This window comes from Calonectris borealis, chromosome 5 (assembly GCF_964195595.1).
Source record: "Calonectris borealis chromosome 5, bCalBor7.hap1.2, whole genome shotgun sequence".
Classification (NCBI taxonomy): domain Eukaryota; kingdom Metazoa; phylum Chordata; class Aves; order Procellariiformes; family Procellariidae; genus Calonectris; species Calonectris borealis.
In genome coordinates, this window is record NC_134316.1 from 26,103,434 (window position 1) to 26,175,522 (window position 72,089).

At 44.7% G+C, this 72,089-nt stretch overlaps 1 protein-coding gene across 13 annotated transcripts; it reads right to left on the reverse strand.

Moving 5' to 3' along the window:
- Positions 1 to 7,944: 7,944 nt before the first annotated feature.
- Positions 7,945 to 40,581, reverse strand: GPATCH2L (G-patch domain containing 2 like). 13 transcript variants are annotated; one of them, XM_075151458.1, is made up of 10 exons: positions 40,488 to 40,581; positions 38,892 to 39,562; positions 32,512 to 32,576; positions 28,916 to 29,092; positions 28,469 to 28,548; positions 26,332 to 26,399; positions 25,377 to 25,431; positions 23,284 to 23,369; positions 14,202 to 14,293; positions 7,945 to 8,932 (listed from the first exon to the last, which is right to left on the reverse strand). In XM_075151458.1, the coding sequence occupies exons 2-10, from the start codon at positions 39,548 to 39,550 to the stop codon at positions 8,760 to 8,762; spliced, it is 1,455 nt and encodes a 484-aa protein (XP_075007559.1). In that variant the 5' UTR covers positions 39,551 to 39,562; positions 40,488 to 40,581; the 3' UTR covers positions 7,945 to 8,759. The 13 variants fall into 13 exon arrangements, 12 of the variants coding, with proteins under 12 accessions (XP_075007559.1, XP_075007561.1, XP_075007560.1 ...); XM_075151460.1 differs by lacking the exon at positions 25,377 to 25,431 and adding an exon at positions 25,484 to 25,523; XM_075151459.1 differs by having other exon boundaries at positions 38,892 to 39,559; positions 40,488 to 40,579.
- Positions 40,582 to 72,089: the final 31,508 nt, after the last annotated feature.

Genomic DNA, 72,089 nt, shown 5'->3' on the forward strand with positions numbered 1-72,089 from the left:
TTCTACCACACAGGCAAGACATCTCTGATCTTCTTCTGATAAAACTAAACAGACTGAGCTCTTATGTATTCCAAATTATAAAAACTGTCAGTCCAAAATCGCACTGTAATACTGCTAAAAGAAATGCAATGCATTTTAGAATAAAAAAAAAAAAAGATTATTGTTGCTTTCTAGGATTGAAAAGCATTGAAAAGCAGTGATAAGAACTTTAGATTCAGAATCAACTGCCTGAATATCACTTTTATAGTAGTGTTAACCATGTTTGGGCAGCAAGGGCTAGCATGATGTTTGGATATATGAGTATATGAAGCTTGAATAGCAATAGGGAAGCAAGTGTTCCTTTTTCCGTAAAGAATACTCCACGTGTAGACATTAGAACTGAAAGCAGATGGATGTGGAATACTGGTGATTTTCATGCACGAGCATAATTAAAGGTTAAATGACAAGTTTTACAGTGTGAAGCTTATGAAAAATTACTTATATGGTTAGTGGATTACATAGGACTTGTTGACTGGGTTTAGGTAGTTATACATGTCAAAGAAGCCTAATCGTAAAAGAAGACTAGGACTTTTCAATCTTGCTGAAAAAAAGCATGGCAAGAAACAATGTCAGGATGTTGATATTAGGAAAAAACTTTTCCAAGAGAAGATGCAATTTCCTTATAAAGAGGGTAATTAATAAGAAAACTGATTACCAAGAAAGATGAGCTAATCCTTACTTGATGTTTTTAAAGTCAGATTACATGTCCTTCTAAAAATATAATTAAATCCAGTTGCAGGATAAATACTATAGCCAAAAGGTTCACAAAACTTTTCTCCAGCCTTGAAGAAAGAGTTTGTAAATCTTTTTGAGACAGGACACTGGGCTAAGAGAACATAAAAGGAAAGTATCACTATATAACTACTTCGTCCTTACAGTACCCCCTAGGCATCCAAACCCAGCCACTGTGAGAGACAGAATACCGAGCCAGACAGACCTTTGGTCTGACCCAGTGCAGCCTTTCTTATGCTGTTCATCCCATTTCCTTCAGAGGTTACAAGGAAAAGAGGACAGCTTTGTAAAACCCTGATCATCCTCATAATACTGGCAGCTCTGCTTTAAGACAGTGAATACTCTGGGTCATAAACACAGGGCTCAGCAATACTTTTTCTGATTATTGTCTGCAGATATATATACTTTGCATCTTTCTCTGATATAACAGGCTATGCCAGTCCATTTTCCACTTTTACCAATTCTTTGAGTTGGTACAAGAATTCTCGTTTCCTGGTATGTCAGTTAACACATCTTTGTCAACTCACTGGAGTCACACTAACAGCCAGGTTTGCAGTTGGGAAGGCATTTTGCCCACCCCGAAGTTGAGAAGGATGTTGAAGGTTCCCTCTGTCTCCACAACGTAAGTCTGTCACCTGACTGAGGGCCAGCCATGCACCCGCCTCCAGGCACTGGTGACAGTTTAGTCTCCCTGCACTTGCCTATGGCACAGTTTACTTTCTTAAGAATGAAACGCTTTGGTATAATTAAAACATGGTGTTCTCTATGCTGAGTTCAATCCTTGTACTGTGTAAAAGTTAGTGGCCTAAGATAATCTTGTCTTGCCTTCTGTATAGCAAGTGGCCTCTTATGCTTTATGCCTTAAGAAGCACTGCTGTAAAGTATTTTTCCGTATTTGATGGTACAAAAGCAGGATGTCTCAAGCACAAAACACAAACTGGAATAGAATGCAGGGGACAAAGACACACACAAAGACACATTGTGATAATGCAGTATCACAATGAGAACAGAAGTTTGTCCTCCTTTGATAGACTCCTAACAGACTATTAAAATACATTTTCTGAACAAATGACTAGTAGTGTCCTTCAGTTTTGCTTCACTGAAATGTTTTCTGGTTATGAAACTGTTCCTCAAGTCAACAAAGCAAAGTTCTTATCCACTTTACATAATTCCTTTTTGATATCCAGGCACACACATTGTTTTTTGTAGCATCTTCTTTCTTCAGTGCAGAAGGAGTTACAATAAAAGAGGCACTCAATCACCCTTCTTGTTGCCCTTCCTCCAATTTCCCTTCTCATCCTCTGCCCACAGAGCAGGGGCACAGCCACAACGTAACAGCATAAGCTTCTACAGTTCGAAGGACAGCACTAACCCTCTCAATGTCATTATTCAGGAATGCTGGCAAGACACACCTCCGCCTACCACAATCATGAAGCTAATTTATCATTCAGAAGCACTAGTCCCATCCTCTTACGGGTTTCTCTCCAGCTACTGTTTTGTTGCCCTCTTCAGTCTTTACTGTACCTTACCTTAAAATCATAAATCCCTAAGGCTAGAAACTACACTCCTTTAATTTGCACTTCTCCAGTACCTACCAAACTGGGCATTAAGCCTCACTAGAGTTCACTGGAACTACTGGAAATGTGCAAAGAACAACTACTAAATGTGCTCCTCCCAGCTCTCGATTTCTCTTTCATTGAATGTCTGTCTTCTCCCTGTACATAAAGCAAGCCCCATTTGCAAAAGTATGTCTTTATAAGACTGGTCTCTGTCATTTATGAAAAATTGTGGCAATTGCATGAAGTCGTCAGTGACAGGAAGGGGTACATATCATGTCACCTTTCTAAAAAGGCAGGAAGGAGGATCCAGGGAATGACAGGCTAGTCAGCCTTACCTCGGTCCCTTGCACCTTTATGGAGCAAGTTCTGGAAGCCATTTCCAAGCACCCAAAGGACAAGAAGGTGACTAGGAATCAGGCAGCCAGATTAAATGAGGGAAAAACATTCCTATGAACTTGCCTTCTGTGATGAAATGACAGCCTCTGTGGATGTGTACAGGGCAGTGGATGCTGTTTACATTGACTCCTGATGCAGTCTCTCATAGCATCCTTATAGCCAAATGGGAGAGCTATGGACTGGATGCCTTCCAGTAAGAAAGGTCAGTGAGAAACTGGCTGAACTGTCAGGCTTGAAGAATAATGATCAATGGTTAGAAATCTGTGTGATGGCCAGTTATGAAAAGCATGCCTCAGAAGACCATACTGGGATCAATATGTTCAGTGATCATTAGTGATCTGGTGGAAAGAGACAGAACATATTCTCAGCAAGATCAGAAATAATGGCATGTTGGGGAGGGGAGCCACTGATATGCTGGAGGGTGAGGTTACCACCCAGAGGGACCTTGACAGATTGGAGGAATGAAGAGACAGAAACCTCGTGAAGTTCATTAATAGAACAGAATATTTCAGTTGGAAAGGACCTACAATGATCTGCTAGTCCAACTGCCTGACCACTTCAGGGCTGACCAAAAGTTAAAGCATATTATTAAGGGCATTGTCCAAATGCCTCTTAAACACTGACAGGCATGGGCACTGACCACCTCTCTAGGAAGCCTGCTCCAATGTTTGACCACCCTCTCTATATAGAAGTGTTTCCTAATGTCAAGTCTGAACCTCCCCTGACTGATGCAGCTTTGAAACATTCCCATGCATCCTGTCATTGGATACTAAGGAGAAGAGATCAGCACCTCCCTCTCTACAGGTTCCTGAGGAGGGGAAGTGGAGAGCAAAAAGGTTGTCCCTCAGCCTCCTTTTCTCCAAACTAGACAAACACAGAGTCCTTAGACACTCCTTACAGGACATGACTTCCAGCCTTTCAGCAGCTTTGTTGCCCTCCTCTGGACACACTGAAGTACCTTCACATCCTTTTTAAATTGTGGGGCCCAGAACTGCACACAATACTCAAGGTGAGGCTGCACCGACACTAAATACAGTGGGATAATCGCCTCTTTTGACCGACTGGTTATGCTGTGTTTGATGCACCCCCAGGATGCGGTTTGCCCTCTTGGCTCCAGGGCACACTGCTGACTCATATAGAGCCTGCTGTCAACCAGCACCCCCAGATCCCTTTCTGCAGGGCTGCTCTCCAGCCACTCCTCTCCCAATTTATACTTGTGTCCAGCGTTACTCTGTCCCAGGTGCAGAATCTGTTCTTGTTGAATTTCATGCCATTGATGATTGCCCAATGCTCCAATCTATCCAGATCCCTCTGCAAGGCCTCTTGTCCCTTGAGGGGGTCAACAGCACCTCTCAGTTCAGTATCATCAGCAAACTTCCCTGCATCCAGATCATTGATAAGTATATTGAACAGAACTGTCCCTAGAATTGAGCCCTGAGGAACACCGCTGGTGACTGGTCACCAGCCAGATGTAGCCCCATTCACTACAACTCTTTGAGCCCTGCCATCCAGCCACTTCTTCACCCAGCGCACCATGTACTTGCTCCTCTCACAGTTGGACAACTTGTCCAGAAGGATGCTCTGAGGGACAGTATCAAAAGCTTTACTAAAATCCAGAAAAAACTACATCCACCACCTTCCCTCATCCACTAGGTGGGTGACCTTATCGTAGAAGGGTATCAAATTAGTTAGACAAGACTCTCCCTTTGTGAACCCATGTTGACTGCACCTGATGACTGCATTGCCCTTTAAATGCCTTTCAATAGCACCTAGTATGATCATCTCCATAATTTTTCCAGGTAGTGAGGTTAGATTAACAGGTCTGTAGTTTCTTGGGTCTTCCCTCACGCCTTTCTTGTAAATTGGAATAACACTGGCTAGCTTCCAGTCAGCTGGGACCTCCCCAGACTCTCAAGATCTTTGGTAGATGATTGAGAGGGGTCCTACTGTAACATCCACTAGCATGTTCAGTACTCTGGGATGAATCCCATCTGGCCTCATGGACTTATGAACATTCAACTGATACAACTGGTCCCTTACAATTTCAGTGTCCACAAATGGAAAGTCACTGTTCCTGCAGTTCCCTCCAACTCAGAGGGCCAGGCCAAGGTCTATCAGTATTATTAGAAACCAAGGCAAAAAAAGCATTGAACGCCTCCACTTTTTCTTCATCCCGATTTGTCAGGTGACCACCTTCAACAAGTATCGGTCCAATGTTTTCTTTAGACCTCTTGCTATTAATGTATTTCAAAAAGGCTTTCTTCTTGTTTGACACAATACCGGCCAGTTTCAACTCTAATTAAGCTTTGGTCTTTTGCGTTTTCTCCCTGCAGATGCAAACCACAGCTCTGTAATCTTCCTACAAAGCCTGACCTTGCTTCCAGAGATTGTACAATTTCTTTTTCCTCCTGAGTTCCAAGAGGAGTTCCCTGTTCAGACAAACTGGTTGCCTGCGCCACTTTCTTGACTTTCACCAGCACTCATGGACCCCTAAGTCCTCAAAAGCAGATTCCCAGGGGACACTGCTAACTAGCTCACTGAGTAGCTTAAAGTTAGCTCTCTTGAAATCCAGGGTAGCAACTCTACTGACCATTTTTCTCATTACATCAAAAATTTTAAACTCAATCATTTTGTGATCACTGTGGCCAAGACAGCCACCTACCATCACACCTCCAACAAGTCCTTCTCTATTCACAAATAACAAGTCTAGGAGGGCATCCTTCCTAGTTGGCTCACTGAGTACTTGTGACAAGAAATTATCTTCAACATACTTAGGAATTTCCCAGACTTGCTTGTCACAGCAGTATGGTATTCTCAGCTGATGCCTGGGAAGTTGAAGTCTCCCATAAGGACATGGAGAGAAGACAAACCTGGAAAAAGACTGGGGAGTCCTGGTGGACAAGAAGTGGAATATGAGTGAGCTGTGTATCTTTGAAGCAATAATCACATACTGGACCACCTTAGTAGAAGCACAGCTGCCAAATCAAGGCACATTATTATTCCTTTCTACGCAAGCATACCACATCTGAAGCACTGTGTCCTTCACTGCAAGTACTGTGTGAATACAGTGTGAGTTCTAAGGAATCTGCCTTAGAGGAAAAGAGACAAAACAATGCACCTAGTTCATTCATCTAAGACTGCTGCAAATATTCAAGCTACCAAAGTCTGAAGATGAATTTTGATAAATACCCTGGAGTAACAAGATAGATAATTCATTTAGTTTGTCTACCACTCAGGAGAATCAAATGTGGTCGAGAGCCTGACTGACCTGCAAATGGATTCTAACCTAGAAATAGGAAAGACAGGGCAGCTGCAAGAACTTGAGTCTCCTGGCTCTTCCAGAAAGTTGCCATGGCAGGAAGTATGGCTTACCAAGATAAGGCCTGCCACAGTTACTCTTCAGTACTGCCACAGGTACATTCAACCTCTAAAGGCAAGGAAGACCTCCTAGGAGCTTACAACCTAAGTAAGGGCTTAACCAGATGAACAGTGCTACTGACCTCAATAGGAAAATCTGATAAATTATCTTTCCCTGCCCCCAGAGAAAAATAATGTGAAGTCTGGCAACCCTCCCTCCCTGCTGCAATGAGTGAGACGAAGGCCGTTGATTCCTTAACACCTCAAACACCTCTCTTACGAAAGTTTTAAAATTGTCCTAACACCACAGAAGAAACAGAACTACTCTGAACAATACTCAGAATGTAGCAACATGTATCAGAATTGATTTTAAAAAGGGGAAAACAACGGCCAAAATTAAAAATTTTAGCTGAATGCTCAGTAATCTGAGTAAGTCTGTTGAATAGACTCAAATCAAGAGACGTTGTGGAAGATTGTTCATGAGATTAAAAACACTCAACTGCACAAATGCAATCCCCTTTTAGGGAACCACTCCCTGTCACTGAAACAGCCTGCAAGTTAGGTTACAAGGCTTCCAATCCTAAAATTTATCTACAGGTTGTCAGGAGAATGTGACCACCTTTCCCCTTCACTGTGTTCATGAATACTAGATAGTCAAGCTACTACACTTCAGGTTTACCTTCTCTTTGTATGTTCTAGATTACAGGCCCTCCAGTGCTGAGACTTCCTGTGCTACCTCTTAAGCACCTTTGCTCAAAATTAGTACAAAATAAGACAATCCAATGACTACTTTAAAACAGGAACACGCCTCTCTCCACAGCTTGTCCCGTAATCCAAACTGACCTCTGTACTCCTTCAGCAAGGTAAAAAGGCTTTCCCTGTTCTAATTAGTTCTAAAATGTACCACCACCGGGGAAAAAAAAAAAAAAAAAAAGTTTTGAGAAGGATTTATGTGGCCAGATCTGACAGTTTGCTTGGGCTGCAAAATATAAATCCAATTTGGATCTCTCCCCAAGAATAAGTAGGTATTAGGGGATCAGACATGGACATTGTGTCTGTAATATTACTGTATTTGTCAATCATGATTTAGTGAGTCATTCAATTTTTGTTTTGTGTATGTTATGACCATTTAACATTTTAATACAGAGTTAAATATAAATCACCGCTTTATATCCTCACAATCAAGTCTGTCCCTCAGCTATTTGATTTATAAGAGAGAGCAGAACACTGCAAAACCACTAAAAACATGCAAATTTTGTTATGTACTTAAGAGCACTAACTGCACCTCCACATTCAAAATGAATTTTACAAGCTTAAACGGTCCTGTCTGAAAGCTCCACCCAGTGAGGAAAGCAAAAAGAGTTCTATGTATACAAATACATCCTATTTTTAAAGGATTTAAGAAGCCATGAGGCCACCTGTTCCTTGACACCTGCTATGCAGGTATATATTCTAAAAACACAGCCCAAAATAAGCTCCAGACAGAGTAATTCAAGACAGGTAAGTGGAGTGTGATCAAGAATTCAAGAAAAGAGAGGGAAGAAATCACTCTCCATATATACTGCAACACAGAAGTTAACAGGGGACCAAGTGGAAGTGCTATGAAAACAAGAGAATCTTTTTTGTGTATGCTGCAGAGTAAAGTACAATCATCAGTAGGTGGATACACCTCCAGTAGATATAGCAGACAATACTTTTTGAAGGGAGGGAAAACATGAGACAGAAGTGGTCTGATCAATACCCAGAACGCTTTGAACTCAGATGATACTTTAAATGGCTTTTTTGTTCAATGGCATGTTAACTTCAACAGCAAGCATCCTTCAGAAATGCTAACAGTCATTTTTTTAATTTATACACCGAGAAATTGAAGTTTTGTATATCCTCTACCATACTCCAAGGATATTCAAGGGCTCAGGTTCCTTTCCAGGACACCAGCTTGCACATTTATGTCCAAGTAGTTCTCCCAAATCCTTATCCAGTAGGAGATTTAGGAAAGAACATGCAATACACAAGCAAGACTAAAGACATTCAGAACAAGGGGGAAGGAGAAGGTCTAATGGACCATGCTGCCAGTGAGCCAATGGCAATTTCTGAATGGACAAGCACCATATTCGCTTCGCTAGAAGCAATATGATTCGAGTCCATTAGCACATGGCCTGAAAACATTCTGCTAATACAGAATTCAGGTTCCATGTTTCAACTTGTTTGCATTCACTCCTCATTCCCCAGCCAAGAAAACCTCCTGGCCTGGAAGAAAGCAGGGGGAGACTTTTGCCTCCCTGGGCGGTAGTGGGACTTTCACCCAAAAAACGCCAAATGCACAAACAAGCAACATGTCCAGGGGGTGAATAAAGATCCAAAAACCCAAAAGAATCTGTACATGATCCAACACATATGAGCTGGCATCAGGAAAGGAGATGAATGCATAATAAATACAGCAATAGCAAGAACATTTTTAAAAGCCACTGCGGTCCAACACTGATTACCTTTTTTTAAACATAGATTCACAAACATGACTTAGGTATGTGGGCCACACAGATCAGTCTGGATGATGGCACGCATTACACACCAATACTGAAGATACCACTACTGCCAAACAAGACGTTTGGTGAAGACACACACCAGAGTCAAACACTTCCAAAATCCAGCAAGCTTTTACAGTTGCAATGCTTCCTTTTAGCTGTATCCAGGGCTCTTCTCTGGTGGCATTTTAAAAAAGTTACTGGAGGCAGCAATAGTGGCTTTCTCAGCTGCTGGTGTTTTCCCTGTCCACTCAGAGTTCTGGGATCTCAGGGATGGTGTTGCTGGTAGTTCTGACTCTGCTGCATCCATGTGGACAGATAAAGTTGCTGGAATATAAAATTGCAGGAAAGGGGGAACAGAGGAAGAGAGTAGGAAAGGGCAATAAAAAAAAAGTTAGAACAAGTGACTTCACGGCAAATGCCTCATATATATAATTTCTTATATGAAGGTGTTATTTACTGAGTTCCTACAAGTTCCCCTGCCAAATTCTTTTGAAATATAGGTTCTTGATAGCATTAACACCTTTGCCCTCATGATTCTCACATTCAGAGCTCCAAGTTCCCAGTCCACTAACTAGTTCTTTTAGTCAAAGTTCCTGTTGAAAATCAAGAGCTTTAGCTGTCCCATACTTAAACTGAATCAATTTATAATCACTCAGCTGAAGATAACTTGATCTCTCCACAAAGACTCAATTAACCCTGTACCTGAGAATTTTGAAGTCTCTGAAGGCTTGGCAAATTTCAGGTTGCAAAGCTCAGTTAAAGAGGAAAATATACCTCTCCTCTTTACCCAGTAAAGGCAGTACTATGAACCTCCACATATATCCAATATGGTAAATCAGCATATTATAACAAGCAGCTACTTGCTAAGCTAGATTGGAATCCATTCTCATTTTCTCAATAAAACTTCAAAATGGGAGAGGCTATAATTAGCAAGAGAGATTTGCAAATCCATAGCTCAACCCAACAGTCACCCAAATTTCCAGAAGGATTGTCAGAAACCTCGAGATATGAGAGTTTACCCACATTCTCAGAATCCTGAATCACTCAATCCTCACAAGCAGATCAGGGCAGGATAAAAAAAAGAGTAATTGCCACAGGAGTCTTTGGGGCAACCAGAATTTTTCTGAACAAATAACTGCTTCAGTACAAAACACATCTATTTTTCATTGTATTCTCACAACAGATAATAGTTGTGTGTTTTTATTACAAATTGTGTCTGCTGCTCTGTAGTGGATGAAGGATAAAGAGGCCATAACAAGCCTCAACTAGAGGACTGATCGCTTTGAAGTTTAAATAAAAAGCTGGTTCAATGCTTCAGGTTCCACACTCAGCAGATCTGGAACCCCAACAATCCTGCTTCTGTATATGCAAAACAGTGAGTCGTTCCCATACAACGACAACAACAGAGCTGATAACAGTACATTGCATATTTTACCTCTAGCCCATCAACTTCCTCCATGTGAAGGTCATATGAAACATGTAAAAAAAAGTAACTCATAGTCCTTAAACTAACAATCACCACCAATACTACACTACGACCCCCTTGCTAGCAGGCTCCCCACTCAGACTCTCCATCTTTGCTCATTTGAAAAAAAAAAAAAAAAGCAAAGGACTAAACAGGCTTCTTGCTACTGGGTACATCACACCATGACAAAGAGTGAATGCATTAGCAAGAAACAGCAGAGGGAAAATTCACCAAATTGCTACTAGCCATCAAACTGTTCTCTGACAAGCAGTTTCAGAGGCTGTTAACTGGCACCATTTAGAAATTATTATTTTTCACAAGTTAAGTGTGAATACCTGCCAAGGCAGACAAAAATCTATTTATGCAGATTTTTACCCCATACTTACTGTAATACCTGGATAGGATGCCAGTTACCATGTGCACCGCTACATATATAGGGGACTGGACCACATAAACACTAAAAACATCAGTGTAAAGCTGGACAATTGTTTACCATTTATTTCAAAACCATCTACACTTGTGGCCTATTCTGACAAATAGAAGACAGACATGACAGTCTTCATCAGATTCCTTTCAAACCAGAGAATAACTACCATGCGAATTACATTTTATACAGTATTTCTCAGACAAGTTCTACTGTGCCACTGGGGACATTATTCCATATCTATTTTCCATATCTATTGCACTGCAACGGCAAGTAACTAAACACAAGGACACTATCCATGCCTTTTGGAGCCCCTAAGTCTTAGATCACTGAAAGTTCGAAGGACTTTTATCACTACAGACTTTCTTCTTCCCTAGGCACTGGCTGTTGGTCACTGAGTTGGATGAACTTCTGGTCTAATCCAGTACAGCCAGTCTTACTTCCTCCAGATTTCCTTATTCTACTGCCAAACCACACCAGCCAGACTTTTGTTCTACCTGGTGAAAGCCTCATGCTTTAGGGCTCACACACTGCTCAATTGTCTAGTGTGGAAAGCACTAACTTTCATTTCAATCACCTTTGACAGAAATAATATCAGATTTGCATAAGTTTGCCCAACTTAATTTTGTAACAGTCACTCCCTGAAGTGCAAATGAATTCTGAATTTTCTACCCACTTTTTGTTGCTCTCAACAGCCGTGCCTTTTTCCAAAATGTTATTCTTTAACCGCTATCTCAGTTATGGTATTTAGGCCAGTTAGCCTCAAAGGGCAGGACTAATACCAGAATTTTAAAGCTGTAACATATAGAGTTATACAAATACAATAGAGACCTAGGCACCTCTGCTACAGTAATGCATGTTTTTTGATGTTCATACAAGGGTCTCTGACAAAAGATGCTTTGCCAGAACCCATAAATACTCACATTCATGAAAGTACGTGAGAAGACAGGGAATAAACTTAGTTTGCCTGGCTCCCAAATAAACATATCTCTAGCTCCCTTCTCTCATTCCTGCAGCTAGAAGGGAGACACCATCCACATCTCATATGCCTTTTATTAGCATCTTCTGATTTCAGCCAAATTCAACTCCAAACTTTCTGTGGATGGTGGGGGGGTGAGGCGACAGGGGAAGATTTGTAGCTGCATGTTTAAGAAAGAAGCTAAATTCATCACAATGACAGGGGAGAGTGTTGGCAGAGATTTGAGCTATTTATTCTTTTAGGAAAATCCTATAAAGAATGACACGAGGAAGCCTCTATCTGCAGTCTTGTTCATCACACTGGTGAGGACTCCGATAACAGATGTATGCAGTAGTGTGATTTAGTGCCAGGAGCTGGCCCCTGATGTGTATTAATACAGCGGCAAAGCGGAACGAGCCCCTCTTCATCACTCATCTCTATAAAAGAGGTGGAATCCGAGATGGCCCGATGTTCGGCAGAGCAAGCCCATTTGTTCTGCTGACTGATGGAGCCAGCTCAGGCTGTGTCCTTCACCTCCATGGGGCACTCAGGTTGCAAAAAAGGAGATCACTGAAGCAGGACCTGGTCAACAAGTGAGACGAGAGCAGTTGGACTCAGCTAAGGAGCTATTTAAAGGTGAAGAAATCCAGCACTCTGTGTGCCTGCAGTGACAGGCATGGGCCTGCTTTCTCATTCACCTGTGTTTCATCTTTTGCAGAAGTAGTAAAACAGCACAAACATAAAAAGCCTCTGTAGTGAGAAAACGAGGCTGCCATGATTCCACAGGTACCAGGGAACCCCAGTATAAGAGATTTATATAGGGGCGAGTAGATGCATGGCAAGGGAGAAAAATCTGTATCTCTCTCATCAATGTCTAACAAGCATAAGAGTCTTCAGTTAATTCTACATTATTGCAGAACAATCCTACGTATTTCTTCAGGCATTAGTAATTCCACTGTCAGATCACCTTTGACAGAAATAATACCAGATTTCAGAAGTTTCCAAGTTACATGCCCAGGTTGTGCTCCAGCTGCAATTCGGAGACTGCTGTAGAAAGTCAGCTAGGACACAGCTTCAGTTACCCAATCATAAAAGTTTCTTTCTGCAAGTCAGTATTGTAGCAAACCCTGCCCATAGCTGTTAATTTTGCTGGGGATATTTCTAAACAGGATCTAAGGAAGAGATCTTTTACCATTTCTGACCCTTAAAGGCCTTGCAGCACTTTTCTCTTGATGATCAGCACAAGCATCCTGTCCAGATTCAAGTAACTACACTCTCTTTCCTGATCTTGTAATACATACTCTAATTTTCTCTCCCTTACCCCTAAAAAAAAAAAAACAACCCTTTCAAACCTCTGTGCTATTTTCCAGTGCTGAGTTCCACTCCAGATGCAGATTCAACTCTTCAAAGAGCGTTCACTATACAATTTGCCTAGTCAGGTAAGTACAATTTACATAATATTTTGAAACACGTAGGCATAGAAATAGCAGCTCTCCCTATAGAAAGCGACCAGCAATGAAGTACAGAATACACTTTGAACAATAAATAAATGGATAGGTAACAGGGGACAGTGAGACACTAGCATTCATACCAAGAAAACCTAGGATCCCTGAACTAAAATTTTGTTGGATATATGATTTTACTAACCCTTTCACTACAGAAGTTTGAATATCCTAGCATGGAATACTCAAAAGCCAGGAAAGAATATCCTAAATAAAGAGTCAATAACAGATGACACTTTTGCTGAGCAACAGATTATTAATTTAATGTTTTTTTTCTCTTCTTTTTTAATACAGAACCTTTCAGACAGTTTGTAATCCAGATCTGTGGCCTGAAGCACTAGCACAGCTTTCTTCCTTCATTATTCTACTGTCTATCCACCAGCCCAAGGAAGAGATCCAAACTTCATTCCTCCTATTCATCATCAGTTCCTTTGGCCTTCCCCACTGTTTTCACATCACCATTTTTCCCATCAGCTTACCCACCGCCTTGTTACTGGATTACAACAATAGTTTTTTAATAAGCTAGTTGGAACAACATGGGTCACTTGATAGTAGGCAAAATATTTCAAGAGAGGGTAGGGTGAGAGGCCAGAAAGAAGTCTCCTAACCCCCTCTGTGTTCTGCAGATTAAAACTTTTTCAGATTCTGATAGGTAATCAATCGCTTTCCAGAAATATGCCACGTGAAAATGAACCAGCATTTTAATCACTACATCCCCAGAGCAATAAAAAGAAAAAAGTGACTATTTTCATCCACAAGAGTAAAGACAACTCTGAGGGAACAGGTGGTCTCACCCGGTGAGGATACAAAAATTGCCAGATTTGTGCTCCTGTGAAAGTGTCTAGAAACACCCTGAAAAAGGGCACCAGAGCCACCAGCTAATGTCAGCCCAACACTGAAGGAACACACTGTGTATACTGATCATCTCCTTATTACCATGTACTGCATAATTTAGGAACGGTGGAAATAACACCTTATGAAGAAACAGATTATTGCCCACTGTACAGTGAAGCACTGTAAATTATATTGACTTACCATAGCTGCATCACCAAACATTTGTTTAGTAGGCAGCTTTTGACGCTATGCAAAAACACATGATATTCTCTCTCACATGTTGCCTTTCTCACACACGTTTCATTAGTTTCAAATCAAGGTAATGCTATTTTTGACTATCGTGACTCTGGCACTTTACTCAAGAGGGACATGACTTCAGAAATGCTGGCACACAGGTAAATCCAGGTTACCTGATGTTGGGCTGGACATGGAGGCTGCAGCTGGCTTTCGTTTCCTCTTGATGTCCCTTGAACATGGTGGTCCCAGGTGTACATTTGCTTGCCTATAGAGAAATTAAAATAAATTAAACTCTGTTCCAGTATCACTTTCCTGTAAAACTCTGGCCAATCACCCTCCAACTCCCACCTTCCCATCAGCTTCTTTACTAGCAGGCAGCACAAGTCAAAAGCTTCTCAGGAAAGTTTTGCTCACATTCTTCACTAATATACCATTATGCTCCCATTTCTTTTAAGAGCTCATGCACATAAACTGCTCATAATTATTTCTTAGCCTTTAAGGGATCTGGTTTTGTATTAACTTTAGAACAACTCTTTGCATAAGTAAAGATGTGATCAAGCAGTGATATGACACATATCCTACCATTACTTCTATAAAGCGTAACAAACGTCTGCAAGATTGCTCTTTAAAGAAATTGCATGATATTTGCTCCCTGATTCAGAAATTATTCTGCAACCTATTTAGCACTGTAGAGTCAGCTTAGAATGTACCAATATTCCAAATGTCCATGCATATTGTTTCCACTACAGGAATAAATTCATAAAGTTAGGAATGCAAAACTGCCTCATGCATTTTCAAAATTATGATTTCCTTATCAAAGTGCTGTGAAAACAGATGAATCTGGCTTATGGTAATACAGTCTTGCTGCACTTGTAAACTGGCTGAAAGGCATAATCTGTCCTGGTCATATCAGCTGTTAAGTCTGAAGCTTGCTGATGACCACTTCAGTTTAACCATTTGCCAATTAAGAAGAAACCTGCATTATTAGGACTGACTTGAACTGAGCACTCCTCCAAGTTCTAGACATAGGAAGAAGAGAAGTTTAATTCAGAAAAGACAGTCTTGGCAGCAGACCAGAGAACTTTCTCAAATACAATCCATAATGAATACAAATGCATAATTTAGCAATGACGTTGGGTTCAAATCCCTGCTTTGTCTGAGATAACAGAGTTTCTTTGGCAAGTTCCTTGGTCACTCTCTGCATCAGATCTGACATGCAAAATGCAGAACTACAGTGCAAATAAAATCCATTAAAGATTGTGAGGTGCTTACATGGTGTAAAGATTGGAACCATATAAATTTTGATGATTAAGTGATGAAAAGCTGCTGTGTCTTTCAAGCTTGTTATTTTGATTAAAAAAAAATCCTGAAAGTTTAACAAACACATTTACCAAGTACTGAAATCTTTTACAGATAACAAAAGGAAAAGTTCATGGCTTCATATTTCCATGCCAAAATAGCTTTCCAAGAAAAAAAAAAAAACCACCCCAAAAAACCAAACACACAATTTTAGATACTGAATTTATGCAAACCCAAAGTGTGCTGTTGTAGCTATATGGAACAGCATAGGGAGTACAAAAAACTTCCTACACCAGCCGAGACTATAAAATGTTTGAAAGCTGCTGGGTTTACCTACTTACCTGTAACAAATGCACAACCACAAAATAAGAAAGAAGTAGCTACTGTTCTGTCTTCTCATCTAAAATTCAAAAGTTCTACAAGAAGTCTACAAGATCTGTCATCTAAATATGGAATAGTTTCAAAAATTTTTAAATTGTGCTAAGTTTCACTGACAGCCAATTTTTCGAATCTGGGAACGCATATTAATATAACCAGACACAGAAGCCTCCTGAAATCATGAACTAAAGGCTTTCAAAAATACCAGCGCACCTATAGACTGCATATTCAAATCTTGTGTTTGTACATGTAAAGTGACTAATCTCTAAGTGACTTCACATATGCTAAAAGCTACTTTTGTACATGATTATGATAGTGGCTATATAGTATTTTAGCACAGTTCTACCATGTATTCTGAAACATCTAGGCACGCATAGCCCAAGGAAAAGATAGTCTCAATCAAGTGGAACTTCAGTTTTTTATTTTGCATCAGTGACACAGTATTAGATTACTAACTAGATGACTAGATAATTATATATAATAATCCAACTCATTTTATCACATAATAATAATAAGGTTCCCTTTTTAATTTTATGAACTTACACCAACATTAGCCAACTGATCCTTGGTGGAGAATCACTACGGACTAGGAAAGAAGTATGCACTACCATTTCTGAGAGACTTTATGTAATTTTTCCCAGTTCAAATGTTACAGCTCGGTTTTGAATAAGAGCTCCTGGTTCTCAGCTCCATGCTCAAACCACATCTACCCTTACCTCATGATTACACAGGGGTTAAAAAAAAGAAAAATGGAAACAGAATATGAGAATCTCAGAATCCCTTCTTGTAGTGAAAGTAAAGGCAAATCATACTCCAGCTGGAGACTAATAGCAAGGACACTGTATCTAGCAGCCCTGCCTCTAACACACAAAGGCTCAGAGGTCATAAATTGTCTCTGTAACATGTATTTCATTCAGGTTTATCCTTATTGATCACCCACACTTCAGTTAGTAAATCAGGAACCTATTGATTACTCACTGGCTCTGACTGACCTGGTGGTAAAAGTGTCAGTTTCAAGTGGCTGGTGCGCTTTACAGGCACCATAAATCTGCATACAGGGAATCTCCAGGTGGTAGGTACCTTGGGGGAGAGAGAAGCAGAAGAATGCACGCGGGGATGATAGTCCTCATTAAGACAGAGACAGAAAGAGTGTCTGAGGTATAATTTATGAAATATGCATTTTTTGGTAGATACCACACTTTTCAATCTAAATTTCTAATCACTAGCTTGCATAAAAGTGCTATATCGGTAAGAGAATAGAATTGGTGAAGCCCAGTTTAACAACAAACTCCTAGACTCCAAACACCACTGGGAAAGTCAGGTCATGGGTATGCGCAGCACACAACACTGCAGTGGACAGGCTGAACTATAAATTGTGAAAGTCTCACTGACAGGCTGCAACCATGAACTAGTTTTTCTGCCAAAGTTGAATTTTAACAACTCTTCTGAAAAGTTTAAAAATTACTCTGAAGTAGAACAGAACAGAGTTGAGAGGAAAGGCTGACAGAAAATGCACATTTGTGCATTGTCACAAGCCCCTCTGTGAAGAAGTCTGAGGCACAAAGCTTTGTGGGATGAAAGACCTGGGCCTAAACTGAGAAACTAGAATGGTACTTACTCTGTCCTTATTGGCTTTCAATCTCTTCTGCTAGGCTTCTATAGTTTCTTCAATATTGCTTCAATATTGCACAAACAGTAAAGTGAAAATAATTGCCTAGTTACTTTTGGACTATGGCTGGTTGATTGTAAGAAAAAAACAAAGTCACAGTGCTCAGGCACAGCTGGATCTGCTAGGTGACCAGGGACTAATGTGAAAACCTAGTTTACAGTCTAGAGAGGACTGAAATTCTAACCTGGGAAGAGAGAAAGCAGAACACACCTGGAGAGACAAAGCAGGATCCAAAGTGAAGCTACGTTGATGGCTACAATATATTCAACTCACACTGCAGCTTCTCACTGCCAGGAGTTAGTGAATGAAAAATTACATACGTATAGAAAAAATGGTTTTATATGAAAAGTCGTCTATAGTGTCTTTCTGACAGTGATGATTTTTTTTTTTTTTTAATCACAAGCTAGAGGAGTTATCCAGGAAATACGGATTTGTCTCTTGTTCTTAACATAGTACTTAAGGTACCTGATTCTGCATGCAGGTCACGCTGGAGAAAAAGCGGACTTTGCTACGCAGAAAGCTAGATTCATTGCTGTCTCTAATGTGTCAGAAGTAATGCTTCCTTTCTTTTCTTTTCTACATATTTATTCTATAACTTCATTTATATATTTTTTTAAATAATTGTAATTGCATACACCAGTCTCCTATCTCACTCCTACAGTTCAAGGTGACCACGTGCTGGACTATAGGGTCACAGGAGCTTGCCACTATTTTACATCTACCACAGGGTTTTAACAGAAAATTAGGATTGGCAGTACAATCGGAGACAATACAGAGAACAAGCAGACACCAGCCCACAAAGAACGCTACTGAACAGCATCAGGCCCCTGAAACCTTCACTATCTGTGAAGAAAAGTCTAGATTGTAAAGTGATGTCCACTCTCAAAATTTGGGGTAAAAAACACCTCAGCCTCATACCGGAGGTCTCTGAGAAGACCCTACAGAGCTAACTGTGACAATCTGTGGCCTTCTTGGAGGCAGGAGGCACATTGCACACTTGGAGGTGTTTGCCTCCCACTGGTATCTCACATCATCCAGCTTCTCTGCTGACAATCTTTATTCTAACCCTATCCTTGGAGGAAGCAAAGCACTTGGATTATGTAGTGAAAGGCAGACATTAATCTACTGTCATGCAAACAAGGGATGCTATTATCCTCATGTTAAAGTAAATGTTCAACAGAGACACCCTTCTAACAAGGATACTGCTACTAAAACTCCACACAACCCAGCTGTTGCTGCTGTGATGCTATATTCCCAGCAAACACATGCCAAATAAAAGGCTCTCTCTAAGCCCTGAAGTGTTACCTGAGGCTGCTGATGGCGGCTTCACAAAATTAATAGTAAAAGCAGAGTTCTTCCTCCTCTTTGACTACAGAGCCAGCTGGGCACCAAAGTCTGATCTGCACATAACAGGTGTAAATCAATACAATTTGCTCATCCAATCTGCACGCAAAGCTCCCATGCCTGCAGGTGGTTCTTGCTATCACATCACATTGCAGATATCTCCTGTGCATTGCAAAGTCTCCTCTGCCCTGCAGAACCTCATGGGAGAGCTGCTAGAGCGCATTTTCAGATTCCAGAATCACTAACACAGGCAGCTCACTTCTTAAATCATCATAGATCTTCATGCTGCAGCAGTCTGTTCCCCAAGTAAGCATTCTAATGACATAACAATTCCACTCCTAAAAGTCTGTGTGGCAAATGCAAGCGAACACATTTTCTTCTAGTTTTCCAGGTAAGCATTCTAAGCAGAGACCATATGATCCCATATATCACATTCTCTATTTTCACACTGAATCACATGATATCTGTGTACCAGAAAGAGTCCTAATATTTGCCAGACCTGCTGAGTACACAGATTTGATAATGGCAACATGCTTTACAGGCAAAGAAAGCAATAGCGAGTAAACAAAATTCTGAAGCCAAGGGGAATTTATTTTTCACTCCGGAGAATTAGGATTCACCGAAATGGGAGCATTAGGCCTCAGACAACTGCATGTGACTGTAGGTTGATAGCTGCTGTTCATTGCATGCCTGTCAGAAGAATTCAGTTATATCCCCAACTGCAATATTAGTCAGGCTTTAGCAAAGGAAGACATGAAAGTGCTCCAGCTAAATGGAAAAAGAGTTTTACAAAAACTAGGCAGAAAGATGCCTAAAGCAGTTGGCAGCAGACATTTTCACACAAAGACAATTCCAGGAAGATGAAGATGTATGGATAGGTTGCATGGAATGAACTGGATACTGTCCTGGTCAAGTGGGACAGCATGAAATTGTAAACATCCATTCACTCCTTCAGCTGCCCAAGGAAAGGCTTGACGTTGCGGGCAATCCCTACACTGCCACATGTTTGGCTAAGAGGCAGAAATGTCAGGATCTCTGCACAGATACAGAAGAGAAAGAATAAGATTTACTTTGACGAGCATACTTCCAGAGCTGGAACTAGAATTAGAGACATTCAAGCCTTTTCACTCTAACAGCACCACAAAATCCAAGGTATGGAGCAACTAGCAGTTTACTAGGAGATGATCACTCACCCCTTTACATCTTTATCCCGTGTTCCAGGCAAGATGAGAGACTTGCTTCTAAACCCAACTAAACTCTAGGTTTATGGTTAATATTAACTGAGAGTACATGCAAAGCGATTTTCTTCAATTCATCTGTACTGTTCAGAGGTCTCTCTAATTCTTAAAATTTCCACCTTCAACATCTACTTGCTATCTGAGGTCCACTTTTCCTATGACCTCCAGTGGGAACATTTAATTGATTTTTTCACCCATAACCCTATTTTCAAGGTTACGCAAAGGCATTAGGCACAATTTATCTTCTACCTTCCTCTCTTATTCTACCTGCTATTCAAACTCCAATTGAAGGGAACATTGGCTCTAGGCTCTTCTGAAACTCTTACCCTGCCTCAAGGAAATAACATTCCATGAACCAACAACCTGTAATATCTTCCCACTGATAGACCCATTGAATAACCAAAATCTAATAAGATATTCCGCTTGAGCCTGTAAAAAATCCTCTTAAGTACAAGGAGTTTAAGAAGAAAATTCTGTTCAGACCACTCCTTTCTCCCAGAAAGGCAAATGGGCAGAGGGGAAAGAGGGGAAGGATCACTTGGGCTGTCCATGCAAGTCTCTACTTGCTTGCTTTTAACAGCCTGCATCCTCAAGCCGAAACCTTAACAGACAAGACATGATTAGCAAATGCTTTGTGCTCTTAAAGGAGAGTAATTATAGGCATGTGAAAAAAGGAAGAGATCCCTGAGGTACTCTTCCTTGCATGCCTCCCGAGAGGCAGCAGGGCCATTAAAAATTCCATGATGAAGAGGAAAAACAGCCTGGGAACAGCCAGGAGGCAATACAGCAAATTAATACAGCAGCTGTCCCTCGGGAGGACAGCAAGAAAGCAGGAAACTCTCCTCGCTTCACAAAATAAAATTATACCACTAATGATAACAGTCACCACACACACAAAACTGCTTCTAATGATGGGTGTGAAATTCCCAGTGCTGTGCATACACTTTGAATGAAATCTCTTCTCATCACAGACATAAAGCAAGAAAGGTAATCTTGGTAGTGTACAATTTATACAGCCTTTCAAATAAGACTTCCCAAGGAACCCTCCACATAGGCTTTTCAGTGTCAAGGAGGAGGTTCTTTCTTGAACACCCCCAACTGTGCTCAGTAATCTGGCCTTCAGCTCTGCTTAAACGAAGCACTGGGTTACCAGTCTTCCCAATGAACTGCACTTCCAGATGAACTGCACCAAAATCCACCACTGAGACAAAGAAAATGTTTCCATGGGAGAAAAAAGACTCCACCTGGTAACTATACTCCATTGGACACATTTGTGACAGCAGAAAATAAAGAGAGGGAGGTAATTTTGCATGGCATGGTGAGCATCAGGTTGAAGAAATTGGATGTCCAGAACATCAAGACAGTTTCTTCTCTAATACATTTCATATCATTCTTGGGGGATTAGCCTTCCCCTCTCCCCCCCATTCTGACAAATTTCTGAGTAGAGTTTCTCCAGGATGAGGTGCAAGTGGTTAGGAGCTTACTAAAGCACAAACTACTGGAATTGACTCCACCTATGGCAAAAGAGGAAGATGTTAACTGGGGCAATGGCTGAACAGCGCTTACAGAGATTACCTGAACCTCCTGTAAGAAAATGGGACTACTAATAGGCTTAGCTCTTGAAGCACCTAAAGAACAACTATTGTCAAGAAAACATTGCTGTGAAGGAACAATTTCCTTCTGTGCCCTTGGCAGCATCTTTACACAACGCAAGCACCTTGCACTGAAGAGTTCAATCCTTGCCACATACATGGGGCCACATAACACATTCATTCTTTCCATATTTTTTTCTCCTATAAAGATTCCTGAGCACATTTCACACTAAAACAGGAACTACTTTCTCAAACTACAGGCACTTAAAAACACAGCTGCCTCTGGGATGGGACAACTTCTCTGCCAACGTTCAGTAACAATTCACCGGGGATTATGTTTGTCAGGACACCAGTCACCTGTTCATTAGAGGAAGGAACCAAGCATATATGCATTGCTTAACTACACTACATATTCAGCAAAACCAACCAAACATGATCCCTCCAAGTTTAGAAATCCCTTGCCATAACGAGTAGCTTTGGAAAGGGCCTTCACTGATCATCACAAAGGTATTTGAATTTGTGAGCATGATTTGTCTAGCTCTCCTTTCTGGAAGACAAACTTCTGTAGAGCACTAAGTAAAACATTCGAGGCACAAGAAAGGTTATCCTAGCTGTAAATGAAGAGACAATCAATCTTCTTGTTTCACGGGCACAAAACATTCCCAGACTGGGGCAAAGGCACAGAAAGGAACCAATTTGCTGATGCCCAATCTTCTGAATTCTTTTTATTCTCATCCAGTTGAATGTTTAAGAGCTGATTTCTTCCTCCCTCCCCCTTTCCAGCTTTAACATGCTGGCTACAGCAGCATGAGGTCATGGTGCGACATCACAAAATTCCCTGCAGAAGCCAGTGGGAGGAGAGGCTTTGCTGGGTGGGTGCCAAGCTTTCGTTCAGACACATACAACCTCAGTACATTTTTCATGCTCTATTTGCTAATTAATAAGGGAAAGAAAACCATGAAGCTGAAAGTCCAGACGTTTCTTTCAGGTTTGGTCCTTCGTACAAGCACATAAGCAGAATTGTGTCCCAAGCAAGGCTTTGTCTCCTTGCACAGGGAAAGAGCTCAAGGGCACCTTGCCTTTAGATAGTCACCTGCAGCACAAGAACAGGAGTCACCTCCAAGGCCAACACTTGAATTTAATTTAGGATTAGTCAGCAGAAGGTGCCTGAATAGCATATTAACCCCAACTATGCAGACTCAAATATACCTCAACATTTGGCCAGACCAGATCTAAATTTCAGCTATTGCAATAGAGAGATATCAAGCCCTTAGAGGTCATCTCAGGTGAGTTCTGAATCTATTCGGAGGGTCTATTTTAGGCATCCGGGATACCAAAATCCCTCAGCACATCACCCACACGAGCTTGTCAGCACTTTCCCTCTCATCTTGTCCTGATTTTAATAGTGGGCAACAACACTATGCCCATTTTTACCTACACAACAGACTTGCAGCAACTCACTGCACAATCCAGAACAGATCACATTTATTTCTAAAAGCACAGTATGTTCTGCCTGTCTGTCATACACTGTTTCATATACTCTAAGCGCTTAGTGTGTTGAGACTCTCAAATAATCTGCATTGGTATGTTTTATGCTAAGTTTGAACAAAGGTCTCCTAGGGAAAAGTCCATTAACTTCCAGGTCCATGAGTATTGTTCAGACCACATAGTACTACTGAAGATAACCATGGGAGGGAAGTGAGACAACCCCAACAGAGCAGAGCAAGGGAGTTACCTGGCAGTGCAGTGTGCTGGTGAGCATCTTCGGTGGGAAGCATCAGCAAGCACATCCAGAGAGTACAGAGGAGATAATGGATTGAACTGGAAAGTCAAGAGATTTTATTTAAGCAAAGTGTTAAAAGAAATCGTCTCCAGATACAGCTGCTCAGATCTATTCCCTATAGTTGTTCATACAGTATAAGGAGACCTTTCCGACACATCAAGGGGTGAAACTAGGTGAGAACGGACTCTCACTTCAGACAAAAGGGTAGCACAGGGTGCAACAGCAAATCTCATAACCATCTTCTCACAACAGTCTTATAAGCACACTCCTCTTTCAGCTCGCATTATTACAAATGCTGGTTGACTAAGAGCATACTCAAAGAGCTCTACTGCTGCATGCCATGAGCAAAAAGTCTGCCTCCCTTTCGGAAAGCCTCTTGTCTACCCTCACATTGTAGAGAGAAAAGTCACTGTTACGAATGGTGTAAGCATAGAGCTTCCCACAGAGCAGTTCCAATATTCCCTATGGTCATAGGTATTACTGAAACAGACCTCTAGAAGACTCAGGCCCACCAGGTTCAGTTCACAATGAGCTCCCAATTCATTCCACAGCAAGTGAGCTGCTCCTCCCACTCCCAACTCACCTCACAAGCTTTCTTTGCAAACTGCTTAAAACAAATTTCTGAAACACTGCATGATCAGGCTAATCTTAGATCCCTTGTTAGACATATACTAGACAAATCCTGAAGGCATCAAACCTGTGCAAGACAGCTTGTTGTAGAAGACCCAACTCTTAAGATTTTTTTTGAAAGGTCTGGACAGAAATGGAATAATCTAGTCAATCAATGCATGGAGCAAACTTTGCTCAATATGCAAATAGAAGGTTTAGACTGGTAGTTTCTCTGGGGTACTGCATTACACTTCCATTCAGCGTCTCCTCTTTATTTATAATTCACACCACAAGCAGTAAATTCATTTCCATTTGCTTTGCAAAGTGCTACACCAATCTCCAGAACACTTTTCTTGTATTACTAGGATTACTGATGCATTTTCAAGTAAGGACAAATGAATAATCCACAGCTGTAGCAGGACTCGTCATAAAAGCTATCTGCAACTCTAGAACTCTGTACTAGGCCTTTGCCTTCAACCTTTCTGAGAAAGAAGAGGCACTATGCACCACAAAGCTGCTGCTATCAGGGAGCTCCTCCTTAGGTTGGACTGTTAGTTTACTGTCAGTGAATTAGCACTGCAGATGCACAGTAGGGGAGAATCACCAGTAACCCTCTGTAGCTGATTCAAGTTCATTTAAGAAAGACAAAAGTAATTTGTTTTAGTAATTTAAAACTTATGTAGTTATCATTCTTATCTTTAGCAATATAAAAGTGGTACGTGAAATGTTCTCATTAGTGGAAAATACCCAATAGCACAAAGGCCTGCAAATTATTTCTTGCCATATATGTATTTTTAGTCACCTGAAGTGTAAAACAGATTTCAATCCCACCAACCACAAACCAACTCGCAAAGGAATGGAAGCGAGTGTGCATGGCTAGGAACACTGTTATAATACAACTGCTCAAATGGAAGACCCTTTTTGCTTTCAGCTATCAAGAACCCGAGCTCTTATATCTTAAGTAAAAAAGCCTCCTAACACTGAAGTTATGAAAGATTTACTGAAGAATATAAAAGTGCATACACAAAAGAGTTTCAGTTAAAAGAATGCCTGTTTCTCTTGCTTATCACCTCTCACATTTTCCTGTTACGGCTGCTATTTAACTACAACCAGCTCACCATTTTTTTCCCTTCTCTGTTGATGAGACTATCAGGTAGAAGCCTGAGCCAAACAAGACAAAACAAAGCATTTAAAAAGAGAAAAATGTTCCAATTCTTACAGAATTTTGAGAGGCCAAAGTTCCTCCTGCAAGAGGCATTTTCCCTCCCAACCATTGTCAGAGAGGAAGGCCTACACTAACCTGAAACAGGGAGATAAACAGAAGGAGTTCCTGAGCTATTCAGTTTAAATAGACAATATAATGCCAGAGACATGGGTTGTGTTCAAAGCCCAGAAGACATCAGTTACCAGAATGAGAAGGGACAGGGCTGCCTTACCTCATGTGCACAGGCCACAGTGTGTGGGAAATCAGAAGCCGGCACTTTGTTCTTTCTAGAGAGAAGGAAACCAAGAAAATAAAAAAGGTAGAGCAGAGTCAGCTTACCTGGTTGCGATCTCTCTTCCCCATGGATGGTAACCAAAAACTGGAAGGAGGCAGAGTCGGAAGGATAGGTGCGAGCAATGCCAAGGAAGGAGCAAACACAGGGGAAAAAAAAGGAGGGTTGGGGGTAAGAAGAGAAGGGGAAGGGAAGGACAAAGATGGAGGGGGAAGGACAAAGATTAAACATCAGCAGGACTCATATTAAAAACAACAAATTTCAGATCCAAGGAAGAAAACTGGATACCAACAGCTGGTGAAGGCTGGACCCACTGCACTACAGTCAAGAGGTGCCACCCTTACCTATTCACTGCTCAACAACAATAGCATTAGAGAGATGCCAAAGATACGCACCATGACTATTCCTGGTGCTGACTACAATTTAAATACACCAACTGGGGAAGGAGATAGAACACCAAAGAAAGAGAAAGCAATTTCGCAGCTGCCTTGTCAGCATCATTTCTGCAGTCTGGGCATGCACCCATAGCATGACTCCACACAGAAGCTTTTTAAATAACTAACATATAGGGCTCAGTCTTCTCATACTGTGCAGAAGATCTGCAGTTATTGCAATGGCACATTATAAGGGAGGGGGGAAGAAAAAGCTGACTGTAACCAAAAGGGCATTTGAGCAGTCTCCACACACTGGGGCAGCCTTATAAACAAAAAAGAAGTCAGCAATTGCAAATAAAAAGGAGAAGCCATCAGTAGAGGACTGTCTCCCATTCCACAGGTCACTGCATGCTTAAGTTACCACCCAGCTCTTCATTCCCTTCAGTCCCAGGAGGGAACAGGACCCTATAGTTCTTCCTCCCCTCCCAAAGTTCTACACAACAGCTAGTTAAGGGCCTTACTCTTTCTGGCGCGGATCACTAACAATATGACCTAGCCTCTCGGTGCCCAGAGCGCTCATGGAGGTCTCCTGAAACACAAAGACAGGTAAAAGGTTGTAGACTCTCACGCAGTGAGCAGACATAATAGTTCGCTGCTACCAGTAAGAACAGATCTTACTCCCCTGGGCCACATCCTTTCCTTCTCAGCCCATTCTCAGCTAAACATATTCACCCTCTCCTTTTAGAACCTCAACTGAGCTGATTTAACTAATTAGAATGGCAGAAAATCATTCAGATTTATTTGTGGGGCTTGTTTTTTATTATTTTAGTGACAATATTTGCTTGCACAGGGGTGCATCAAGGACTGGACCAGAACAAAGTATGCAGCACAAGGATGCAGTTAAGAACAGGGGAAATGGCTGATAAGTGCTTATTTCCATGTTACTGGGGTCAGCTGGGCCAGAAACAGGACATCACACTGTCCCACTAACAATGGGGATTCACCAAGCACAGGTGAATGAAACAAGGAGTACGCATGAAGCTTTTGCCGTTTCTGAAAGCAGCAATTCAGCAGCAGGACCTCTAGCAGCTAAAGAAAAGGCAGATCCTAGGAGAAAGGACTTGCTCTGGGAGCACGCTTCTCACTGCGAGACACTGCCCTGTGTATGTGCTTGATGCTGGCATACACATACACACGTAGCCTGAAGCACCAGCTGTTCATACCTGCATAGCAACTACCTCCAAGAAAGAAATATACTTTGTAGTAAGGGTCTGAAGATGAGGGTAAAAGGCTTTCACAGGTAAGATGCTTCACAGTTTGTGCCAGGTACATAGGCAAAACACACTGAAAGTTTGGGGGGAGTTGTAGCAGCAGGGGTGAAAGATGGGCTATTTGTTACAGCAGGAAAATTATTAACTTAAAGTGCCGTAATGTTTAAATTTACGGTTTATTACTGTGTAAATTACAAGCCGTACTTTTGGTAATTAGCAGCTCGCTGGCGGGGAGCTCTGAATGAAACTCATTATTTATGATTACAATTTAGAAAGAGATGGGGAAGGGGGAGCAGTGACCTCCGCTACAAATGACAAAGATCCCTTTAAGGTGATGAAGATGAATTAAACAAGTAAATATTATCCTTCTCATTTGGATCATTAGATGTGCTGCCAACAGGCCCAGCCACTTGCAGGTGGCCTGAGGAACCCTACCCAAAGCCAGTCTCTTGCCAGCTGAGGATTCATATTTTAAATGCTGGTTACAACTAAGCAAGGTGAGTGGAAAAAGGAAGGGGAAAACAAGGATCTTTCAAGTGTGACTGAACAGAAGGAAGAAGTCACACTCCTCTAGACTCCGGGCCTCTCTAACACACCTTGCTAACAGACTCTCTAAAGCCAGTCAGCTCAGAATATATGCCAATATTTTCAAAAGCACAGAGCATATCCCAATAAAAGTAACGCCAAACAGTCAACACCTTCCTTCTCAGAAAAATCTTTTATGACAGACAGCAGCACTCAACACTGCAAGATCCAGACCCGACCAGATGTATCCCTCCCTCTTTTAGACAGGCATCTGCAAAATATTGCTTATTTCCTTAAAAAGAGGACTAATATTTTGTTTGTTGCTTGCCCTACATATAATAAACCAATGGCTTTGGGTAACTTTGCATTATTGCATATACCCTTTTATTCTTCTGTCTCCCCACTAAAAATGCAACTGCTAAAACCACCTTCCTTTGCTGCAATTCATATCAGTCTACTTCCCTATCTAAAATTTGGCCCTTCTTCACCTTTAAGTCACCTCTTTGCCCTTGTAGTCTCAGATTATGAGCATGCACAAGCCTCATGCCATCATCATTTTCCCTTACATTCTGTCTAAATCTTCTTGATATTTATGCTTCCTGTCATTCATCTTCAGACCTCCTTTCATACTGCTTTTAGCACTGATCAACTGTCTTTGCCACTCCAAACCTGCCTTAAAATCCACTTAGTCACTCAATCAACTTCTGACAGTCAAAGCAGTTAAACAAATCAAACAATACACAAAACAAAAAATGTACAGGGGCCCTTTCTGCAGAAAACAATTCCCATGATATCTTAGAATAGTACTTCAGGACTGATCAGCATTGGAAATACAAAATTATTACCCTGCAAACAGGAATACCTTGCCAACAAGCCTCCTCCGACCTTTTCGGAGACAACGGGCAGCAGCTCCTGGAAGGCGATTCAGGCGAGCATGAAATCCTGAAAACCAAACCCAGAAAAACTGAGCGACAAATACAGAAGATTCTTCCTGACAAAACTACCAGGAAAAACAGTTCAGTGGTCAAATCAGATTCTCTGTCTCTTGTTTCACAATCTGCAAGAGGTAGATATGCCAATTTATTCACAAATCAAATAAAATCCCTGTTTAAAAAAAAGAAGACTCAAGAACGTGGGCAACTGGTATGAGTATTTCAGTATCCTCTCCAATAGTGCAGCCATTTTTAATCTGATCATTTAAAAAACCAGATCACTAACATCAATTTAGATTGCAGCACCTGTGAACAGAATCTACTCTTGCCATCACATCAAAAGTTCTCAAACACATGGCATTCCTTATGGACCTCACCTCTCTGAGCTGGCCGCGAAGGCAAAAGGAACGTGGAATCTGAGAGCTTGTCCAGGCCTGAGTCAATCCGCTCCACTTCAGATCGGTGGTCAGCTCCCCACTTGGGAAGAAGGTTGGGGACAGTGAATCCTGGAACACATTCTCCTTCATAAAACCAATCACTTTGCTCATCATCTCCTAAAGAAATAGGATGGAATTAGCCACAAGTAACATCAATGTGCCCTGTGACAGTCCCACAAAATACTACAGGTAGGCATTTCTGGATGTCAAACAGCTGAAGTCTCATTAAGAATTCCTTCCTGAAGACCATTATATTTGTATTCTGTTTCAATGTTCTGCAGTAACCATGGGGCCTCACTAAATGCTTTAAAATATCCAACTCATCAGTCTACAGAATTTCCCTATAGAACAAAGCCCTCTTTATAGACCTGCCTAGGGCAGCTTTAGCACTCTGTTGCGACTGCATCTCATCAACCTTAGTTCAATGTTGTGTGATGTCTTATGCACAACTCTTTCTCTGAAGTAATTACTGTGACAGAGGTAGAGGCCAATCATTTGGCACACGTTATAGGCTGTCACAGGAGAGACTTCATAACAGGAGAAGACCAGGCTTACGGACTAAGCAAAAGGAGCATACTCACTGATGAGAAAGATCCCTAGTCTCCTAAGACAGCAGCTAAGAGGAAAACACACAACTATTAGAAATGATCACTCTGAGTGAAAGTACTAACCATGCTGTGAGTCTGTCTTAATCAAAATTTCTTAGAATCTGTCAGAACTACAAACCCTCTGCAAACTAGAGCAGCAGCAACAGAAGTCATGACCAAAGTCTCCATAAAGCAGGGTCACTGTAATTAATGCAGTTACAGTCTAAAACTGCATCAGACACCATTCATGGTAAATCTGCCTGGCCAGAAATCTCCCGAGAGCAGTACCACATGAGCTACGTAAGAAAACAGCAAGAAGAGGGCAAAGAACCTGACACACTTAGCTTTTCAGTAGCCCAACTAACAAACAGTCCCATGTAATCGCAAGGTATTTCACCTTGCCTTAAAAAACTAACACACCTGACTTAGGGAAAACTCTCATTAGCCTACCATTAAGTCTCAACTCAAGCATCCCCACTTACTCTCCTTTCCTCTCCAAGTTACATTATTCCTGACTGAAGTCCATTATGCCTACCCACACATCTTGCCAGACAAAAAAAAAGAAGAAAAAGAAAAAATACAAGAAAAAGAAAAAAACTCATCCTAGTAAGAATGCTGCAATCTTGCACATAACAAAAGAAGCAACACCCAAAACCATCTCCGATCACCAACAGGTAGGACAGCCAGAACACTTCGTTCCAAAGATCTGACATTGCTTTTTATTTCTGTGATATATCAGTTGACCTAGCATGCTTGTGACAAATATATTTTAAAATATAAATATCCCTACCCACTTTATAGTAAATTAAAACTAAGTAATGTTGGATAGTTCTTCTAAGTGATTATAATTTGTGCAAAAATATCCCTCCAGTTTTGGATCTATAAGCATAGTGAACTGTCATATCTCAAATCACTACTTTCACAAGACAAACTTTAGCAACCAGGATCATATGCTAATACCGCAGTAACTTTCACCGTGAGAGATCCCACTGCATTTAACAAAAAAAAAACCCACCAAAAAAACCCCACAAACTTACAATCAAATTATAAACTAGGACCATTCTCTGCTCACAGAAGTGCACTGGTAGCTGGAATTGCAAAGACAACCTATTTAATTAGCAACAGCACAAATATTACATGACATAACCTCAAAAGAAGGGGGGAAAAAAAACTACAGTCAATTTAAGTACACTTCTATCTTAAATTTCCCATTATTCAGCTTGGAATTGTACTAGAAAACTATTTCTAAGATGATGATCTGTGACCAAAAAAAAAAAAAGCTTTGTGCTCTCTCCATCTCACTGAAGTGGAGAGCTGTTGTTTATTATTTACTTTATGACTAGAAATTGTGTAAAAAAAAGGAAAGGGAGATGTTTCTTATTTAACCTGAAAGTGCAACATTTTTTAACCCTTTTTAACATAACTGTAAGATAAAACATCTTGGCCAGAAAGCTATTATAGTATAAACAGTGTGTTTGAACAGACAGAGGCCTGATGACGAGAATGTCAAATCTCTTCTAGTACCTAGACACGGAAGGCTGTAATTGGATTTTATTAATTTATTTAAGTAGTATATTCTACATGCTCTTATATACTGGGTATCCTACTTCTAGTAGCAGCCAAAAGTTAATGCCTAAAACAGGGTATAAAACCAGGACAAGTATATAGGGCAAGCATATAGATAAATGTATATATATACTTATGCAGTCTACATCAATCTTGCCTCAGGTGATGAAGTAAAAGTTCAACACTTCATTCACCACCCTGCTTCATCATCTGATATGCAGGTGTTCACTAATTTCAGCTCCCCCAGAACGGTCATCAGTAAAAAGAGAAAACAAGATTTTACTTTTCTGTTGCTTTTGAAGGATGGGAGGCTGGAAACAGTGATTTTTCAGCAAAGGTCAAAGCTGATATTTGAAATCCCTACTCTTAGGGAAAGTATTATAGCCACTTAACATCACAACAGATCGGCCCTACAGCCTAACACATCATCAGAAAACACATAAGCATATTTGCTATCATAGTGTTGCCTCACATCCAGATACCCGGGTCAGTAACAAGCTAGTGGAAGCAGCATTTCCTACTGAGTTACTGATACTACTTCCTTTAGCAGTCATATATTCCCAGAAGAGATCTCATACAAATCTTAGCTTATGAAATGTGACAGAATCAGAGTGCACACCAGCAGAAGCTGCATGGAATTACAGGTCTCTAGGGTCACATTCCACCTGCTCCAAATATAATAGTCCTGAGTGCCTATGTGCCTACTACAACCTCTTTCACGCTTACTTCTGCCATATACCCCATAAACCGGACACTGTGCTGTCACTGATAAATAAAATCTGATTACAGTCCACACTCAAACCTCATAAGAAACCATTTCTACAGGCATTGAAAATACTAGGCTCAACCAATGCACACAAAAGCAAGGGAGGAATGTGTATTTAAAGAAATAAAATCTATCACATATTACTGTTGTCTTCTCAGCACAGTCCGTTAGGTGACTTGTCAGTACTAACTGATTTTTTTTTTCACATCGTCTCTTCCTAACCATAGAGAAAACAACTAACAGATTCAGGCACTAATGGTATGTAGACAACAATTAAAACACCTGTAGAAACAAATCATAAGCTCTGCTCTTTCATTATGGTGAGCTCCAAAACTTCTCTTGTATTTCCGTGCCCTTCCATAATGATAGCTTCTTATACTTCAAATGTTATGGATCTGATATACAAAGTATTTCAGCAGGAAGAGTGTACTGTTATCAAAATCACACCTTTGTAGCCCGCGGCTCATTTCTTAACTTCTACCCCCCCCCAGCCACTGGCCTTTCTCCCATGCTTCCCTCTCTGTCCCTCTTCAAACATAGATCTTTCTTTCTATTTTTGAAGAAAGTAAGAGAAATTCCCCAGCAACACATGAGCAAAATCACACGACAGTTGTTACCTTGGCGGCCTTCATCATTGGTAAACAGGCCAGTATCACTGCTGCTGCATACACTGCTGGTTTCACTGGAATAAAAACAAACAAAAACCCCCATTGTTACAATTGCAGCAGATACAAAACAAAAACCACTTTATTACATTTTACTAGCTTCTCTGAGCCCAAAATGCTTTACACATCTCACAGAAATTGCATTTCAGACACATGGCTGGCTCTAGCATGGGACGTAATTCCTTTGTGTTAGAACCTAGCAATGCTGCATCACTTGAAAAAGAGTAGAATCCTGTATCTAGTCTAGTTCTAAGTTATCAAAAAGTAATTAATACAATGGCATTTGCCTCGGGTACTAGAGTTAATAACCTAACTATGACATTGTCTGTAATACTCACTAGGAAATTAAGTGCAGTTAAAAACTCTGTCCTTGGGTCACATAACAGCTACTGAAAACCCTCTGAAGTTTTCTACTTCAGATTCCTTTTTCTCAAAAATGTTATACAGATAGGTAAACCCCCCTTTAATCTATGGCAACTTTTATTTTATTTGGAGGGAAGAGCAGCCGGTATGTTCACAACTCTTCAGCTAAATACCTTAGCACAGCATGACTTGCTGCTGCTGAATGCAATCTCATTACAGCATGCTTTGCATTTGCTGAAGCAGTTCAGGAGACTTAATTCTTGAACCAAAGAATTAAACTAGAAATTAATGTGTAGAAAGCCGTTAATTGACTGTAAAGCTGGATGAATATTTGTAGCAGAAGTACATGCTCAGGTCAGTCCCAAGCATCTGATGGCTTTAATGCTGATATTAAATCAATCCTTGGACACTTCGGGCAATACTTCCTCTGATTTAGCTGAGAAATACCAGAACAAGCAGAAACTAGTTACTGCCCACCCCCTTAGCACTAAGGCCTCAGATGCGAACATCAGGTATAACTCAGCACTAGAATCAATCTCCAATCAGGGCGTGCTGTTAGAAAACATCTCTGGGTCCCTCTTTTCCAGGGAAATTGGATCATACTAGACACCAGTAATCAACTCGATTCAAAAGGCTGAAGGATGAGGGATCACAAAATGCGTCACCCCAAAGAATTGCAGGCACATAATAAAACCCCATTTTGTGAGCATATTATTGCTCTTAGAAAATGCACTTTAAAGTGTAGCCAAATCAACTCATCATGCTGGATATCTACAAACTCTGCACCTTCATTATTGTATAAAGTATTGTATAAAGGCCATTTAAACTTAAAGGATGAACAGTCTGTACATCATTCCCACATGTCAGTATGTAAGTTACTATCAAATTCCAAATCAGTCCATTACAAAGTTTGGCCATCCGTTCACCCTCCCACATATACATCATAGCAATTAAGGCCAAGGACTGAGAACCATGAGTCATTCGTTTCATTCCTAGCTCTCCTACCAACTCACTGTATGACCCTGGGCAAATCTCTTAGCGTGTCTGCTTTCCCTTTTGAAAGCCTGGATTAATAGTCCTCACAAGCAGCAGATGCGAGGATTGAGTGACTGCTTCATAAGGGTTTTAGCATCCTCAGAGGAAAGGTGCCTGAGAAAGGAAAAAGCATTAAGTCAAGATTCCAGATCATATTAACAGTACTTTAAGCATCCTGTTGTACTGAGAGCTCTTTAGTTCCTTATAGATACACATTACTGCCAGTGCTTTACTGGAACAAACTTTCACGGATCTCACTCTCTTCACCATCCCTTGTAACTTCAGGGCTGAACACAAACTAGACTCCTACACAAGCCTTTCTGCAGGTCCAGTAAGCACTGATTAATGACCTCCACTTGCAAAGGAGGCTACTTACCTTAACCATGAAATAATGAATGCTATTGATCCGACAAGCTACTGCTATAGAGTGTTATTGATCACCCAATCTTTGGTTAAAATGGTCCTCATTTAGCAATTTCACTGTCGCAAACACCTGGAGCAAAGCATGCTTATAATTAAATAGTTTGGGGGAGTTAAAGTGAGAGGTGATGGACAGAGATCTCAGGTTTCCCCCATTTATTCTTTCGCCTGAGCTATTGTTTGTGTCAGGAGAGATATTGATTTTCTATAAAAATAAGAAAACAAGAGGCACCGAGGGGCTGCAGAAGGTCAGGCTGGGCTGGAGAAGGAGGGGAAGCTGAACACTCTGTCTTTGTCACTTGCCTTCCAAGAGAGAGGAATTTTTTCTTTACGGAGAGACTGGCCTCCGATTCATCAGCTTAGCCAGGCTCTTGACTGCCACTGCAGGCTGTCATCAAAACAGCTCCCTTCCAAAGGGTAAAGTGACTGTACTGCACACTTGGGATGAGCATTGGTTACACTCCCAGCCCAGAATACTGCACTGGTTTTGGCTGGGAGAGAGTTAAATTTTCCTCATAGTAGCTCTATGGTGCTATGTTTTGGATTTGTGACCAAAACAGTGTTGATAACACACTGATGTTTTAGTTATTGCTGAACAGTGCTTAAACAGTGCTAAGGCCACCTCTGTTTCTCACGCTGCCCTGCCAGCGAGCAGGCTGGGGGTGCACAGGAAGCTGGGAGGGGACACAGCCAGGACAGCTGACCCCAACTGGCCAGAGGGATATCCCACACAATATGACGTCCTGTTCAGCAATAAAAGCTGGGAAAAGAAGGAGGAAGGGGGGACATTTGGAATTACAGCATTTGTCTTCTCAAGTAACTGTTACGCATGATGGAGCCCTGCTTTCCTGGAAATGGCTAAATGTCTGCCTGCCGATGGGAAGTAGTGAATGAATTCCTTATTTTGCTTTGCTTGCATGTATAGCTTTTGCTTTACCTGTTAAACCAACTTTATCTCAACCCACAAGTTTTCTCACTTTTACTCTTCTGATTCTCTCCCACACCCCACTGTGAGGGAGTGAGTGGGCAGCTGCGTGGGGCTGAGCTGCCTATCCGGGTTAAACCACAACAAACACATCAGCATCAAGCCAGTGAAGTCACACAGCATTGGTAGGTCAGTACAATCCCGTTTGAAAAAGACACGTTAAGAGTTATGACACTTGAGAGTAGATTAGATAAACTGCACCTCTCTCACTAGTAAGCACATCATTCAAAGTGATTTTTCAGACAGCTCTTGTACTATGGTTTGTTCTGCCCTCAAGCCAAACCCAGACCATTCTGGGAGTACTCAGCTTAGACCAACAAGAGAAAGAACTTCAGCACTCAATATGTAATTTGCCTTTGCTTTATTATGGCTGCAGGGAATCTCAAAGCATTAAGGGACAGAAGGGCATGTTACTTCTAACAGTCTTAGCAGTTAATTGTCACCTTTGTACAAATATACAAATGGCTACTAAGACCACTTGCTTCCTCTGTTGTTTCCACAATCATTTATACATCAGACTTGGAGTCATGTCATTACCCAATTTAGAACCATCATCGTTCCCTCATCATGTTCCTGCACACCCTTCTCTCAATTTGTGTTCATCTCTTGCCATGTTTGGCAAACAATTTCAAAGATTTGACTTCATCCACATTTTGAATCACAATACTGCAGCACATTTTCCTCCAGGAAAAGACTGGGCGCAGTCCCTCAAGCAAACTATAAAAACTACCTCCTCATTAAGGATCCATATGCAAAGCTTTCTCAGGGACTGGAGTTCATCTCCTGAATACAGTAGCTTTCTGATGTGACTTGGGATAAGGAGCCTTCTAGAAACTAGACAAAATGCTGGATATTTTAGCATTTACAGAGATTCATTCCTATATAACAAAGAAAAGCAAGTGTCAGTGGAGGGGAGGAAAAAGAGAGTGAAAAAAAAAATCAGTTCAGAATATACAACTTAGTTTGCCTAAAAACACATTCGTTTTATGACACTCCCCACTGCTAGAGGAGTGAACAGTAGTGAAACCAATTCAGCATCGAAGTGTTTTGTAAATCACCAGATCACCACAGACTGCTTCCAAGTCCCACAAGTTGTATCAGTCACTTTCCCTCCCATCAGCTTGTGATAACAACCATACCATTCCCTCTCCTAGGCATCCAATTTTCTTCTCTCTTCCTCAGGACATGCCCTTGTTATACATCTGTGCAAAGTACTTCTCTTATGGTACCAGAAAAAACAGCTAGAGCAGAGTGAGAGTGAGGTAAGCACAGCCAGTTTCACTCTGCTGCTTGCAGCAAAGTGCTATATTTAGAGCAGCAGAGACCAAATCATGATCCTTCACTGCCGCGAGGGATACTCTGCAGTGAAGAGGGTTGTATGTATTTCTCTCTCCAACTTTGACCCTCCCTAGTGAGTCATAGCACAGATCACACATGCAGTGTTGGAGAGGTCAAATATTCCAACCCCTGGATTTCCAAAGAGAATCCCAAGGATTTGGCAGCAGATGGTAAATGTCATTTGATGCAGACACTTGCACAATAGTTAGTTTGAGAGCAAGGAACAACTGAGACAGAACAAAGTGATCTTCCAGCATGGTCCTCAAGTAACAGTCCAGACAAAGCTGTTTGTTTACTCTTTCAAAGGCTAGCATAAATAAAGGCTGGATGAAAGCCTGCTGCTTTAAGTTTGACATGACAGAACAGACTCTGACTGGTGGGAAAAAAACCTCAAGGAACACTGTCCATCACTGCCACATCAAGTAAGGATATCTCTCAGTCCATCACCACTGACATGCAACATTCAGGGGCTACTCAGCACATTCCCTTTCCTGGACTACCAGAAAATAGCTGTGAAAAGATAAAAGTGCTTTTAACAACCTGTAGCAAAAAGGCATCCACTAATCTCTTGAAAAGGCCCACTTTGCACCCACTATTTAAGCAAAAAAATAGCCACTTTTTAAGGAAAAAAATGACCACTTTTTTGCTACTTCCAGCCTCTAAGGGTTACATACAAACCACACTGATTAAGCAAAAATGCAATAGTGGTCCCCTGGATCAGGACAGTGAGGACGTATTACAACCTATGCTTTTCACAGTCTCCCAGAAAATACCACTGAGAAGTTTGCACTTCCAGCTATTACCCACAAAGCCCTCAATAACCAAGTGCCACCTGTCCACTCTGACAAACTGCAGGTGCTAGACAGCCTGAACACTTAAATGAACCTTAACATATGCACAATTATACTGGATCAAACAATTATACTTTCCAAATTCACTGTCCTCTCTCTGATAGTGCCTATTACAGTGGATGCTTGAGGAAAGAATATAAGAACATGACAAGTACAGACTGACTGTTTCCTCTGTATATACCTCCAGCTTCTAGCAGCCAGCAGTTTAAGGACTTCCTGAGCCGGATCTTCCATCTGGGCTGTAATGCTTAACAGCCCCTGATAAATCTATGCTCCACATCCCCCTTTTGGCCATACTTAAATTTTTGACCTCCAAAATGTCCCACAGCAGAGTTCCAAACCTCATGTTTCATGAAAAATAATACTTTTTTGTCTGTTTTAAATGTTTCCTCAATGTCTCCTGCTTCTTACACAATGATAATTAGCAAATAAACAACGCTATTCACTTTCTGTATGCCATTCATTAAGAAACCTCCTCCACTTGATTCTCAGCAGTTGTTTCTTTTCTAACCTGTAAAACCTCTTCGTACAGAAGCAGTTTTATAACCCCAAACCTTCTACAGAGAGAATAAAAGTCACACTCAAGGGGAAAACTTTCCAAGAGTGACACACAAATTCAGACCATAACATTTACACGTCTCGTTTCCATCTCTTGTATGAGATTCTGCCACAAAGTCATCAAAGTTCTCCAAAACTGGACACAAAGACATGCCAGACTCCCCTCTTTGCACAAGCTTATCCTGTAAGTATTAATTCAGTTTCCCCCAACTTCTTTATCATCTCGCTACATTTTCCCCATAGCTAGCCTTTCAGGACCTTATTCCAGATCCCGAGCAGAGATGCAGAACTGCAAACAAGAGGTTTTGACTAAGGTTCACACAGTACCTGCACAGAGGGCTAACGGTCACGATGGGAGATCTGTCTGTTCTCTGTTACTACTTATGGTAAATTCTGAAAACAAGAAACTCAGATCAGTTCATCTCAATCATGCAACACAAGTGCCAATGGTGGACTTACTCTCCAAACCTCAGGCCACAAGCATGCCACTTTGTAGCTGCAGGGCCACAGACATTTCAGAGGGCTCCTTGTGTAACAGGAGCCAGAAACATACCAGCTTGCCAACTTTTCAAGGAAGTGTTTTGGGTCATCAGTACAGCATTGACAGGAAAGACTTGGAAAAAATCTACAGTTTAGAAGTAGCTGAGATATTTCCCCTCTTCAAAAAGAGAGCAGCACTGAATAACTTTGATAAGAACTTCTAAAAGCAAGGCACAAGATTTACAAGCAGCTGCAAGCAAGGCAGCCATCTGACTAGCACAGGGAAGAAACTGAGATCTCACCATTCCGACATGTTTTCATCTGAGCCCTGTTTCTGTTCATCAGCTTCACACTCCATCCGCTCCTTCCTTCCCCCTTTGCTGAGGAAGGGCCTGTTCTCTCCTGATTCACAAAGGCCATGACTGGATGATGTCCAAGGGGCATTTTCTTTCCAGCGTGAAAGACGCTGTTTCTTGGCTGACTTGAACCTGCAGCCCCTCTCGTAGTTCCACTCTGACACCCTGAGCTTTTGCTGGAGACTGGCAGCCACCTCTGACGTCACACGTTTGACCTTCCGTCGGCGCCTGAGAGGTCGACAGGGCGCATTCTCTGTAAAGGAGTCTGACTCATGCCACGAGTGTTGCTTGCTCCTCAGGGTGGCACTGAGAGCTGGATGTCGTTTGACCACTGCCATGTCATCAGAGTCACTGAAATTGGCTGTCAGCACCTCACGGCAATCCTTGACAGCTTCGTCCAAGCTTGATTCCGAGGCCTCGCTGTAGCAGCAAGCATGCTCTGCCTGATGCGTGAAGTCTGAGCGTCGTTTACGACCCCGTCTCTTGCGAAGCTGACGCCGCTGCTGCCGAGGGCTTAGGGCCATCTCTTCCCATAGCTCATCCAGCTTGTGTTGTTCTGAAGTCTGCTCTAAGGCTGAGGCCAAGTCATGCACCAGTTCATCCATTGGCAATGCCTACTAAAAATGACAACAAGCAATTAGCACCGGACATAAATGCTGCTACCAGTACATCACTAGACTACTATCACTAGACTAGTACGCTATAGCCTCTGTAACATTAACCAAGTTACACACTTACTTTGGAGTTCCCTGGGAGAACCCAATGCAGAACAACTGCCGCTTCTTGGGCTAATGCTCACTCCTTCCTTTTGCAAGGGTTAAATCCCTCTTCTAACCATGGTAGCAGAGATCTCGCTACTGCAGCAGTTAGGTCAAGTGCTCTGTGTCTGAAAAGGCCTTAAGGTTGCATCTTTTGCATTGAAGCAACATGCTCTATTACATATCTTAAGGATATGAGAGCCTGCAACTAGTTTGCTACCTGGTGTCAGTAAGCCACAGAGAAGGGTTAGCCTGCTTGGCAAACAGACCGAGTCTTCCAAAAAGCAGACAAGCAGCAAAGCTGAGAGTAAAACAGATGGTAAAACAGGTAGTTTGCAAGCAACTTCAACAGCAAAACAAGGCACGCGGGACCCTGTGCTCCTTAGAACATGAGGGCATGTATGAGACCGAGCCCCAACTCCTACTGCCAAAAAGTCCCACCCCTTCCACCTCAGGGCTGTCAAGGAGCCAATATCAAAGTCTTGGCCAAATCCGTCACCTCACAACCTCCCTCTCCCCACCGGTGCCTTGCAGACGTGGGATTTCTCTCCCCACCTCCTACCGGGCTCAGAAACTCCCGCACCCCCATCCCGGTGAAGCACCTGCTGCCGCAGGCCGCCTCCCTTGGTCCGAGCGCCCTCAGGGACCCGGCCAAACCGTCTCCCTTCTCTGAGGAGAAACCGGTGCTTCTGCCGGACAACCCCCGCCCGGAAGGTCTGCCCCCACACCCGCCTCCCCCCAAGACCCGCCGCCCTCCGTCGGGCCTCACCCCGACCCCACTCACCGGCCAGCGCCCCGCTCCGCCAGCCCCTCGTCAACGGCGCTTCCGGCCTCCCCGGGCCACTTCCTCCCCGCCCGCCCCGCCTGAGGGGCGGGTCTGGCGGCGGGGCGGGGGGTTGGCCCGGCCGTGAGGCCGCTGCGCCGCCGATCCGGCGGCGCAGCGGCCTCACGGCCGGGCCAACCCCCCGCCCCGCCGCCCGCCCCGCCCCGCCCCTGAGGCCGGGCTGCGGGGCCGTGAGGGTACTGATGGCTTCTCTGTCGATTTACGCCGTGGTTGGGGCCGCTGTTGGAGCCACTGCAGCTCATTTACCTGCTAACAGGGCAGCCCTTGCTATATGCTTACCCTTTAGTTGCTTGGTTATATTATTTTTTTTAATAGGCAACCAATAAACTCGGTACCCAAACTCCTCCATTTTGCACTAATTGCGTGTATCGGGATGGAAATCGGTTATCTCCTAAACGAAACCTCTCTGTGTTACTCCCCTCTCCTTAAGCCTTGCACCTCTTTTCCTATCATCATTTTACACACCACCGGCAGCCATAAGAGTAAGCCAGATGTGACTCTCCCATTGCCCAGTTTTGTTTAGCATTCCCTGTTATTTCTCATCTTTCATGTTGTGTTTTTGGTTTTTTTTAACCCCGGCAGCTGCATTCATATTCAAGCCAATACTGGTTCATTTTTCAAGTAACATTTTACAAGGCAACGTATCAAAGGCATTGCTGAAGTCCAGATATATTATGTTCGTGGCATTCTCTTCACTAATTTTGTAAATTCAATCAGAGGAAGTAATCGGATTTGTCTGACGTGATTTGTTCTCTATAAATCTACGCTGCTGCTTATTGCTCATAGATCTCTTATCCTTTGTATTTTTACTTTTTTTTCCGCCTCTGTTTATTCCATCATGTCACCAGGGCAGAAGTTACTCTGAAAGGGCGATAATTGCCAAGATCACTCCTTCCTCCCTGCTGCCCCCCCTAAAAGACCGTTACAGCAGTTGCTTTTCCTCTGTCCTCTGGCACCCTCCCTAGTTTGTCAAGATACTTCAGAAATAACCGAATCCTCGAGTTTGCCGTTGATTCCTCCACCCCAATAGGACAGTCGTCGTTTCGCTTCAATGAGCTCTCTACATGCTGTGTCTCTAACTAGTTCTTTATGTCGGCCTGAGCTGTCACGTTAACATTTTCATTACCTGTTAGTTCTCTGAGAAATTTCCTTGGAAAAGAAATATTAACAGAAGAAAAACAGTCATTAGGTAGGTCATTTTTATCCCATACCCAATAACTGACTTCATTTAAGTTACTTTCTCTGCACCGATTTGTCTGTAAAATTCTGTCCTTTTGTCTTTTTAACCCTTTCCGTGGCAGTAACTCACCCTACTTGCCTGCAGTATTTTGTTTTCCCTGCCAGTTTCCTATTTCCAATACAGGGGTTTTCTTTTTACTCTCAGATCTCAGAGCCAATCCCTCCTAAAATCTAATCCTGTTTCACTGCTGCAATCCTTTTTCATGCTTCAGGATATAAAACAGCTACAAAATGTCTGGGTTAGAGAGAAACTCCCCTGATGGGGAAGGTTATTCTGAAAACATCCATTTCAGAACTTCTTACCCCTTCATTTCAAGCACTCAGTACTGGCTGCCGTTCCAGGCAGGATAACAAACCAGACAAATGATTGTGTACAAGAAATCCTGTGTTCGGATGTCCTGGGGAGATGGTAGCTGATGCCCATTCTAATTTCTCTTGTTTTCCCTTTATTTTCCCAAATAGTTCTTCGCTGTTTCTGTTGATCAACAAGCTGGTTTGCAATTGGTATAAATTTTACCTCACCCATCCAATTTTTTACCCATTTTCAACACTTCAAACCAAATTTCAACGGATACTGGCAGCCTTTGGCCTGAGTAGAGGCAGCAGATTGGTGTGCGGGATTCATTTTCTGGGAGAGGGCAAAAGCAAAAGGTAGGGCAGAAGCTGCTCTTGCAATTGCAGGAGTCCCAAGAACTAAGAGGGTGCAGCAATGGAGAATTGATGCGTACACAGGAAAATCAGAAAATTGGGAATAGGAGTTGCAGAAATACAACAGGGCAGTTGGGTTAATCTGGTTTTGAGCAGTTTCTGGTATTTCTGTCCTGTCTTACGAGGTTCAGTCTGAAGTGGGCCAGTGACCATAAATTTTGAATCCTTGCCTGCACTCAACTTCACCCTGTGTCCCTGGCAAATTATTTACTCTCAGTGCAGTTTGCAGATTCCCTGCGTGGACAACGGGAACTGGCCCATCCTCTCAGCATAGTTTTGCTCGTGAAATGCTCTAGGGATACAAAATGTTCAGCGCTCTTATCCCGACTGGATTGTTATCCATCGCTGGGCTTTGTACATACAAGTTTCTTTTTCCTGCCCAGAGGCTGTGGTCACCAGCGCTGAACTGTTGCTGTGCCTGGAGGTGGGAGAGGAGACGTTAGTGGTGAGGGACATTTCCGAGGCGAGCAGGAGAGGAAGCTCGGCTGGATGCTGGCAGCGCGTCGTGGTAGTGCCTTTGCCCAGCTCCCTCTCCGGCAGGCAGCAGGAGAGGTACGGCCCGGCAGGACGGGGAGAGTAGAAGGGTCGTTGCTCTACCCTGGCAAATGCTCTGCCTGGTCCCATGGTGCTTCTCAGCAAAACCTTCCAGGGGTTAAAAGGAAAAAGAGAGAGACAGAAAGGGGACAAGAGACAAAGGGAGGAATAAAGTCAAAAAATGTGCCGTGAAGCTTCTTGCAGCAAAACGCGGAGAAAGTCATTTCCAACTTCTTTCATCTCGGAGATGAAGCCACTAAATAAAAGGGCAGCGCAGAACACAAGGGCTTTTAATCTGTCTCATCTCCTTCATAATAACTGCAAATTTTCCCTGGGCTCCTGGGAGTGAGCCTCTTTCCTCTGTCTTTGCCTTATCTCCCCCCTCCATATTTCACAGCCGGCTCGGCTCCCCTCACTCGGCTGCCCCCGGCCTAGTCTCCGAGAGGCCTGTGGGAGCCGCCAGCTCCCAGGGCCTCATTGTTCCCGGCTTGGGAGGAAGCTCAGGGAGGGAATTGAAGGCAAGTCAAAGGGAAACGGCATCATCGCTGCTTCATTAATGGGAACCTTTCAGCAGAAAATATATCAGAGCGAGGTCTTTTCAGAGGCAGTAATTAGCAATTTGGAGCCTTCCCCCCTCAGGAGATGCAGCTGCGATCTAACAAGTGGGAGCAGTGCTCGCCTCCTTTTACGCTTCATATTTATTGTTTTTCATTTTCTCCATCTTCCTCCCATTGTCCAGCCTCCTCCTCGCTGTCAGATAAGGGCCCTTTATTAATCACTCCCTTTTAATTCTTCATTAATGATAATAACTTTCTCTGGCGCGCGGAGAGGAGTTAATCTTTCCTGGGTATTGAGAAAGGACAGGGCTGAAAGGGAGGGAGCGAAGAAGTGCGTGGTGGACAAGGCTGTACCGCCACGCTCCCCTCCCGCCCCACCAGCCGGAAGGAGTTTCTGAAGACTTTGGCTGTCGAGCTGTGAGTTGCCCATTGGAAAGTCTCTGGGTTGACAGTTTGGTCAAGCTGTGTGGGTTTGGTGGGATGTAGCCTAGCTCAGAGATATGGCCCGTACCAGAAACAGGTATTCTTGGGCCGAAGGGAGAGACTCTCTCTGCATGTCTTTGCAAAGAAAACCTCAGCGTCTTGGTGTGACTAACAGGCTGTGTCTACTTGTCTTGTAAGAACGCTCCCTCAGACACCTTCAAAGCCCACTTTCCCAACTGCCAACCCTGTCCAAGCTTAAACAGCACCTGAAAGAAAATGGTATCTGGGAGGCTCTGCACATGACAAGATCCTCCCTGGTGCCTCCTCCTGGCAGCTGGCACAGTCTGCGCCTTGGAGTGCTCCCATCCCAACGTGGACATCTGTGTGAGGTAATTCCGCCAGGCTGGCTCAGCATGGGCAGCCCAGCGACAAAAGCTGGATGAAAATGGCAGGGAGGGGAGGAGGCTGTCACACAGGCTGCAGCTGTGTGCGTGGGGCTACAACCAGTGAATACCAGCCCCAAGAACATGGCTAGGGAGGACAATGCTGCAATACGTAACACGCTTACAAAGCTCAGATTCTCTTCCCAACGTTTTATACCACTGGCTTCATGGGAACCCCTTGCTAGTAAAGGCCATGCAACTGATCTTGCCTTCTAGTGACAGCCTCAGCCCTTTCTGGGTAGCTGGGCATGCCACTGCCCCATTAAGAATATTTTACTACTACCAAATATGAGGAAAAAAGGGATGAATGTTATTGTCATCAGGATAGGTGGCTCCACAACCTCACTGAGAAGTGCCAGGTTGGCAACAGTGGGAGATGCTGAAGGAAGGGAACAAATGGCATGAGGAAAACACTGGAACTTCAATGCAGGAGCTCAAGCTCATCAGTCAACTGCAGAGACAGTTCTGTGGCGTTCCCACACACAGTGGTCCCATCCCAGCTTCACACCCCGGTGTCACTCCATGGGCGTTGCCAAAGAAGCTGGCCACAGTTCAAATTAGTGACTCCCATGGCCCTGGAAGACAAGTCCCCACATGCTCACCTGTGACAGAGGTTATGACAACACCATCAGTATTGTTGCGTGTTGATCTGAGGCAGTTGTCCGGTAGCGCTGGGAACTGGGTGAGAAACCAAGCTGCTGGGGGAGTCAGAGCAAGAAGGGGGAGAGGCAGAAAAAAACTGAAATTTGGTGTTTTCATTTGCTGCTGCTTTGATGTCATTTGCAGGGCAACGCAGAATCCTGTCTGCATTCTTTTACAGACCACGGTAGTAGATATTTTTTTCTCTACAGTCAGTTGTTGGTGCAACATCAGGACTCTTGCCAATGGCTGTGGGGCAGAGAGGGTCAGTTTATTTCTGGTTACCGTTCTACAAGCATCGGCTGATGTTTCCCTAATATGCTCTGTTTCTCAAGTGTCTTTGAGGGTGAAGTGAAACTCAGGCCTACATTTATGTTCCTCTGAGTAATCTGCTGCCAGCGTCTTTGGTGTTCATTTAATGTGGGCTTTGAAGGATTCCTGATAGTCCTAATAATCAGGGATGACCTGTGTTTCAGTGTCCTGTGACAGACCTGTGCATAATTTCCAGTGACCCTAGTACAGTGTGGGGAGATGTCTAAAAGAACTTTCTAGCTATGAACTTGAAGTAATATAGAAAGTGAGGCTGGCCTGTCTGTAAATTTTGCATTTTAATATCCCAGTGGGTCAAGCTAGTCCCGTTAAATGTGGGCTGGCTTTTAGGGCTTATAGTTTGCTGACAGCATCTCTGCATGAGGCCAAAAGATTTCACTTGCACATAACAAATGGAAGAGGTTTTCACACTTGACAGCAATAAATTAATTTTGTATTTTAAAACATGCGTCTTTTCTTTAGACTCAGTGAATCAGATCTTCTCTGGTCTAACACTGCTCCCCTGCGCTGGCAGGCCAGGGTCTATCAAATCCTCTCCTTTACCCTTGCTGCCCCACTAGTCATAGAGATGCTCTGCACCTTCTGGGACTGCTGCCTGCCTTCACAGGTCTGGCAGAGGATGGACAAAGTCTGCATGGTGGAGACAGAATGTCCTGAAGTGAGGGGAGCCAGGAGGCTTGTGGAATCTGGTGCGTATGAGGGCCACCCTCCTTCCAGTATTGTGTGCTGAGCACTGAAGAGAGATGCAGATCCTACCTCAGTCAGGATTCATGGGGACTTTGTGGCTGCTAGCACTCAGCTGAGCAACGACCATGTGTGGGATACATGGTCGGAACTTGTGACAAGGTGCCACTCCTGCTGATATGGCCAAGTCAAACTCCTGATTGCTGTGGAGAGGACACTGTAAATATAGGTGTGAGGCAACATAAACCAAACACGATTATTACTGTGACAGGCGAGAGACAAGGCATTACAGAGGCAGAGTTCCTCGGGAAAGAAATTCTAAAAATTAAGAGAAATCAGTTTTACTTGGATTCTTCCATGGAAAGGACATTTATAGTAAGCAGGATGTTAATAATGCTGTAACTTGGAAGCAAGAACTAAATAAAAAGAGAAACTGAGCGCAAGCAAGGCAGGAACTGAAGAACCACTAAACAAATTACAGGAATCTGCTTAGTCTTGTAACTGAAAGCCTGATCATGAAGCTATTCATGTCTTATCTAACACGTTTTATTTAATAATTTGCTTTATTTGGCAATAGATCAAGGACTTCTGTAGGACTGGAATGGTCTAGGTTCTTACTACGGTGCCTATCTGCCTGCCATTGCTGGTGTACCAACAGTGGCCTCTGAGCTACCCAGAAGGGCACTCAGCAGTTTCCCAGCCAGCCTCAGGGACCCAACTAAATCCCTTGAGGATGCTTTCATGTTCAGAAAAGAAATACATTCGCTATGGCAGCAGAGAGCTGGCAGTGGCACCAGTGATGCTGGTGAGGGCTGGAACATCGTGGATGTTAATGTTGGGTGGCAGGAACTGAGTGCTAGCTTGCCCTCAGCAAGAACAAGTGGTGTTTCGAAAGCTATAGGCCTCAAAGAAAGCCAGCACAGCCAAGTGTGGGAACCACCCACAAGGACCGGTGAAGCCTCAAGGAGGCTGGAATGATGCCTTTTGCAGTTATAATGATTGCAGGTTTTGCTTCTTGAAAACCCTCTGTGGAGTCTCTTGCTCCTCTCCTACTGTCCCTGCATTTTGCCATTATCTGCCTGTTGCAGTGAGATCAACTGGTTCGCAGGAGAGCAGCAGGGCATTATTAACAGCTGCAGGGCTGCAGGGCATGTTACAAGTCTGCATAAAGTAGGCACGCAGGGGTTGCCAGAAGGTCTCATTGGATGCATTGTCATTCCTTATCCAAGGGGAAGGTGAAGGTGCTCTACTTGCTGGATGTGTGAACCGGCCTGGGTGTTTCAGCCAGGGGCACACTCATTGGAGTAGCCCTGCACATTGGCTGGCATCCATAGGTTGGGCTGGGCCGGATGGCTTATTTTTAAACATGGAGCTATTATGCATATGGGATCTAGAAATGTGTAGCTTTAGAAAGCAACCAAGAGGACAGCATTTTCTGAGTCACAAGTGTTACTGGAACACAGATGCATGTCACAGCAGCCAGATCCCTGCCCCAGGCTGCACTTAACGTCCCCCTGCCCTCCAGACCAGTCTGCAGCTAGGGCTCTCCTCCCTTATCTCCATGTACTTGCTCATTCCTCCTACCAGTGCTTTCTGCACAGCATATTTGCCTGGCCCTTGCCTCTTGTTGCTCAAGACCTAAGTAGATCTGCTGCAGGCCCCTGCCCCTTGAGCAGATCCTGCTCACTGCCTTACCTGGCTTTTGCGTGCCAGGTGCTGTGGCCCTCCACAGCCGTTCCCAGCACTGCACCCAGGCCCCCCCTCCTCCTACCCCATGCCGTGGCCAGGGGAGCCTGCGGTGCTGACATTGCCAAGCCTTTCGGAGGGTTGAGAGCCCTTCATGGTAAGGAAGAAGGCGGCAGGGTGGATCTGCGGGGAGGGGGAGGGGAGCAGCCTGACAATCCCCTTCGAATTATAAACATATCCTCTTTAAATACATTTCTAAGGATAACATTTGTATTACTGCGTCCTGTGGCTGCTGATAGGGCCCTGCTTATCACCTCGGTCTCTCCTCCTTTCTCTGGGCCCTGCTGGGAAAGGTCCCTATCTGGAGCCGAGCTGGCAATCCTCCGCCAAGCAATTGTTTCAGTCCAGGGGAAAAATTAATTTCTGCCTATCGTTAATTGAGAGAATTGTGTGGAGAGCTGGGAGGGGGGCTGGCAGGGGGAGTGGGGGATGGAGTGGGGAAGAGAGATCGTGTTATTAACAGTGTCCCTTTCATAACCAAATATCCTGATTTCCATCAGTGAGATGAGAGCCTCATTACAGCAAGAAGGTGATTAGAGAACTTGGAGGAGCTATCAGGCTAAGCAGGAGAGTGGCAGGGAATTCGGGAGGGACTCCCAGCAGAAGGGCAGCCGCAGCAACCAACCATCCCCTTACTGCCATCTCCTCTACCCCTCTTCTCCCTGTCGGCCGCAGTGACCCCCTACCCACATCTCAGGAAAAAGCCATGAAGAAGTTCCAAAGTTCAGCAGATTTAGTGGCTGGAGAGATGCTTCACATGGTGGCAGAGCCTGCACACTCATAACCAAAAGCCCACTGGAGTTGTTCAGCTGCTAAAGGCCCAGCTCACCTTAACAACGGCCCACAACTCACCTTAAACACCTTTCCCCGATGGCCAAAGAATAAGATGCACAAAAGTGTTGGCCTCCCTCCCAGCTACGTGGGGAGGTCATGCATGGCCATTCAGAGTATCTCTCATTAGCTGATTCCTCAACAGGTGGCTAAAAACTAGGACCCCTGACTGTCTCACTCACAGAAATGACGTACAAGTGGAAGAAAACTACCCCAGACTGTACTCTGATCCAGCTTCTGCACCACTCTTTCCATGCATGTCTCCTTCTGAGCTCTTTCCCCTATTTTAGAGTTATCACTCTTGTGATACAGCCCACCAGCCCCCAAGCCATCTCATGCACCATGTGTATGTCTTCATGAATTTGCTGTCCTTCAGCTCACAATCACTCCCCTGACAAATAGCTACGGAATCCCCTTGATTCCTGACATTGCTAGAAATAACTTTCTCCCTCCTCAGAAGGTAAGTAGCCTTGAAAATTCATCCAGCCCGCATAAACATTAGGGGATGGGACTAGGATAAAATGTTGAACTTCTTCTACCTTGCATGTGAATGATGCAATGAGAAAAACCCCTTCGCTTTAATTTTACTTGTTTTTCAATATAAACCTTTGGCGTCCCAGACTAATTTGCAGTGGACAGGAAGATAATAAAGATTCTACTAAATTACAGTAATCTATCTAACCCATTACTCCCATAGTTAATACTAGTTAATGCTTTAGTTATTAGGATTTTTTTGTTGTTAGTCTGTTGCCAATGCTGTGCTCAAGACTGTCAGAAATCCCATTCTGAGATGACAAAGGGGTCTTTGGCAACGTCCATACTGGAGAGAAAAGCTGCAACAGAGAAGTCAAAGTGTCAGCTGAGCAGCCGTAGATTGAAAAAAATTACGGGGACTGAACCCTCCTCTTCCTTTATCAAAAGCCATTCCTCTAGGCTCGGGATGAGGGCCAGATTGTCTCACCCTATAGACTGCAGGAAACTCAATCCAGCATGGCACTCGCAATAAATTGGTGTGAAAACAGAAATACTTTTAGAAGGTAAATGGGCTGCTTCTCATCTAGATCACGCAGGAGAACATGAAGGCAGACAGAAGTGCTCACTGTCACAGTGTATGGAGTTCTGCATAAAGTAGCACAAACAACCTCGCCTAACTCCCATTCCAGGCAGATCTCCTACCTCTTCTTAGCTAATCCCATCTACCCATGACCATGTGCTGAGCCCTAGTAATCTCCAGCTCCTCTGGGAGATCCAGACAGAAGCAGACCCTCCACACAAGTCAAGGCCTCCCATTGTAGCACCAAGTTTCATTGCTGACAAGTAGAGGACATGTCCAGGAATATAAGGTCTCTTGAAAAGCTAGCTGGAGGGCAGAATGGTCACCAAGATCCATTCAATCCTTAGCAATTTCTCTTCATTCACTTATGCCCATGGGACAATTACTGGCAAAGAGCAAATTGTTAACAGACAGTTAAGAGTAGGCCCAGCGCCAGACTTAGAAATCTTTGAAGCCAGAATGATTTGTGAGATTCTGTATATTTAGCCTTTCCTCTTTAACAAAGTGTCCGTTTCTTGCTGATTTCTTGTGCAAATCACCAGTAAAATGGAAGTGGAGAAGAATGCTTGTCATAAATAGTTTGTGTGTTGAAATTCTCGGTTACTCATGTCATCTTCTTCTAAAGACGCTGAGGGCTTAGCCTTGAATTTCTAGTATCACCAGTCAACTAATGAATAAAGGGGAAGATCCCATATTAATAGGTAGCTCTGGTCTAATACAATTGATAATAAGGCCAACATAGCCTTCATGCCAGCCCCTCAGCTAATCTGACCTCTGGCCAGAGGGGTTCCGGAGACAAAATACAATAGCATGATAGACAGCCTGACCCAGGGACTAAGCACTCAATCCTGGGCAGTTGGACACAAATGCCTTCTCACCAAGCCTTAAACAGCTGAGACTCCACAGAGGCTACTGTAAGCTCGTAACCTCCAGCTTTGGATACTCGGTCTGAGCTATTGTTCTGCATGCATATAGCCCAGGTTGCCTTCAAGTGGGGAAGTCTAGGCCTTGCATGTCAAACCAAAAATGATCAGGCATTTGCAAAAGCCTCCATTACTAGCTATTTTCTTCCTCAGACAGTATTCTGTCACCAACTTTGCAAGGCTGCAGCAATGAGGTCTGAAGAAGAGCTTGTATGGCTGCTTCTCATCCTCTCTCTGCAGCCCATCAGGAAGTAGAAAAGGGGAGAGACTGCATGGTCAGCCTCCCACTAAATCCATCCCAGTTAATGGCTCTGAAGTGTCAATTATAATGACTAGAGTGGAATGAAACTGAGAAAGGCAACAACTGGAATATGTAAAAGGAACAGAAAGGGGAGGTGTTTGGGGGAAAAGGAGCCAAGTAGTGACAGTGAACCAAGGACAGTGACTGACATAACACAAGAAGATGGATGGGAAAGAGAAGAGAGGATTACAGCTTATCAAATGGGGGAAAGCGCTGAAAAAGGGAAAAAGAAAAGACAGAACTTAAATATTACAGTGATATAAGATCTACACAATCATTTCATTAAATGGGTCAGTGAGAAAACAACATGGAAGTTGATAGATGATATACAAAGAGAGAAAAAAAAAAAAGCAGATTAACAGAGGGAAGGTGGGGAACCAAACAAGACAGTACATGCAGCTTCAATGCTACTGCGCTAAAATGACCAATGTTCCTATTTATTATTACTTTCTTGGCCATCACCCTGTATCTAACTTCTCTTTGCCTCTATGTGTTTGGTCTGTCAGCATGGGATTCAAAAGGGACAGCATGATTATTTTGACCACATGTTTCTGTATTATCGTGCATTACTCTAGATCTTACAATGAGTCAGCTATAAAAAAGGGAGCATAACGGAACCCCACCAAACCATGTGGAAGTACTTCAGCAAGTAAGAAGAAAGCTCCCTCACATACACAGAGCCAGTCCTGCTGAAACCTTCCTGGTGCTCACACTGCTTGGGCACTGCTGGGTGATGTAGAAGACCAAACAGTGGTTAGGTGGAGCCCTTGGAGAGAATGAGATGAGGGTGAAAGTGCTGAAAATCAGTTCATAGGGCAACTCCGAGATGCTCTGATGATCTCTGGTGTCCCAGGGAGTCCCAGGGCAGGGCAAGGTGGGACCCACCCCATGCTGGCAAAGGGAGCATGCACTTCCCAGCATCTTTCCTCCAGTTTGGCACAGAGAAAGAAGTGAAGAGATTAGCCAAACTCATGGAGTGAAAGAGAGCATAACATCTGTACAAAGAGAGACAGGCAAACAGAGCTGCAAGTAGAGAATATGAGAGAATTTCAGGAGGAAGAGTTTGAAAACCAGAAATGTGACTACAAAGAGAGGAGAGTAAGGGTGAATTAGACAGAGAAAGATGGAGACATGGGCTGTGTTTGGAGGAAAAAGCATAAGGGAAGAAAGGAGGGGGCAAAGTCCGAGGCACTCAGCGAGTTCAGAACAATCTCCATTCTCTACAGCACTTTCTGTTTAAAAAAATAAAAAAGGAATGATGGAGAAGGGGAGAGAGTCAGACAAGTTTAATGATGTGTGTTCAAAGCTCAGATTGGAAAAATGACAGAGAAAAGCAGCCTGTTTCGGCTCTAATAAATTGTTCTTTGCTGTAAGAGACGCCTGTCGCAGCATTAATACAGGGCCCTAATACACGGGTCAGGGTTAAGTAATTTTCTCCGGCAACTTAAGCGAATAATGAAGCTGGCAGCGGCTAGTGGCGCAGTGGGAGAGATGGCCCAGGCCGCCGGCACTTTGTCTTCATTTATTATGCCAGCTCTCATGATTTGGGTACTGGCTGCAGCGACGGGAAGCCTCCGCCGAGGAGATATCGCTTCATTTCGGCAAGGTAATGAAAGCTGGGATGGGGGGAGGATAAACCAATTTGCTGGCTGACATGGGAAGGAGTGATTTGCAGACGTGGGTAAGGGAGGGGGGCGACCAAGCGAGAGGAAGCACAAGGCTAAACCAAGGGGGGTGCTCAAGGCCCTTCCCTGAGATAATGGCACTGTGTGTTTGTGGGGAGTGCAACGGAGCAGGACCAAGCAGGAGGGAATGGTGGGGCAGGAGTGCAGCACATGTCAGGACCTGAGGGTGTGGGGAGTAGGGAAGAGCCACCAGGAAGGACAGTGTGGGCAGGAGAGGCTGGTGGAGGAGGAAGCAGCAGGAGCAGGTCCAAGGGCTGGTGGAAGTGGCTGGTGGAGTAAAGATGAAGAACATGTAATGGTGGGATGATGGAAGACAAGCAGAGAGCAGCCATGTGGGGGAAGGCAGGCACAAGAAGCAGGGTGAAAGGGAGAGCAAGGGATGTTGTCCTGGCACTGTGGGGAAGGGAGACCCTCACGAGCAACTTGTCTAAGGCATAGACACTCAGGAACTGCAGTTCTGGAGCTCACTGAAGTTCATCCCCACTGAGCCCATCGCTCTTCTCACGAGGAAAAAACTCCAGATGCAGCCACATCGCTCCCAGTAGAAGAGGGAACTTCTGTCTCCTGCACTCCATCCCCACCACATGGGCACAGACAAACCATCTCCAAGACTACTTCTTCAAGGCAAATTAGCAATGACCAATTTTATGGCTTAACTCCCAAAACATGGGTGTCACTGACCAGCCTTGGCATACTGTTTGCATGCTCACAGTCCCCTCTGATTACCCCTGCACTGCCGTCCTCTCTTCTCAACCTGAGAGGATATATGCCTAGCAGCTAGGATGCCATCTTTGTCCCTGCTCTAAAATACCTTCATCACCCGGAGCACATTCCTACCTCCTTTGACCCCCATGTTCCTCACTCCCAAAACAGCAAAGGGAACGGAGGCAACAGAGCCCTGGCAGAGTCAAGTCTGGGACTCTTACACTTTTCTTCCCCCCTCCTTGATGTGGGTTAAGGATTTCCAATAAGGACCAAGTGTTGGAGGCTTAACACTGCAGTCTCTGGAGAAGCAGGCCAATTTCACACTAATCTTCCCCATGAAGGGAGAGAGCATCGGAAGCAAGAATTACATCAAAGAGAAGTTAATGCCGAGAAGCAGACGACAAAAAAGAGCTGCTTTCAGTTTCAAATGAATACACACAGCTGGATTAAGAGATCAGGCAGCTCAAAGCCCGTATCACAAGCTTTGGTACCCAGGATTTAGCCAGCAGGGAAGAGTTCTGATGTGGGGGCTCTTTTGAAAGGAGAGGAAGGCCTTTATGGAGCACTGCAGAAGAGCTGGGTAGAAGACAGGGAGGCTGACCTCTTGGTTTGGCCTCCACTGACCTCTTCTAATAAATATCATGACAGACTCAGATAATGAGATGGGTTTGCACAGCCTACATAGCTCCTGAAGCCTTTTGGTTAGCAAGCGGTTACCCTGTCATTTCCCCCTGCCCTGCGCAGCCCTCCCTCCCGCTTTGGTCTGGGGCGTTGCAGTTGTGGGGGAACAGCCCTCCAGGTCCTGAGATGCAGGCGGTCCTTTCCCTCATGGCAGGAGGTGCGTTCAGCTTCAAATGCAACTAGCAAAGGCAGCCGAGCTCCCTGTAATATAAAACGGACCCTCCGGAGGAAAGGAGAGCAGAGGGTGATTGCAGTAATGTGTCTGTTGTCCCTTTTTAAGTGGTGCTGAAGTGAGTCCCAGTGCGCTCCCCCCGCCAGGAGGCTGACAGGTGTAAATCCCGCGATGAATGAAGGCATCGAGCCTTATAAAGCTGGTGTCTCTCCACGCATCTCCGCTCTGATTGACTTGTCGGCTCTCTAAGGCTGACTCTATCAGCTCCTCGCTGCCTCCAATTCCAGGTGTGATTTAGTTTGGAGATGAGAGGTGACAGTTAACATTGGTACTCGTCAGTGTAGATCAGACACAGTCACGCTGTCTTCTCCTGGCTCACTCCCTCACCTCCTCCCCCATGCTCCCCACCCCTCTGGTATCTCCCACTCCTATCTGTTGCTCTCAATCTTCCTGCTTATCTTCATCCAGTCCCTCTGTTTACCACTATATCCTTTTGCCTCCCATCACCATTGCCAGAGCTCATCGTCAGTAAATTCTTCCCTTTCTCTTGTCTTTTCTGTCCCAGAACAACAGACTCCTAATGCTTTCTTCAAGGAAACTTCTCTTGTGCAAGTACTAGGAACAGCTGTTTTGGCTTGTCCTTTCCAGTCCCCTGTAAAGCTAAGCAAGCAATATCTAGCAAATGCTCTATTTGCCAAATTTAACCTATTTCTCCATTGATGGGTTGTTCATTTGAGTTGAATTCTCTTGAGTGTATTTGCTGTTTGGAATTCACCAAAAGGTTTTGAGGAATGAATCTGGGCTTGAAGACAGAAGAAAAGAGGGATTTTGCACTTGGTGTGTGAGATTACAACGGAATTGTTTGGTGTGGAAGGGCTCTTTGTAGTCCATATGCTGTAATATCCTAGAACAGCCCTACAACCAAGGTTTCTGACACAAATGCTCAGATTTCATATCTGGAACTCCTCCTTGGTTTAAAATTTCCAGTTCACCAAACATTTCCTGCCAATACCCACTACCTATAACCCTTATGGAAAAGGAACAGAAGGGAAAGGAATCCCACTTTTTATTAGAGTTAATAGTTGCAAAAAATCTTGGATGTATTCACACAGCTCTTTTTAACCAAAGTAACTTTCTACTCTGTGTCACTCTTGATCTCCCAATCACGTTCAGTTTCAGTTCCTACTACTTTAAGTGACAGGATTTCTTTAAGCCACACTAAAAAAGATAACTGTTCCAGCATCATCAAATAGGAGGTAACTCAGTGGACAATGCATTCGTTACATTCATCCTTTTCGGTTCCCAGTTCCCACTCTTCTAATTTTCAATAACTTTTGTAGCTGATTATAAAGTGAGGTATAATCTTTTCTTCTTTTCCAGGGGGCAGTCACCCATCATCACAGGCTTCACTGTACCAGAGAGTTTGCTCATAAATTTACAGATTACTTAAGCTGGAAGAGACTGAATGGACATTGTAGGATGGGATAAGAATCCAAAATGACCTTGACAAATTGGAGAAAAGGTCTGGAAGAAAGGATGCAGGTCAGCTACAGCACCACACTCAGCCATCAGGTAGGAATAACACAAGCAGATGCAACTATACAACTAAACAAAAGGTGAGAGACTTGCAGAGCCACATTGCCTCAGCACAGGACATATCACATGCATGTTGCACTTGGAAGTGATAAAGGAGATGGGCTAAAGCTCCCTTAGCATACTCTCTCTCCAGTACATCTGAGCCTGAATAATCAACTGCACAATCATGGGTCTGGAGAAGAATCAGATAGGTAGCAGCACTATAGAAAGGGATGTAGGGAGAAACAGTGGGTCACAAGTTGAAGGCAAATCCCCATGCCAAGCTGTTCTGTAAACACAAACAATGTACTGGGCTGTACAAACAAGAGAACACCCTGTAAGGCTTAGGATCTAATCCTTGTGCTCTCCTTAGTGTTAATAAGGCCTGAGCTGGACTTCTTAACTGTTCCTTGATACTCTCTGGACACTGAAGTTCAAGAAAAAAAGTGGATGAGCCAGCGGGCCCAGGAAAGTTAAGCAAGAATGATCAGAGATCTAGAAAACCTGGCCTGCATGGAAAAGGCTGTAACTGGGTTTGTTTAGTCTAGAGAAAAAAAAGACCGGAGGAGACATGATGACAATCTTCAAATACATAGCAGGGTGCTTTGAAGAGGCTGGGTCTTTGGATTGTAGGAGAAATTGTAGCCTTAAACTGCACCAAGGGAGATTTAGAAAGCTCAGAGAACTTTTTAGCTGTATGTGTAGTTAAGTCTTGAAATAATTTGATTACAGAGTTTGTGGTAGCACCATAATTTTTCTTAAAGATCAAGTTAGGTAGCATTTGGAAGGAATCACATAGGTATCTTTGGGCTGGATTAGATGAATTTTCAGCATTCCTTCCTGCTGTATTTTCTCTGAATCTGCAAATACATTGATGACACACTGCTAATGTGACAGGAACTACCCATAACACATAGTCCCTTCCAGAAATAAACACCTGGCTGAAAATCTGCAGTGGAGCCACACTAGCATGTGAATGATAATAATATGAGGCATTAGCTAAGTCCTATTTATGCTTTCCAGCATGGCTATGACAAAATGAAGCAGAGAGAAGAGCCACTATACATGCACCATGATACTGCTGAGAATCTGAAGGAGTGTGTCTTTTTCTCTGCATGAAAGGTCAGGATACATAATTTGGAGACTGAAGATTGCCTGCTGCAGATATTGCTGAGTTTTGTGATTCTTTCTAAGAAGTTTAGGTATTTTAATGATAAAATAAGTTCTGAGACCTTGAGCTTCAATGAGGTGTGACAGTAGTTCTGTCCAGGTCTGGTGAGAAAGACAATGTTTGAATACACTTATCCTTTAATTCAGACTGCATGAATAATATTTGCTCCAGTTTATTCAGTGATATTTTTCCTCTAACCATGAATTATTCCTCTGGCTGCCCTTAGAGCCATACCAGTGTGGAAATAGTAATGATATGAGAAGCTACTGAGGTTGGTTGGTTCCTTCTTGTTTGCTCTATTTTGGATTGGTTTCATTTTGTTTATTTCAGGTAGCTTTTGCTCTCTGACATCTCTATGTAACCATTCATTCTCAGTAACCAGGAGGTACCATGAACAAAATGTATCCCTGCCTATGGATCACCAAGAAGTTCCATCTCTTCCTCTGAGAGAGGAATAGAGCAACTCTGATTTACATATTCACCCCTTGAGTCCGAAGGACTGTCATTCCCTGTACTATCAAACAATGTAGTCAAAAGCTCAAAGTGACACTAGGTACAGCTGTCCACATCACCATCCTCCAACTACAAAAGTTTAGGGGAAGACTTTAGTGGTGAGGCACATCTGCATGTTTCATGAACTTCCCTGTGACACACGGATGACAGCCGCTGTTAGAGGCTGGATATTGAACTAGATGGACCACTTGCCTACTCTGCAGGGGTGTTCCTGCATCCCTCGATTCTGAGGGCACCACAGCACAGTACTGCGTGTTCTTCACCACCTTCCGACACATAGTCCAAGGTCCTTATACTAAACTTCAGGCTTGTCTATAGTGAGAGATACCCATGCTATCTGTGGCTCACCAAGACAGTTTGAGTCATTGAAAACATGGGAACTGGAAACACTCCCATGTATACTCTTGGAAACTGGAGGTTGGGAGCTCTCAGTCCTAGCCTAGGGAACACCTTGACAAAGCGGTTCCCAGTTACAAGAGGAGCAAACTAGAAATTCAAGTTTAAGCAATGAAGCCTTAGGAAGGCACAAACAGAACCCATGGGAAAACTTGGATACTCTGGAATTACCTAAGTGAGATCAGAGACAGAAACAGCGAACTTTGAAATATTCCCACGATCTTCTCAGTTCTTGCCCCAAAACTCGGCAGCACTGGAGCCTGACCATAGTCATGACTACACTCACTGCTAAGACGTTTCTCAACATCATCTTAGCCTCTCCAGCCCCTATCTGCCAGCCAGCATTCTTAATCTTTCCATTGTCAGAATCTAAATTATTTCTCTAATTTATATGGCTATATGACAACTGTCCTCTGTTCCATCCAAAATCCTGTTCTCCAGGCACCTCTTAATCTGTCTTCATCTACTTTTTCCTCATTCTTTGCTCTACTGAAGATCCCACCTCTATCTTCAGCCAGAAAGTGGACATTCAAAGATATAGCCTGCATGGTGTATCTGGGAGATTATTTACCCAGGCAGCCTCATCTTGTCCACAAAAGACTCCAGGCAGGGGAACTGCAGAGGGAAATGGGCAGTGTCAGCACAGAGCACTGGGTGACTGAGCCCGCCAGTTTCTCTGTCAAATCGCCCCCAGAGAGCACATATGCATCTCATTTTTGAATGTCTGAAGGACTTTTGCCAGTGTTGTGTTGTCAGTGTTGGGATGCTGCAGCAGAGGGAACTTCCAACATTTTAAAGTGGCCAAAAGCCTCTCCAAACAGAGCACTGCTTCCTGATCCCAGCAGAGATCCCTGCAGCTTTCCAAATGCTCTTTCTCTCTTTCTGGAGGCTAGAAGTTCAGTTCGGGGAACAGACTGGGCTTTACACATCATAGTTTCTCTCAAAAACAGAAAGCCTCTGCCTCCCATAACCCCACTGCCCACTCTCGCCTTGTGTCCATCCACTCCCCCTCCCTGCTCCAGCACCACCCTCCCCACCTCCAGCCCGGGTGACGATCCATGAAAGCCCCCAGCAGTATGTCACGGGAGTGATAATTACATCCCCCGCTCGCATCATGCCGCCTGCTGCTGACCTCTCACCCCTCCTCTCTTTTAATCACCCCCTGGCATCAGTCACTCTGACAGGGCAGCAGCACGAGCCACGTGACCTGTCAGCCTGGGGACATGACTTATAGGGCCCGGCTGGTGGACAAAGGGAAGGGAGATAGGCAGCATAAATCTCCAGGGCGAATAAAAGAGAGTGATGGGGCACTCTGCCGGGGCCTGCGTTAGCAGATTCTTGGCCTCTTGTTATTCAGCCCAGAGTTATGGTGATGAGGAAGTGGCCGAGAGTGACACGCGCTGGTCCCAATCAACCTTGCAAAACCTGCAGAGACCTAGAGGAGCCTTAATGTCACGCATGGCTGCAGAGCCCCAACGAGGTGGGCTAAGGCCGGGGGAGCAGCCAGAGCAGTCCCCAGCCACCAGAGGCACCTGACCAGCAAAAGCTTCAGCTGTCAAAGCAAGGCACTAAGTCACACAGAAAAAGGACAAGGGACCCCAGAGTTGTACCTCTCCATCTCTACAGAGCACGGCTGCAGCAGGATTTGTGCATCGGAGCACCCACCGCTGGCTCAGGACACAGGTTTCTGCCCAGCCAGCACATTCCTCCAAGCTCCCCACCAGTCCTCTGCTCACCTGCAGGCTCCCCTGCCATATATCTTCTTTCCACCTGTGCCCTTGCACTCACCTGTTGCTTGGTAGGATGAAATCACTGGTGCATCAGTCAGCTGCTGCCATTATAAAGATACAGGACATCTGAGGTTTCCACCAAGGAGCAGTCCCCCATCGCTCCTCTGCTGGGTCAGTGCAGCTCCTCTTGGGACTGCAGAGACCTTTTACTTCTGTACAGGGCACAGGAGGGAGTGTAGTCCACTAACACCTGCTATGATGGGTGCTGCAGTGGACAAAGGGCACCAGAAGGACCCATCCTGGATCATCAACTCCATCCTGTGACAGTCACCACCAGGGTCCCTACAGGTCACCTTGTGCCCCTCATCCATATATTTCTCAGGACGGAAAGTGGCAAGGGAGAGGTGATGTCCCCCGTAGTGCTGTAGCTCCCCTAGTACTGCACCTTCAGAGAAGAGAAGTCCAGGAGCTTTAACTCAGAAGGTGTAGGAAGGAGAAGGAAGCCCAGAGATAAGAACTGAGGGCAGTTTTGAATACACTGGAGGAGAAATTAGGGAGAGAGAAACACCTGGAAGGAAGACAGGGAAATTTTAAGTACATTTTCTTTCATTTGTTTGAAAACTGCAAGTGGTATCTGAAATTGTAGCCCTTCAGCTGAAAGCCAAAAACATCAATGACTCTCCCTTGTGCTTTGAGGAGAAAAGTAATGAAGGCCATGTCCAGCTTTGGGTGCAGTTGTTTCTGACTGAATACAAGAAGGTTAAGCCCAGTAACCAGGAAGGGTTTGGCTCCATAAACATCTTTATCTGGGAACCACCATGTCTCAGGTGCTCAGAAATGTGAAAGCACTGGGGGCAGAGCGGGAAGGCGCTGTGCAGGCCTCTTACACCAGTGCCCTGAACCCATCCTGTCCTGCGCTGGCAGTGGCTCCTCTAGACTTCAGGTCTCATCTGCACAGTAAAAACACCAGCAAGGCCAGCTACCAGCGTTGGCTGTTCACGCTGTGCATAAGCACCACCTTTGACCATCTCCTCTTGCGCTTCCCTCAGACCCACAAACTCACAGCACTTGCAGCGCTGCAGCAGATATCCTCTCATTTTTAAGAAATACCAGTTGCTAAAATGAAAGGTGTGTCCAGGCAGTGATGGGTGAAGGTCTGCTTGTGCCATTCCCTGGGCCAGGGCCTGTTCTTGGATGCCAAGACGTCCCTGCTCATGTCCCAGGTGAGAGGCCCTGGACAGGGCTATACAAACCATACAGCTCAGTGCTGCTGTCACAGCTAAATGAGGGGGAGAAGAGAGGTGCTGAGACCTGCTCTTGGACCAAGCAGAGGGCTCAGCACAGCCACAGCAGCATCCCATGTGTACCCTGTACCTTCCCCCACTGCTGCTGCCCTCCTCAGTTTTCCCATCTCTGCCTGCAGCCCTGCACAGCACAAGGCAGGGAGGGCTGCCTCCCGCACAGGAGAGACTTCAGCTAGACTGGGACCTGGAGGCAAAACTGCTCAGCCCTGGAGATGAGACTGAACAGGGCCCCACGCTTCCCTCTCCATCTTCCTGAAGGCCTCCTCTCCACCGCTGACTTCCCTCTGGGCCGAGGGGGAAGCCCTGCAGCCCCCAGCCTCCTCGCCAGCTGGGTCCTAGCCTCCGAGACAGGAGCACACAGCTCCCTACCCTCCTCCCCCCCATCTGCCTTTTAACGATGATGGAAGCTGCTGTCAGCATGCAGCGACAGTAATAAACACTCTTCTTAATAACACAGGGTGTCCCTCTTATTAAAATGAATAGACTTCGGTGGTGAAGCCAGGCTGCCTGCCTTGCAGCCTGGTGTGGACAGCAACCCTCAAGCAGAGCAGTTTATCTGCTGTAATTACTACAGCAGCTTCAGCTCCAGGACATTCCTGGTTATGGCACTGTACGGTACCCCCAGGCAGAGACACAGGTACATGGACAGACCGAGGTACCTACCAACACATGAGCACAGAGAAATGCAGGCAGATAATAGCCTGTGTGTCTGCAAACATGTACAGTAATCTCCAAGATGCACAGACCAAGAGAGTAGGGTTAAATGCATCCACAGCCAGGCTTTTAGGCATCCTAAATCCCACTGAAACCAGCAGCAGCAGCAGCTGGTGTCACTCTTTCTGCTTCTCTCGTGCATAACAGGTATATTAACACACGTGCATAAACCACACTGCACTGAAAGCAGGTAGAGGAAGGCAAATGCTTGGTCTGTGGGTGAGAATATCCTCCTCCACCAGCTCACAATGTATCTGCTCCATTTTTCCTGTTCCCTAGTTGATGAGAGGTCACAGAATAAATGTATTTCAGGTTTTACATACCAGTGCAACATGTTGAAAAGAGCTGATGTGGCATCCCTTGTGTCCACCCTTTCTGGGTTTTGGATCTCAGTTAATGTATTGGTTTCTCCCCCATGGGGAAGCTGTCCATTCCCCAAACGGACACCAAATTCAGAGAATCTTTGTATCCCACCCTGTCTTTCACCCTGCATGCTGTAGCCAAACACCAAGTTCGGGATTCACGGGACAGGGAAGGAAAACACCTGACATGATGCTTGCCAGTGGTTCTTTTGGAGGTATGTTTTGACTGGCTATTGTGCAGCGGCCTCTATGCACGCTTCCTGGCCTGGGAAACCAAAGCATCCCTCTCCTCTCCCGATCTAGTTTATTTTCTCAGCCTTTACCAAGCTGGCTGGTTTTGCAAATGTGCCCAGTGCTGACCTGAGGCTACATGTACGTGGAAGAAAAGCTGCACTGGAAAGCACTTTCCTCCTTTGGAGCTCCCTCAAACAGAGATTATCCAAGGGAAAAATCTATCAGAAAGACAAATGACAGTAGCACGTCCCAACATCCGCTCTGCTGCCATCTCGGAGCAGTTCTCTGGGCTGCAGAGACCCAGCAAGACCAAATCTGGTCCACTGCATCTCACCCTTCCAGGAGCGAGCACAGAGGGGCAGTCCTCAGCTATTGCATAATTTCTCTGCACCTTCAGTAGATTTATGCAGGTTTCTGCATCACTACCATCATCAGGCCCCAAACAGCTCACGCCCTGACAGGACTCCAGCATTCAGGAATACCTAACTCCATCTCACCTTGCAGTGCTCCTCACAGAAGAGCCCACAGCAGGCAGCAAAGCTAGCAGTAGGCAATTTAGCAATGGGGTAGAGTAAAAAAAAAAAATTGATTCATGTGCAGCCAGGAGAAGCAGTTGCCAGGACTTCACCATGAAGAACCAGACTGAGGTATGTCTGCCTTTATTATCTGTGAGAGACTGGCATCTGTAAGCTCTTCTTAGAAAATATTCCTGGCACGGGATATTACAGCCTCACTGGTTTCGCTGGTGTTTAGTACAGCAAGAGAGACTAGAGCAGTGGAACAGAGAGAAAAAAAATGAAACAAAGGATGAATGAACCAGTCTTTTTCAGTCAGTGACTTCCTGGGCTCAGAGTCAAATGCATCACAAGAAAGCTGCAGACGTGCTGTTTATCCACATTTCCCATATTCACTCATATGTCATGTCCTGAATTGTCTGTCTTTCTACTCAGTGGAAGGTTAGCAAGGATATATCGGGGGGAGCAGTTGATGAGTGCAAAACAAGACAAGGATCTAATCTAAAAGGCTTCCAAAAGGTCAGTAGTATCCCAGTATCTCTAGCTACCTGCAAACTGACTACACCACCTCTGTTAACAGTGCTTCCACCTTCCCAGGCCCTGGCAGGGATGATCCAAAGACCACTTCTCACCAGGACTAGATTTCCAGGTCCACATTGCTTGCCTTGCTGAATCACTGCCACCAAGGGCTGCAGGTTAGGTTGGGGCCTGCTGGCGAGGCTGCTAGCCTGGGCTTTCAGAGCTGCAAGTCTGTGTTGGTGGAGACGGCTAAACCAGCAGAAAATAGCTCAGAGAAGACTGTGGGAGCACTGGCAGAGCTCTGAGGGACAGCCTGGCTTTGCAGTCTACCTCATCCTATCAGTGCCTTAACTTAATAAACACAAACATTTCACCCACTTGTCATCTTAAAAAACAAAACAAAACAATCATAAGAGAAGAAAATAAGGGAGAACCTTGCACAAGAAGCTGAGCATAGGAGCTGGGCAGAGCTAGGAAAAGTTGCAGCGCACCCTTTGCCCCAGCTACTAGTGATTTTACGCAGGGGACGTGCAAGCTCAACTTGGCAGCAGGGCTGAGATGGAAGCCACACAAGTCCACTTGCCCACTCCCAAGACTGCTTGTGGCATGTTCAGTGCCTGCAAGGCCAGGCCAGCTACAGGAGCTGGCTAACTCCCGCCCTGGACAAAACCACCCTGCAGGACCACTCCTGAGGCGGCTGAAGGGGTTGTGAAGCTGATGCATTGCCTGCACAGCAGTGATGGCTGTACCACCACATTCAGAAAAGAAAACACGCAGTATAGAAACAAACTTTCCTTCCCCTGTTGAGAAAGCAGTTGAAGCTTCATTCACCACAGCGCTGGGCCCAGGCCCTCACATCAAAGGGTAGTGCTGGTGTCTGGAGTCACTGGGCTGTGGCTCATTGCCTGTCATCAAACAGCGCACGGAAAACACAAGAGGGAAAGAAGCCGCAGTGTCCTGAGCAAAGTGTTTGTCATAGATGTGGATACTCCAACTCTTGAGCAGGTCTTGTGCTCTAGGTAGCCTGCAGAGGAAGATTTTGCTTGAGGATGTGGTTCACCATTGCTACAGTGAAGTGAGACACATGGGAGAGCGGACGACCAATCCTCCAAAAATCTTAGCAGCAGTAACACCATTCCCCTCCTTCCACTGGTGTCAGCTCCAAAACAGCATCAAGGTTTTGCTGCTGGTGCTCTTTGCTGCACCCATCAAGGACACAGGAGTTGCAGAGGCATGGGCACAGAGGGGCAAGCTGAGACCCACAGCTGACAGCCTGGCCAGAGGACAAGGCGTCAGGAGAGGACCAGCTCTTAACCAGCTCCTAGAAAGCCCAGACCATGGTTTTGGCATGTCACTTTCTGAGCAGGTGCCTGGGTGGGCTGACCGAGGGCAAAGGGCTATCGATGCCACCCAGCTGCAAGGTGCTGGGAGGAGGTGGAAGCTTGGAAGAGCCGAGCAGCAGAAGACAGATCCCAGACAGAGACACTCTCAAGCAGTTGACATCCAGAGAAACTGAGCCAGGAGAATGCAGCCCTATGACTTCGCTGGGCTCACATGCTCTACAAGGCTGTGACATGTCAAGAAGCAGATGAAGAAATTATTCTGAGCAAGTGTATTTTTCTCCCATTGCCCTGCAGACAAGCACATACAGATAAAGAGAGACCTCTAGTGATGCTGGAGGGACTCTGCCTGTCCACCCCCGCCAAGCATCCCTCACAGCCAGAAATAAATGTCTGGTTTGCTCTGACTAGTGCAGTAATCGCCTTCCTCCTGAGCAGGAGAAAAACAAGGGGTGATCACAAGAATACCCACTCATCCGCAGAGGAGGTGGAGAGGTGGTACTCAGAACAGGGGAATGACTATGCCAGACTGGGGGCGTTCAGAAAAACTAATGAAAGTGAAATGGGCTCAGGTCTTGCCCACACCCTGCCTCTCCAGTTGCAGCTGCCTAAGCTCTAACATGGTCCTGGGATCAGGCATATGATTCAGCAGGCATATGGAGGGTGGGTAATTGCCAGTGCTGGGTTTGATGTGCAGTTCAGCTGCAATTTGGAACATGTGCCTGAAGTTCTCATTCAGGCAGAGAGGGAATTCGGCAGCTGCCAGCTCAGCGTGGCAGGAGGAAGGAACAGCAGGTCCCTGGCTGAGCCCAGCCATGCTGGGAGACGCCGTATCCCCCTTGCACAACCCTGACAATTGCAGCATCTCGCACTCAGCTGCGGGACGGAAGAGTCTTTTTGGCTCTTGCTGAATTCAGCCTCAAAGCCCGAGTGTCCGGGTGCGGACAGGAAGGATGATGGACTGTGCATAAGGGCATGTTCCTGCCAAGCATCCCAGGCCCAGCACAAACAATACTGTTCACTTTCCCATCTCACTGCACCAAGAAAGGCTGGACACAGAGCCAAGAAAAGAGTTTCTAAGTCTACTCAGACACAGAACTACTACATTGAACTTTCCTGCTATGAAAAGGGTTTGAGGGGACAGATAAGGAGAAGAGGCAAATGCTAAGGACAGACTTGGCTATGGCAGAAGCACACCACTTGTGCTGTGCAGTGTCAAAGAGCAGACAAATATACCTGTTCTGTTGCTTTCAAACCCAGGGTAAGAAAAGAAGGTAAGGGCTCCTGCCAGCCAGAAGAGGAGGCCTCTCTTGCCTGTTCCTGCCACCTTCTCCGCAGCTCTGAGCTGCGATTACTCAATTAGCAGCTCCCGTAGTACCTTCCTTCCACTCAGCGGTCTCTCCTGTTGCCCAGCCAGCATGTAAATCAAAAAGGAGCAGCTCTTTCTCTGGGCTTTCTTTTTCTTGTGCTAGTCCAAGCCTTGGTGACCTCCTGTTGGGAGAGGGGGCAGTCATATTTTGCTGGAATGTTTTATTTTCTGTGCTGCATGAAGAGTAATTGTGGATGGGAGGGAGAACGCGAGCACGAGAAAGCATGTGCAGTGCCAGCCAGGCCGATGTCCTTGTCCCACAAGGTTATGGACCCATTTTAGCTCAAATAATAATAATAAAAAAGCCTCATAGAAGCAAGGGATTCATAAAACAAAACATGAGCTGGGCATTTGGCAGCAGCTGCCCACGGAGTGGGAAGCACAAGTTCAAGTCGGGAGGTAGACAAACTCTCTGTATCCTGCCAGCAGCTCGGAGATTTCAGGGAGATGGCAGGGTTTGCGATAGTGATTGCAATAGTGTGTGCATGCATGTGTGCACACGTGTATGCAGAGATAGCTAGCACAAGCCCGCTTTCTCTTTCCCTGCATACTTCATTGATGTTATTTCAGATACTCAGTCTGGCAGAACTCAGAGTTATTCAGACTGAGAAGCATATCTGATCCAAACAGGGGCAAGGGAAGAACAGCCTGTATGGTGATCTCCCCCTCTGCCCTGCTGTGTCCCAGCACGCTTCCCATTACAGCAGAAATACAGCTTTTTAACAGCTGCGTGGGACTCTTGCACTGAGTGTTTCTCTTCCCTGTTCAGAGGACAAACATTATGAAGCACAGAATAACAAAACAGCTTATGCCTGAGACAGAAGAGCCTCCCCTGTGAGAATTCAGAAAACTTTGGGGATTTGCAAGTGTTCTGATGAAACCCCAACAGGCACGCGAATATTTCCAAGTGATAAATAAGACCCTGAGGACCAAATTCAAGCCTTTCTGAAAAAACAACAATGGTACACTTCATTTTGCTTCATATATAGTGAGCTGTAATAACAATTACTATTTCTTTCTTGTAACAGGCATGCATGACGCTTTCCTGACTGCAGAGGACATCTTGCTTGCTCATTTCTAGCGCGTCAGGACAGAGACATTTGGATCAAATGCAAAGGGAGCTGGGATGAGTTAAGACTACCTGGTACTTTGGAGGAGTCAATTGTTTAATAAATTATGGGTTAGCCAAAAAAAGTACTGAATAGATTGGAAATTCAGCCAGTGTTGTTGACAGATAAGATCTATTTTTTACTGATAGGTTTTCTTACATTAAAAAGCCCTGCAGTTAACTAGGGAAGCTGAAGGCAGGATCTGAGCAGTCGGGAGGGGTTCTGAGTTTACTGCTCAAAGTGCAAAGGATTAGACCACTAACCAATGTCCGCATCAGCCTAGACTGTAAGTGGCTTTTGCCCATCAATTCTCCAAGCTCAGCATCTCCAGGCTAGAGGTAACAAACTGGAAGAGCAAAAAGGAATGGAAATTGAGGACAAATCAGAAATGCTTTTCTGAAAGAAAACCAGCCATCCTTAGTCTACTAGAAACCTCTGAGCAAAGTTGTGAGAAAAGAAGACATCATTACCTGGACTTCCCAAAAAAAAGTCATCATCTTGAAGAGGCTGCTGCTGAAGCTAAACCACGACGAGGTAGAGGTGACAATGAAGTTCTTGCATAGGATCAGAAGAGGAAGGAGTGGACTGCTAATCTTGGCATAGCTGGGAACAGCTTTGGGATACCAGGATGTGACCTCTTAGGTCACAAATGCTGTTTGATGCATTTGTCAGTGCTTAGGGGTGAGCAGAGCAGTGGCAAAATTTGTGGGTAAAACCTAGCTGTATTAGCAAATCCAGGGCAGAGAAGCAGGGAGCTTCTGAGAGGTGGATGACAGCAGGCACACAGAATGCTGGTGGATGCAAGGCAGCACACACTCAGTTGCTTGGCTTCATCAGGCCAACTGCAGTTGGCAATTTATGTCATGGAGCAGTGAGGACAGGCTGCTGCTAAGGGAGGGTGAGCTGGGAGCCAGAGGTGCTCCCAGCCCAGGCAGTGCCCTCACTGACCAGGGCACGGTCCTGCAGCACCTGAGCATGGCGGGCAGAGATGGGTGTTGGTAACAGCATCCATCCACAGGCCCGGACAACGAACCCAGTCCAGGGCTTATCCAGGAAGTCCCACCAGGAGAAGCAAGAGATGGGGCTGGAAACATCACTGCAGCATAGGTCTAAGGTCTGTCCAGGAGATGAGGCCAGAGACAGGGCTAGAGACAGGCAGGCCTACAACACAGCTCAGGAAGGGAGTGGTGGCCCAGGCTGAGCTTAAATGGAGCCCCTGGGGAGAGGGTGTGGGTGGGGGCCCCAGGTGAGACCAGTCAGGGCAATTAAGGCCTATTGGTGCCATCAGGACCCTGACAGTTTTGCTTAATGTACAGACCCCCTTCGCAGGGGGTAGGATCATCCACATAGGCAGGTCCTGTGGAATTGCCCTTCCGTGCTAGCTGGTCCTTAGTGACAGCCTTCCTTATACGCTCCTGTAACATCTCTCTGCCTGCACTCACAATGGGGAACATGTGTTCGCATCCCTCAGAAAAGGCTTTAGCACCATCCAGGCAACAGCATTAGGGGAAAAAAAAAAGCAACCACAAAAAAAAAGGTAAAAAACACCAATTCCCTCAAACTGCATTAAAAATAATGCAAAGCATTCCCACTTTCCCTGAAGAATAAAAGAAAAGGCCATGTAATGGGAACACCTCTTACTGTAGTGTATAACTAGCCTGTAGCAGTTGCCGATGGTGCGTGGAGGATGTAAGCCCAGAAGAGGCTCAGACACTCATGCAGTTTAGGGGAACACCCACAGTTACGGCAGGCAGGATTTTAAAGACAACATGTAATTTGTGAACCTTCCTGGTCGAGGGCATGTGGCGACCGCTAAACAGCTTGGAAGGAGAAAGACGGTACTCTCAGGGTAGCTTAGCCCCTAGCTGTCCATTACGGCATTTCTTGGCCTTTTTTTCCTAATGTCTTCAATTGCGGCCACTGGGGCCACACTGGGGAGGCAAGTCAGTTTTCTCTGCCTTGGCAATTCACGTGCTAAGGGAGTGCTTTTTTCCCCAGCGCTCCAAAAGGTGCTGCAGGATCAAACAATAAAGTGTATTTTCTGTCCTGAGGAGTGAGCTGTGCAGACGGGAGAGAGCATGAAACCAGGCAGGCAGCCGGGAACGGTGATCAGCAGAGAGCGCAAAGGCAGCACAGGGGCTCATAAATATAATGTTTTGCTGTTGCTCTAGAACGGCAAAGACATGTCCTTGTAGTGCAAAACTGTGCAGATTGCTTTATTATTTTCAGTCCAATAAAATTAGCTGGAGTGGAGGCAGACGTAGGGGAAACAGCAGGGAGGAACAGCGGGGATGGAGGGTTAGTACCACGAGGGTGCCCTGTGCTTGGGGCTGCACAAACCCCAGTCCCAAACCCGCTGAGCTGGGTGGTGCCTTGGAAGCACAGTGTGGCCGGGCGAGCCGGGCGTCTGTCCTCGCAGCCACAGCAGGCCCCGCTGGCACCCAGATGGAGGTCCAGCAGCAGGGCCCCTCCAGCTTGCTGCAGGAGGCTGTGGGGAGCCTCCAGCTCCCTGCTGCTGCTTCACAACGCTGGGACCCCGCAGAGCCCCGCGCCGCACCTCTCCCTGCCCCTTCCCTGGTCCGTGGTCCACCCTGCTCCCCTCCCTGGCGCCGAGAGCAATGAGAGCCCACGCTCGCCCCATCCATCCACCCCACGGACTCTGAAGGAAGCAGCACAGTGACTGCCATGCCCATAGGCACGTTGGTCACTTATTCCCCTACTGCATTTAGTGATTTATTTATTTGATGTAGAAGCCTTTGCGTGCTCCCCCCCACCCCTCGTCTCCTTTCGCCATCTGTCTGTTCGTTTGGAAATCTGTTCCAGCTGACCTCGAGCTGACCAGCGCTTCCTTCTTCCCTCTGTCCTGCCATGGGCTCCTCCAGACGTCCCCAGCTCAGCTCAGGGGCTTTTAGCTGACTATGCAAATGTCGCCCAGCCAGCTGGTGTCTGCCTCCCAGAAACACATGTTCAAAAGCCCCCTGGACGGGCAGGGGAGAGGAGGGGGCAAGTCCCCGTGCCCCGGCCCGGGGGCTGCCCAGAGAAAGTTACTTAGCCAGGAATTATTCAACAAACAGATGGGAGGAGGGAAGGAAAGCCGGGGAACAGAGAAAATAAGATCACGGTGCATCTGTGTGAGCTTGTGTAGGTGTGGGTGTATGGGGGTCCCAGGCGAATGTGTGGGAAGCGCAAATGAAATCACTGTGTGAAGATGGGTGGTGGTGGAAGGGGTGTGTGAGAGAGAGGTACAGATCAGGGGAGGATGTTGCTGATAGCTTTATGGCCTTCTCCTCCTAATGACATCGTCTGCAGCATGCAAAAGGGGCTCTAATAGCACAGCATAAAGGAGATGCAGCTGTCAGAGGGCCAAACAGCAGACCCACGAAAACAGCCTCCCAAAAGAGTTAGTTACTAAAGCAAGGCAAGGCCAGGGGGGCTCATTTAAATTCTTCTTCAAGAGCTTTCTCTTCTCTCCATCACCATGTGACTGTCCACCTAAGATCTCTAGGTCTCCATGGAGGAAGAGGGTGGAGATGCCCTAACTGGAGCTGAGAATTTGGGGAGGGATTTGGGACTGAACCAAGGAGAGAAGAGAGCAGAGGAGCATTGCCACAGCACCCTACCAGGGCTGACAACCACTGTAGGACATACATGCCCAGCCAGAAAGCCACTCGTATGCAGCAGTCCAGCTCTCTTGGACTTTGCAGGACTTGCATCTTTGCAGGACACAGGCTGTGACAGTCATTTCCTGAAGTGCTGGCAAGGACAGGATTAACGTGATGATGCCTGCTAGGTCTTTTCAATGCATCAGGTGAGAAAGAAAAGGACAAAACATTCACAGTGCCTCTTATGGACCTCCTCAGGCAATTATGGACCTCCTCAGCAGCTCTGCTGCCGCACTCAAAGGCTAATGCATCCTCAGTTTCCCAGGCAGAAAGAAAAGATTGGGTGTCTGCATGTAATTATACAGGGCTTGGACACTCTCTCCCCAAAGTAGAGAAACTCCTTTTCTTTACCTCTTTCAGATGCTCTCTCTCATCTGACTTCAGGTGTCTGGGTATTTACTTCTGGGTATTTACTGATAACATTTGAGCAGGGGGACGCCAAGTCACATATCACTGCCTTCTCTAGGGTAAAGAAAAATCAGGATATTGGCTCTTAAAATTTTACAAGATTTTTTCCTTGTAATAGCAATTGAAACTAGAAGAAGCCAAGGTACCTCTCCCCAGCCTAAATTTCTCCTGTCACAACTGCAGCTCTGGCCCTCTGATAAGGACCCCTTGGGCTCCCTGGGAGAAGGCAGGATGGCAGCTCCAGATGTATTTGACAGATGATGCTCTTCCTGGCCATAGGCAAGAACTGTGAAATGGTGAGCTGCCAGGAGCAGCGTAAGGAAGAAATGCAGAGCATGTGTGCAAGGGAAACCGGGAGGTTACAGCATCAATACAGAGCGTAGGGGAGCTGCTGGACATTGGATATGTCTCCTTTGTATCCTGACCATGGTGACAATGAAGCCTGTCCCTGAGTCAAGCCTAATGTTTGAGAAAATGTGTATCGTGTGAAAGAAACCCAGGCAGTACGACGTGCTCCTTTCCACTGAGACTAACAGGACACCAGTGAAGGTAACTAGGGCTGAGTTTGTTCCCCAAAATGTACTTGAAGTCTGGGGTAAAGAGACCCATTGTTCAAGGATGGAATGGACTGGTCCTGCACACATCCATGTCCATCTCATCTGGATTTAAAATGGCTCCCAGGATGTCACTGCGTTTTAGAAAGACCAAAGCAGAATATGTGAATGGATACTGCCAAACTGTGTTTGATGTGGTTGCTTTGGCATAAGAAATAAAAGTGGTGGTGGTTTTTTTTTTTTAACTGAAGAAGAAATTTGGGTTATTTTTGCACTATGGCAAGGCTCACCAGAGGCAAATCTAGGGGAAATCACAGGGCAGGTCAGCAGACTATATGAGCATAGACCCAGATCTTCTTGTTTCACATATGCTAGATGCTGTGTCGTAGGTCTTGGTCATCCCAGAGATTAT

Coding starts and splice junctions, on each gene's coding strand:
- GPATCH2L (XM_075151458.1), bottom strand. CDS start 39,550: ATGGATGAACTGGTGCATGACTTGGCCTCAGCCTTAGAGCAGACTTCA. Junction 25,432..26,331: donor AGTGATCCGCGCCAGAAAGA/GTAAGGCCCTTA, acceptor CCTTCTCTCTAG/AAAGAACAAAGTGCCGGCTT. Junction 14,294..23,283: donor CCAGCACACTGCACTGCCAG/GTAACTCCCTTG, acceptor ATTTCTCTATAG/GCAAGCAAATGTACACCTGG.